The sequence below is a fragment of the Triticum urartu genome, chromosome 4 (assembly GCF_003073215.2).
Source record: "Triticum urartu cultivar G1812 chromosome 4, Tu2.1, whole genome shotgun sequence".
NCBI lineage: Eukaryota > Viridiplantae > Streptophyta > Magnoliopsida > Poales > Poaceae > Triticum > Triticum urartu.
In genome coordinates, this window is record NC_053025.1 from 13125999 (window position 1) to 13193158 (window position 67160).

The following is a 67160-nucleotide window of genomic DNA, read 5'->3' on the forward strand; positions in this document are numbered from 1 at the left end:
AAGTAGAGATTATAGCGGGGTGACAGAGGATACACCAATGAATGGAGAGGGAGAAAGTTGCTAATGACGACATCGAAGTTGTTGGAGTAGATCATCGTCATGATGCCCCCCCCTGCAGCGCTCCGGCACCACCGTGAGAGAGGGGGAGGGAGACCCCCTCCTTCTTATTTTTGCTTGGCCTCCCCCCTAGATGGGAGAAGGGTTCCCCCTCTGGTCCTTGGTCTCCATGGCCCTCGAGGGCGGGATCCCCTCCGAGATTGGATTTCACCTCCTCTTTTATCTAGTGTTTCTTCTATGTTCTGGTTTTGTTTTTTGGCCGAACACCGTTTCTTTTATAGCAGAGTTCCCTAACTCCAACTGGGCTGAAATTTTAACACGATTTTTTCTCATAATTAGCTTCCTTATGCCTGAAGGAGAGCGGTCTCTTCACAAGCCACCTCCATGTGCCCTAGGAGGTGCATCCCCCTGGCTTGCGAGGCCCATGGGCCTCTTCTTGCATTTATTTTTGCGCCAAAAAGTCAGATATATTCCACAAAAAACATGTAAATTTTCAGTTCATTTCGGCTCCATGAAATTTTCTCCTAAAAACCCCAAAATAATAGAAAATAGGAACTGGCCTTTGGCACTTGGTTATTAGTTTAGTCCAAGTAGAAATAATATAAATTATTTCCAAGAAATATGTAAAAGTGGTATGATAATAGCATGAAATAATCAAAAACTATAGATACATCGGAGACGTATCATGTGCCTATACTCCAGGGAATAGCATGTGCCCGTCGAAACTCTTTGCTCCCTCCTAGCCGGTGCCCTCTGTGTCGGCCACCTATGCGTCACCAGCGTGGGTGCCCTCAGCACTGGTGCATCCTCCTCCTCTTCATCAATGATTTATCCTAAACTAGGATCCATCACAACTGGGTGTGGTATGGCGTCTAGGGTATGTGGGGAGGGGTTTTGGCTAGAATGGTTGGGGTGGAGTGGTTTATATTGACACTCCAAGGGTGGTTGGTGGCTGTTTGATAGGCGGGTTTTATTAGCAGTAAAAAAGAGGCCCGTTTGACAGAGAATGGTAATCATATTCTAGTCTGCATCACAAGATCACAAACCCAAACTAGGAACAATACTCAACACATTCATCTTAACTAGAATTAAATATTTAACGGATAATTTCGTCATAACACACTAGCATAATATAGAATGAACAAGGGTCATAACCCACACGATAGCAGTCTAACACCTAACCACCATGTTTGCATTGGGCCTTAAAACTAAGATAAGTGGATCTAAAAAATCTAACACTACTGTCATTAGCTTCCATGGCATGTTACATATATGGGCCTAATATATACCGTCTTAACTTTCATGGGCTGAAAATACAATCTTTTTGTTGACATCTTCAACAGTAGTTAAATTCAGTTAACTAGACAGAATAAATTACCACTGCAGGACGAAACTATCATCTTTCTCTTCACATCTTCAACGGCAAGATTCAGTGAAACTATCATCTTTTTCCTTAACAACTGGATTCAGTTAAATTAAGTGAAACTACCATCTTTGTATTCAACAACAAGATTCAGTAATTCAGATAACAAGTTAACTAAACATATAAGTACACACTTAATCAAATACCTACAGGCTGAAACTACCATCGATACTATGAAGATCGATAGCACCTAAATCCAATTTTGTGCACTATGACTGATTTACAGAGCAAAAGTGATAAGCTAGCTAGAACAACAAGCCCATCACTACTTACATGCGCACCACAACCGTAAAACCTCCTCCCATTTTCTATGCCATAAATGCCACACGGTTCTTAGCACTAGCGAGGTGAAGCTTGCATTTGATGGACGGATACACTATTGTCCCAAAGAAAGAGGAATCCACAATGGTCTCAGGGTTCTCCTGCATTCACAACATCTAGATTAACCAACAAATCCTTCCGACGAGGATCGAATGAGATCTGGAAAAAAACATATCCAAATCCAAACCCTAACCCAAACCCTTCGAAAGCCTTACTCACAAATCCATGTCCATGTCGGTATACTAGAGGCCGTCGTCGCTCCTCTCCTCTCCGTCTTTCCATGAAGGCATCACGTGGTAGTGGCGAGGAGGAGCAGCGTCAGCGTCGACATCGAGTGAGAGCGGGAGTGAGAGAGTGAGAGTGATCAAGTGAGCATGCTACCGTTGGTGCCCCCTCTTTGGACCATCAGTTGCTAATGTGCACTGTCACACCCATTGCCACATGGACGCATTGCCACGTCAAAACTTACTCAAATATTTCCTCGGTGTTCTTTCCACTGTCAACAATAGCATTCAGTGTGTTGTGTCATGTTTTGAATTGTGGTGGTTATTTGCTAGTTAGGACAAGATTGTGGTGGTTTTATGAATTTCATTCCCTCCAAAAAGGTATCTTCTTCCCGTCCATTTGACACTCCAAGGGTGGAGTGGTTTATATTGACAGTCCAAGGGTGGTTGGTGGCTTTTTGATAGGTGGGTTTTATTAGCAGTAAAAAAGAGGCCCATTTGACAAAGAATGGTAATCATATTCTAGTCTGCATCACAATATCACAAACCCAAACTAGGAACAATACTCAACACATTCATCTTAACTAGAATTAAATATTTAACGGATAATTTCGTCATAACACACTAGCATAATATAGAATGAACAAGGGTCATAACCCACACGATAGCAATCTAACACCTAACCACCATGTTTGCATTGGGCCTTAAAACTAAGGTAAGTGGATCTAAAATATATACCACTACCGTCATTAGCTTCCATGTCATGTTACATATATGGGCCTAATATATACCGTCATTAACTTTCATGGGCTGAAAATACAATCTTTTTGTTGACATCTTCAATAGTAGTTAAATTCAGTTAACTACACAGAATAAACTACCACTGCAGGATGAAACTATCATCTTTCTCTTCACATCTTCAACGGCAAGATTCAGTGAAACTATCATTTTTTCCTTAACAACTGGATTCAGTTAAATTAAGTGAAACTACCATCTTTTTATTCAACAACAAGATTCAATAATTCAGATAACAAGTTGATACGTCCATTTTGCATCATGCTTTTATATCGATATTTATTGCATTATGGGATGTTATTACACATTATATTTAAGGAAATATGCCCTAGAGGCAATAATAAAGTTGTTATTTATATTTCCTTATATCATGATAAATGTTTATTATTCATGCTAGAATTGTATTAACCGCAAACTTAGTACATGTGTGAATACATAGACAAACAGAGTGTCACTAGTATGCCTCTACTTGACTAGCTCGTTGAATCAAAGATGGTTAAGTTTCCTAGCCATAGACATGAGTCATCATTTGATTAACGGGATCACATCATTAGAGAATGATATGATTGACTTGACCCATTCCGTTAGCTTAGCACGATGATCGTTTAAGTTTGTTGCTACTACTTTCTTCATGACTTATACATGTTCCTCTGACTATGAGATTATATAACTCCCGAATACTGGAGGAACACTTTGTGTGCTACCAAACGTCACAACGTAACTGGGTGATTATAAAGGTGCTCTACATGTGTCTCTGATGGTACTTGTTGAGTTGGCATAGATCGAGATTAGGATTTGTCACTCCGATTGTCGGAGAGGTGTCTCTAGGCCCTCTCGGTAATGCACATCAATATAAGCCTTGCAAGCAATGTGACTAATGAGTTAGTTGCGGGATGATGCATTATGGAACGAGTAAAGAGGCTTGCCGATAACGAGATTGAACTAGGTATTGAGATACCGACGATCGAATCTCGGGCAAGTAACATACTGATGACAAAGGGAACAACATATATCGTTATGCGGTTTGACCGATAAAGATCTTCGTAGAATATGTAGGAGGCAATATGAGCATCCAGGTTCCGCTATTGGTTATTGACTGGAGATGAGTCTCGGTCATGTCTACATAGTTCTCGAACCCATAGGGTCCGCACGCTTAACGTTCGGTGACGATTGGTATTATGAGTTTATGTGTTATGATGTACCGAAGGTTGTTCGAAGTCCCGGGTGAGATCAGGGACATGACGAGGAGTCTTGAAATGTTCAGGACGTAAAGATTGATACATTGGAAGGCTATATTCGAACATCGGAAAGGTTCTGAGTGGTTCGGGTATTTATCAGAGTACCAGAGAGTTACGGGAATTCGCCGGGGAGTATATGTGCCTTATTGGGCTTTAGGGGAAATAGAGAGGGGAGGCTGCGCGCCCCCCATGGCCTAGTCCGAATTGGACTAGGGGGAGGGGCGGCGCCCCCTCCTTCCTTCTCTTCTCTTTTCCCTTTCCTTCGCTCCTACTCCTACTACATGGAAGGGGGGAATCCTACTCCCGGTGGGAGTAGGACTCCCTAGGGCGCGCCATAGTAGAGGGCCGGCCCTCCCCCTCCTCCACTCTTTTATATACGAGGGAAGGGGCACCCCATGGACACACAAGTTGATCATTGATCTTTTAGCCGTGTGCGGTGCCCCCCTCCACCATAATCCACATCGGTCATATTGTAGCGGTGCTTAGGCGAAGCCCTATTCCGGTATCATCATCATCATCATCACCGTCATCACGCCGTCGTGCTGACGAAACTCTCCTTCGAAGCTCTACTGGATCGTGAGTTCGCGGTACATCACCGAGCTGAACATGTGCAGATCGCGGAGGTGCCGTACCTTCGGTGCTAGATCGGTTGATCGTGAAGACGTACGACTACATCAACCGCGTTGTCATAACGCTTCCGCTTACAGTCTACGAGGGTACGTAGACGATACTCTCCCCTCTCATTGCTATGCATCACCATGATCTTGCGTGTGCGTAGGAATTTTTTTTGAAATTTCTACGTTCCCCAATGGTGGCATCCGAGCCAGCTTTATGCGTAGATGTTATATGCAGAAGTAGAACACAAGTGAGTTGTGGGCGATACAATTCATACTGCTTACCAGCATGTCATACTTTGGTTCGACGGTATTGTTGGTTGAAGCGGCCCGGACCGACATTACGCGTACGCTTACGCGAGACTGGTTCTACCGACGTGCTTTGCATACAGGTGGCTGGCGGGTGTCAGTTTCTCCAACTTTAGTTGAACGGAGTGTGACTACGTCCGGTCCTTGTTGAAGGTTAAAACAACACTAACTTGACGAACTATTGTTGTGGTTTTGATGTGTAGGTAAGAACGGTTCTTGCTTAGCCCGTAGCAGCCATGTAAAACTTGCAACAACAAAGTAGAGGCCGTCTAACTTGTTTTTGTCGGGCATGTTGTGATGTGATATGGTCAAGGCATGATGCTATATTTTATTGTATGAGATGATCATGTTTTGTAACGGAGTTATCGGCAACTGGCAGGAGCCATATGGTTGTCGCTTTTATTGTATGAAATGCAATTGCCATGTAATTGCTTTACTTTATCACTAAGCAGTAGCGATAGTCGTAGAAGCAATAGTTGGCGAGACGACAACGATGCTACGATGGAGATCAAGGTGTCGCGCCGGTGACGATGGTGATCATGACGGTGCTTTCGAGATGGAGATCAAAGGCACAAGATGATGAAGGCCATATCATATCACTTATATTGATTGCATGTGATGTTTATCCTTTATGCATCTTATTCTCCTTTGATTGACGGTATCATTATAAGATGATCTCTCACTAAAAATTTCAAGGTACAAGTGTTCTCCCTGAGTATGCACCGTTGCAAAAGATCGTCGTGCCGAGAAACCACGTGATGATCGGGTGTGATAAGCTCAACGTTCTTATACAATGGGTGCAAGCCAGTTTTGTACACGCAGAATACTCGGGTTAAACTTGACGAGCCTAGCATATGCAGATATGACCTCGGAACACTGAGACTGAAAGGTCGAGTGTGAATCATATGGTAGATATGATCAACATAGTGATGTTCACCATTGAAAACTACTCCATTTCACGTGATGATCGGTTATGGTTTAGTTGATTTGGATCACATGATCACTTACATGATTAGAGGGATGTCTATCTAAGTGGGAGTTCTTAAAGTAATATGATTAATTGGACTTAAATTTATCATGAACTTAGTCCTGATAGTATTTGCATAACTATGTTGTAGATCAATAGCTCGCGATGTTGCTCCTCGTTTATTTTTGATATGTTCCTAGAGAAAACTAAGTTGAAAGATGTTAGTAGCAATGAAGCGGATTGGATCTGTGATCTGAGGATTATCCTCGTTGATGCACAGAATAATTATGTCCTTGATGCACCGCTAGGTGACAGACCGATTGCAGGAGCAGATGCAGACGTTATGAACATTTGGCAAAGCTTGGTATGATGACTACTTGATAGTTTAGTGCACCATGCTTTACACTTAGAACCGGGACTTCAAAAATGTTTTGAACGCAACGAAGCATATAAGATGTTCCAAGAGTTGAAATTAGTATTTCGGACTCATGCCCATGTCGAAAGGTATGAGACCTTTGACAAGTAATTTGCCTACAAGATGGAGGAGAATAGCCCAGCTAGTGAGCATGTGCTCAGAATGTCTAAGTACTACAATCACTTGAATCAAGTGGGAGTTAATCTTCCACATAAGATAGTGATTGACAGAGTTCTCTAGTCGCTATCACCAAGTTACTAGAACTTCGTGATGAACTATAATATGCAAGGGATAATGGAAACGATTCCCAAGCTCTTCGTGATGCTTAAATCGATGAACGTAGAAATCAAGAAAAGCATCAAGTGTTGATGGTTGACAAGACCACTAGTTTCAAAAAAAGGGCAAAGGGAAGAAGGGGAAATTCAAGAAGAATGGCAAGCAAGTTGTTGCTCAAGTGAAGAAGCCCAAGTCTAGACCTAAGCCTGAGACTAAGTGCTTCTACTGCAAAGGGACTGGTCACTGGAAGCAGAACTGCCCCAAGTATTTGGCGGATAAAAAGGATGGCAAAGTGAATAAAGGTATATTTGATATACATGTTATTGATGTGTACTTTACTAGTGTTTATAGCAACCCCTCAGTATTTGATACTAGTTCAGTTGCAGAGATTAGTAACTCGAAACGGGAGTTGCAGAATGAACAGAGAGTAGATAAGGGTGAAGTGACGATGTGTGTTGGAAGTGGTTCCAAGATTGATATGATCATCATCACACACTCCCTATACTTTTGGGATTAGTGTTGAACCTAAATAAATGTTATTTGGTGTTTTCGTTAAGCATGAATATGATTTGATCATGTGTATTGCAATATGGTTATTCATTTAAAGTCAGAGAATAATTGTTGTTATGTTTACATGAATAAAACCTTCAATGGTCATACACCCAAGGTGAATGGTTTATTGAATCTAGATCGTAGTGATACACATATTCATAATATTGAAGCCAAAAGATGCAAAATTAATAATGATAGTGCAACTTATTTGTGGCACTGCCGCTTAGGTCATATTGGTGTAAAGTGCATGAAGAAAATCCATGCTGATGGGCTTTTGGAATCACTTGATTATGAATCAGTTGATGCTTGCGAACCATGCCTCATGGGAAAGATGACTAAGACTCCGTTCTCCGGAACAATGGAGCGAGCAACAGACTTGTTGGAAATAATACATACTGATGTATGTAGTCCGATGGGTGTTGAGGCGCGCGGCATCTATCGTTATTTTCTGACCTTCACAGATGATTTGAGTAAGATATGGGTATATCTTCTTGATGAAACATAAATCTAAAACATTTGAAAAGTTCAAATAATTTCAGAGTGAAGTGGAAAATCATCATAACAAGAAAATAAAGTTTCTATGATGTGATCGTGGAGGAGAATATTTGAGTTGCGAGTTTGGTCTTCATCTAAAACATGTGAAATAGTTTCGCAACTCACGCCACCTGGAACACCACAGCGTAATGGTGTATCCGAACATCGTAACCGTACTTTATTAAATATGGTGCAATATAGGATGTCTCTTACCGATTTACCACTATCGTTTTGGGGTTATGCATTAGAGACAGCTGCATTCACATTAAATAGGGCACCATCTAAATCCGTTGAGACGAGGGCATATGAACTGTGGTTTGGCAAGAAACCAAAGTTGTCGTTTCTTAAAGTTTGGGGTTGCGATGCTTATGTGAAAAAGTTTCATCCTGATAAGCTCAAACCCAAATCGGAGAAATGTGTCTTCATAGGATACCCAAAGGAGACAGTTGGGTACACCTTCTATCATAGATCCGAAGGCAAGACATTCGTTGCTAAGAATGGATCCTTTCTAGAGAAGGAGTTTCTCTCGAAAGAAGTGAGTGGGAGGAAAGTAGAACTTGATGAGGTAACTATACCTGCTCCCTTATTGGAAAGTAGTTCATCACAGAAATATGTTCCTCTGACTCCTACACCAATTAGTGAGGAAGCTAATGATGATGATCATGTAACTTCAGATCGAGTTACTACCGAACCTCGTAGGTCAACCAGAGTGAGATCCGCACCAGAGTGGTACGGTAATCCTGTTCTGGATGTCATGTTACTTGACCATGACGAACCTACGAACTATGAGGAAGCGATGATGAGCCTAGATTCCGTGAAATGGCTTGAGGCCATGAAATCTGAGATGGGATCCATGTATGAGAACAAAGTATGGACTTTGATTGACTTGCCCGATGATCAGTGAGTCATTAAGAATAAATGGATCTTCAAGAGTAAGACAGATGATGATAGTAGTGTTACTATCTACAAAGCTTGAATTTTCGCAAAAATGTTTTCGACAAGTTCAAGGTGTTGACTACGATGAGATTTTCTCACTTGCTGCATTTTATGAAATCTGGCAATTGGATGTCAAAACTACATTCCTTAATGGTTTTCTTAAAGAAGAGTTGTATATGATGCAACCAGAAGGTTTTGTCGATCCTAAAAGTGCTACCAAACTGAGCAAGCTCCAGCGATCCATCTATGGACTTGTGCAAGCATCTCGGAGTTGGAATATATGCTTTGATGAAGTGATCAAAGCATATGGTTTTATACAGACTTGCGGTGAAGCCTGTATTTACAAGAAAGTGAGTGGGAGCACTACAACATTTCTGATAAGTATATGTGAATGACATATTGTTGATCGGAAATAATGTAGAATTTTCTAGAAAGCATAAATGAGTATTTGAAAGGAGTTTTTCAAAGAAAGACCTTGATGAAGCTGCTTACACATTGAGCATCAAGATCTATAGAGATAGATCAAGACGCTTGATAAGTTTTTTCAATGAGTACATACCTTGAAAAGATTTTGAAGTAGTTCAAAATGGAACAGTCAAAGAAGGAGTTCTTGCCTGTGTTGCAAGGTGTGAAGTTGAGTAAAGACTCAAAACCCGACCACAGCAGAAAATAGAAAGAGAATGAAAAGTCATTCCCTATGCCTCAGTCATAGGTTCTATAAAGTATGCTATGCTGTTTACCAGTCATATTGTATACCTTAGCATGATTCTGGAAAGGGAGTACAATAGTGATCTAGGAGTAGATCACTGGACAACGGTCAAAATTATCCTTAGAGGACAAAGGAAATATTTCTCGGTTATGGAGGTGATGAAAGAGTTCGTTGTAAAGAGTTACGTCGATGCAAGATTTTTACATCGATCTAGATGACTCTAAGTCTCGATCTGGATACATATTGAAAGTGGGAGCAATTAGCTAGAGTAGCTCCGTGCAGAGCATTGTAGACATAGAAATTTGCGAAATACATACGGATCTAAATGTTGCGGACCTGTAGACTAAACTTCTCTCACAAGCAAAACATGATCACTCTTTGGGTGTTAATCACATAGCGATGTGAACTAGATTATTGAATCTAGTAAAACTTTTGGGTATTAGTCACATGGAGATGTGAACTAATCACATAAAGATGTGAACTATTGGTGTTAAATCACATGACGATGTGAACTAGATTATTGACTCAAGTGCAAGTGGGAGACTGAAGGAAATATGCCCTAGAGGTAATAATAAAGTTGTTATTTATATTTCCTTATATCATGATAAATGTTTATTATTCATGCTAGAATTGTATTAACCGGAAACTTAGTACATGTGTGAATACATAGACGAACAGAGTGTCACTAGTATGCCTCTACTTGACTAGCTCGTTGAATCAAAGATGGTTAAGTTTTCTAGCCATAGACATGAGTTGTCATTTGATTAACGGGATCACATCATTAGATAATGATGTGATTGACTTGACCCATTCCGTTAGCTTAGCATGATGATCGTTTAAGTTTGTTGCTACTGCTTTCTTCATGACTTATACATGTTCCTCTGACTATGAGATTATGCAACTCCCGAATACCGGAGGAACACTTTGTATGCTACCAAACGTCACAACATAACTGGGTGATTATAAAGGTCCTCTACAGGTGTCTCCGATGGTACTTGTTGAGTTCTCATAGATCGAGATTAGGATTTGTCACTCCGATTGGCGGAGAGTATCTCTGGGCCCTCTCAGTAATGCACATCACTATAAGCCTTGCAAGCAATGTGACTAATGAGTTAGTTGCGGGATGATGCATTACGGAACAAGTAAAGAGACTTGCCGGTAACGAGATTGAACTAGGTATTGAGATACCAACGATCGAATCTCGGGCAAGTAACATACCTATGAAAAAGGGAACAACGTATACCGTTATGCGGTTTGACCGATAAAGATCTACGTAGAATAAGTAGGAGGCAATATGAGCATCCAGGTTCCGCTATTGGTTATTGACTGGAGATGAGTCTCAGTCATGTCTACATAGTTCTCGAACCTGTAGGGTCCGCACGCTTAACATTCGGTGACGATTGGTATTATGAGTTTATGCGTTTTGATGTACCGAAGGTTGTTCGGAGTCCCGGATGAGATCAGGGACATGACAAGGAGTCTCAAAATGTTCGAGACGTAAAGATCGATATATTGGAAGGCTATATTCGGACATTGTAAAGGTTCTGAGTGGTTCGGGTATTTATTGGAGTATCGGAGAGTTATGGGAATTCGACGGGGAGTATATGGGCCTTATTGGTCTTTAGGGGAAAGAGAGAGGGGAGGCTGCGCGCCCCCCAAGGCCTAGTCCGAATTGGACTAGGGGGAGGGGCGGTGCCCCTCCTTCCTTCTCTTCTCTTTTCCCTTTCCTTCTCTCGTACTCCTACTACATGGAAGGGGGGAATCCTACTCCCGGTGGAAGTAGGACTCCCCAGGGCGCGCCATAGTAGAGGGCCGGCCCTCCCCCTCCTCCACTCCTTTATATACGGGGTAAGGGGGCACCCCATGGACACACATGTTGATCATTGATCTTTTAGCCGTGTGCGGTGCTCCCCTCCACCATAATCCACCTCGGTCATATCGTAGCGGTGCTTAGGCGAAGCCCTGTTCCGGTATCATCATCATCACCATCATCACGCCGTTGTGCTGACGAAACTCTCCTTCGAAGCACTACTGGATCGTGAGTTCGCGGGACGTCACCGAGCTGAACGTGTGCAGATCGTGGAGGTGTCGTACCTTCGGTGCTAGATCGGTCGATCGTGAAGATGTACGACTACATCAACCGCGTTGTCATAACGCTTCCGCTTACGGTCTACGAGGGTATGTAGACGATACTCTCCCCTCTCGTTTCTATGCATCACCATGATATTGCGTGTGCGTAGGATTTTGTTTTGAAATTACCACGTTCCCCAACATATATCACAATACTTATGCCTATTCTCTCATATTTTACAAGGTTTACATGAAGAGGGGGAATGTTGGCAACTGGGATTCTGGGCTGGAAAAGGAGCAAATATTAGAGACTTATTCTGCACAACTCCAAAAGTCCTGAAACTTTAAGGGAGCATGTTTCAGAATATATAAAAAAATATTGGGCGAAAGAAGTACAAGAGGGGCGCCACCCACCATCCACGAGGGTGGGGGCGCGCCCTACCCCCTGGGCACGCCCCCTGCCTCGTGGGCCCCTTGGCAGCCCTCTGATGCCCATCTTCTGCTATATGAGGTCTTTCGTTGAGGAAAAAATCATAAGCTAGCTCACGGGACGAAACTCCGCCGCCACGAGGCGGAACCTTGGCGGAACCAATCTAGAGCTCCGACGGAGCTGTTCTGTCGGGGAAACTTCCCTCCGGGAGGGGGAAATCATCACCATCGATCCTCTCATCGGGAGGGGGGCAATCTCCATCAACATCTTCACCAGCACCATCTCATCTCAAACCCTAGTTCATCTCTTTTATCTAATCTTTGTCCCAAAGCCTCAGATTGGTACCTGCGGGTTGCTAGTAGTGTTGATTACTCCTTGTAGTTGATGCTAGTTGGTTTATTCGATGGAAGATCATATGTTCGATCCTTTATGAATATTAATACCCCTCTGATTATGAACATGAATATGATTTGTGAGTAGTTACGTTTGTTCCCGAGGACATGGGAGAAGTCTTGCTATAAGTAGTCATGTGAATTTGGTATTCGTTTGATATTTCGATGAGATGTATGTTGTCTCTCCTCTAGTGGTGTCATGTGAACGTCGACTACATGACACTTCACCATTGTTTGGGCCTAGGGGAAGGCATTGGGGAGTAATAAGTAGATGATGGGTTGCTAGAGTGATAGAAGCTTAAACCCTAGTTTATGAGTTGCTTCATAAGGCGCTGATTTGGATCCATATGTTTCATGCTATGGTTAGGTTTACCTTAATACTTTTTTGTAGTTGCGGATGCTTGCAATAGGGGTTAATCATAAGTGGGATGCTTGTCCAAGGAAGGGCAGTACCCAAGCACCGGTCCACCCACATAACAAATTAGCAAAGTACCAAACGTGAATCATATGAACGTGATGAAAACTAGCTTGACGATAATTCCCATGTGTCCTCGGGAGCGCTTTCCTTTATATAAGAATTTGTCCAGGCTTTTCCTTTGCTACAAAAAGGATTGGGCCATCTTGTTGCACCTTATTTACTTTTATTACTTGTTACCCATTACAAATTACCACATCACAAAACTATCTCTTACCGATAATTTCAGTGCTTGCAGAGAATACCTTACTGAAAAATGCTTATCATTTCCTTCTGCTCCTCGTTGGATTCAACACTCTTACTTATCGAAAGGACTACGATAGATCCCCTATACTTATGGGTCATCACAAGTTAACTAAACATATAAGTACACACTTAATCAAATACCTACAGACTGAAACTACCATCGATACTATGAAGATCGATAGCACCTAAATCCAATTTTGTGCACTATGACTCATTTACAAAGCAAAGTGCTAAGCTAGCTAGAACAACAAGCCCATCACTACTTACCTGCGCACCACAACCATAAAACCTCCTCCCATTTTCTACACCATCAAATGCCACACGGTTCTTAGCACTGGCGAGGTGAAGCTTGCATTTGATGGACGGATACACTATTGTCCCAAAGAAAGAGGCATCCACAATGGTCTCAGGGTTCTCCTGCATTCACAACATCTAGATTAACCAACAAATCCTTCTGACGAGGCTCAAATGAGATCTGAAAAAAAAACAAATCCAAATCCAAACCCTAACCCAAACCCTTCGAAAGCCTTACCCACAAATTCATATCCATGTCGGTATACTAGAGGCCGTTGTCGCTCCTCTCCTCTCCGTCTTGATACGTCTCCAACGTATCTACTTTTCCAAACACTTTTGCCCTTGTTTTGGAGTCTAACTTGCATGATTTGAATGGAACTAACCCGGACTGACGGTGTTTTCAGCAGAATTACCATGGTGTTATTTATGTGCAGAAACAAACATTCTCGGAATGACCTAAAACTTCACAGAGCAACTTTTTGGAAAATATAAAAAATACATGCAAAAGATGAAGGCCAAGGGGCCCACCACCTCTCCACGAGGGTGGGGGGCGCGCCTGCCCCTCTAGGGCGCGCCCCCCTACCTCGTGGGCCCCCTGGTGCCTCTCCGACTCCAACTCCAACTCTATATATTGTGTTTCGGGGAGAAAAAAACCAGAGAGAAGAATTCATCGCGTTTTACGTTACGGAGCCGCCGCCAAGCCCTAAAACCTCTCGGGAGGGCTGATCTGGAGTCCGTTCGGGGCTCCAGAGAGGCGAATCCGTCGCCATCGTCATCATCAACCATCCTCCATCACCAATTTCATGATGCTCACCGCCGTGCGTGAGTAATTCCATCGTAGGCTTGTTGGACGGTGATGGGTTGGATGAGATCTATCATGTAATCGAGTTAGTTTTGTTAGGGTTTGATCCCTAGTATCCACTATGTTCTGAGATTGATGTTGCTATGACTTTGCTATGCTTAATGCTTGTCACTAGGGCCCGAGTGCCATGATTTCAGATCTGAACCTATTATGTTTTCATCAATATATGAGTGTTCTTGATCCTATCTTGCAAGTCTATAGTCACCTATTATGTGTTATGATCCGTTAACCCCGAAGTGACAATAATCGGGATACTTACCGGTGATGACCGTAGTTTGAGGAGTTCATGTATTCACTATGTGTTAATGCTTTGTTCCGGTACTCTATTAAAAGGAGGCCTTAATATCCCTTAGTTTCCGTAAGGACCCCGCTGCCACGGGAGGGTAGGACAAAAGATGTCATGCAAGTTCTTTTCCATAAGCACGTATGACTATATTCGGAATACATGCCTACATTATATCAATGAACTGGAGCTAGTTCTGTGTCACCCTAGGTTATGAATGTTACATTATGAACCACATCCGGTATAATTCTCTATCACCGATACATTGCCTACGAGTTTTTCCTATATTGTTCTTCGCTTATTTACTTTCCCGTTGCTATTGCTATCATCACTACAAAATACCAAAAACAGTACTTTTACTACTGTTACATTTTGCTACCGTTACCACTACTATCATATTACTTTGCTACTAAATAATTTGCTGCAGATACTAAGTTTCTAGGTGTGGTTGAATTGACAACTCAGCTGCTAATACTTGGTAATATTCTTTGGCTCCCCTTGTGTGGAATCAATAAATTTGGGTTGAATACTCTACCCTCGAAAATTGTTGCAATCCCCTATACTTGTGGGTTATCAAGACTATTTTCTGGCGCCATTGCCGGGGAGCATAGCTCTATTCTTTGAGTCACTTGGGATTTATATCTGCTTATTATTATGAAGAACTTGAAAGATCCAAGAACCAAGATTTATCCCTCAACTACGAGGGGAGGTAAGGAACTGCCATCTAGCTCTGCACTTGATTCACCTTCTGTTTTGAGTAAGCTTGCGACAGCTAAAACTGCTTCTGCTATTCGTTCTGATATGTCACATGTTATTGATGATGCCACTTCTGCTATACATGATGCTTATGATGAAACTACTTCTATGCTTGATACTATTGTGCCACTTGGTGAATTTCTGGATGAACAACTTGCTAGGGCTAGAGAGATTGAAAATATTGAATCTGATAATACTAATGAAAGTGACGATGAAGATCACTTGTTATTCCTGAGGGTTATGTTTTTCATCAAGAAGCCTCTTTAGCTATTTTAGCTTGCAAAGATAGATACGAACTTAAGAGGTTATTAGCTAAATGGAATAAGCAATCTCTAAATGCTAGAATGAAACCTAACCCTACTTTTGCTACTTCACCTATCTGTGTTACCGGTAAGGATTATGAATTCTCTTTTGATCCTAATATAATTACTTTGGTTGAATCTGATCCTTTTCATGGCTATGAATCTGAAACTGTTGTGGCACATCTTACTAAATTAAATGATATAGCTACCCTGTTTACTAAAGATGACAGAACTCGCTACTTTTATATCCTTAAAATATTTCCGTTCTCATTAAAGGGTGATGCTAAGATATGGTTTAATTCTCTTGATCCTGGTTGTGTGCGTAGTCCCCAGGATATGATTTATTACTTCTTTGCTAAATTTTTCCCTGCTCATAAGAAACAAGCTGCTTTAAGGGATATACATAATTTTGTGCAAATTGAAGAAGAGAGTCTCCCACAAGCTTGGGGGAGGCTTCTCCAATTACTTAATGCTTTGTCTGATCATCCTCTTAAGAAAAATGTAATACTTGATATCTTTTATAATGGACTAACCGATGCCTCCAGAGATTACCTGGATAGTTGTGCTGGTTCTGTTTTCAGGGAAAGAACACCGGATGAAGCTGAAATTTTATTGAATAATATGTTGACAAATGAAAATAATTGGACACCTCCGGAGCCAATTCCTGAGACTATTCCTAAACCAACTCCGAAGAAGAGGGGTATTCTATTTCTCAGTCCTGAAGATATGCAAGAGGCAAAGAAATCTATGAAAGAAAAAGGTATTAAAGCTTAAGATGTTAAGAAATTACCTCCTATTGAAGAAATACATGGTCTTGATTTACCGTCTGTTGAAGAAACTCATGGTCTTGATAACCCGACACAGGTAGTAAAGGTAAATTCTCTCTATAGATATGATAAAGCTGAAATCCCATTTACTAAGTTTGCTAGCCCGTGCTTAGATGAGTTTGATAAGTTTATGGCTAAGCAAGAAGATTTTAATGCTTATTTTGGTAGACAATTGAAATACAATTCAAATATGCTTGAACACTTGGGTGATTATATGGCTAATGTTAAACGTGAACTTAAACTCATTAGTAAACATGCTTCTATGGTTACCACTCAAGTAGAACAAGTACTTAAAGTTCAAAATGATTTGCTCAATGAATTGAATAGTAAAGATAATGATAATGCTGTTAGAGTTATGACTAGAGGTGGTAGAATGACTCAGGAACCTTTGTACCCTGAAGGCCACCCTAAGACAATTGAGCAAGATTCTCAGAGAAATAATATAGATGCACCTGGTCCTTCTACAAGGAAGAAAAAGAAAAATGATAGGACTTTGCATGCTTCTAGTGAGCCTACTACTGAAACACATGAGAATCCAAATGATATTTCTATTTCTGATGCTGAAACTCAATATGGTAATGAACCTAAAACTAGTAATAATGTTACTGATAATGTTCATGATGATGCTCAACCTAGTAATGATAATGATATAGAAATTGAACCTGCTGTTGATCTTGATAACCCACAATCAAAGAATCAACGTTATGATAAGAAAGACTTTATTGCTAGGAAACATGGTAAAGAAAGAGAACCATGGGTTCAGAAACCTATGCCTTTTCCTCCCAAACCATCCAAGAAAAAGGATGATGAGGATTTTGAGCGCTTTGCTGAAATGATTAGACCTATTTTTTGCGTATGCAATTAACTAATATGCTTAAAATGAATCCTTATGCCAAATACATGAAAGAAATTGTTACAAATAAAAGAAAGATACCGGAAGCTGAAATTTCCACCATGCTTGATAATTATACTTCTAAGGGTGGAATACCTAAGAAACTTGGAGATCCAGGAGTACCCACTATACCATGCTCTATTAAAAGAAACTGTGTTAAAACTGCTTTATGTGATCTTGCAGCCGGTGTTAGTGTTATGCCTCTCTCTTTATATCGTGGACTTGATTTGAATAAGTTGACACCTACTGAAATATCTTTGCAAATGGCTGATAAATCAACTGCTATACCTGTCGGTATTTGTGAGGATGTGCCTATTGTAGTTGCAAACGTTACTATTTTAACGGACTTTGTTATTCTTGATATTCCCGAGGATGATAGTATGTCTATTATTCCTAGAAGACCCTTTTTGAATATTGTAGGGGCTGTTATTGATTGCACTAAAGGCAATGTCACTTTTCATGTTAATGGTAATGAGCATACGATACACTTTCCGAGGAAACAACCTCAAGTTCATAGTATCAACTCTATTGGAAAAATTCCATCAATTATATTTGGAGGTTTTGAATTCCCTCTTCCTATTGTCAAGAAGAAATATGATATTCTTATTATTGGGGATGTGCATATCCCCGTTGAGGTAACATAGTGTTATTCGAAATTTCTCCGGTTCCATGTTATTCGGAATGAGTTCGTTAACAAGACTTGATCAACGTTGTTAGTGGATTCCTTTTGATGATCATGAGATGGATGAAACTAGAAGGCACAACCTTCTGTACCCCACTTTTACTTTCTGTTATTTATATTAACTAAAACAAAAATAAATATTTTTCTGTCTGTTATCTGATTATCTGTGCAATATAAAAATACCCCAAAAATAAAAGTTCTCCAAATGCCCTGAAATTTAAATATGATTTTTTCTAGAATATTTGAGAATATTTGGCACTGAGAACACAGCAGGGGGGTCAACCACCTGTCCACGAGGGTGGAGGGCGCGCCCCCTGCCTCATGGGCCCACGGTGGCCCTCCTCCACTTATCCTTTCACCCACACACTCCTTCTTCCTCCCACAAACACGAATAACCAGCTCAAGCACGAGTTCTAGCTCATCCTGCTGCCATTTTCGATCTCCTTGCTCAAAGCACCTCTCACAAAACTGCTTGGGGAGATTGTTCCTTGGTATGTGACTCCTCCATTGCTCCAATTAGTTTTTGTTCTAGTGCTTTATTCATTGCAAATTTTTGCTGCTTAGGTGACCCTGTTCTTGAGCTTGCATGTCAAATTTATATGGTCAAAAGTAGTTTTGATGCATGATATAGGCCCTAGGCACTTGTAGGAGTAGTTGCTATCGATAATATTGAGTTTGGTTTACTTCTATTTTGAAGTTACTAAAAATTTTCAGAATTTTTCAGAGGAAGAAAAATGCTTAGGAAAATGTTCCTGGGTGGTTCTTCAAGGAATCAAGGACCCAGGCTTGCAATGCGTGATGCTGATGATGAGCCACCAAGATACGCTCCAGTGCGTCCTTGTGAATGACCTTCTAAGAACTTTATGGATTGAGCGGGAATTAAGGAAGAAGTTAACGAATATTTGCGTAACGCTGATCTTGTGAGCTTCGAGGAAGAGAAGTGCAGTCGGTATCGCAATCTCACTAGTACCTTTGTGAGGAGGTTTGAATTTTCATCTTCACGCAATTCTCCAATTGTCCTGTTTGATCTTTATGAAAATTCTTATACTATGGACTTAGAGGATTTTACCACTGCTTGCAAACTTCCACAATGGGGTAGTATAAGGGATCCTCGCAAATATGAATTTAGAGATTTTCTTGCTAGCATAACTGTGGGAGAATCTAGAGATATAACGCAAGCCACCATAGAGAGCATTCACTTTCATGCTATACATTATTTTGCTCTCTTCATAGGTAGATGCATAAATGGTAAAGATGAAGCATGCCATATGTGTGTTCCTGACCTCAGTATTCTTAGGAGTGCTGTGTTAGGAGACAAATCTTATAATTTGGGAGCCATTGTTGCACGTAGGTTGCATCATAATAGATTTAATGAAGATTTCTTTGGAGGAATTTATGCAACCCGCATAGCTAATTTTCTTGGTATAGCCATACGCGAAGATGATATTGAATTACCTCCTGCTTACCTAGACTTTAATGCTATGGTTCACCACTAGTTTGTCGAGAGGAATGAATCACCTCTCCAGTATCGACTAATCTTTGACAAACACCGTGTTGTCCATATTACTCTCCCTGCTCCTGCCTTCTTTGATCATCAGGCAAAAGGAAGATATACTATTACCAGAGAGGAGGTAGATGAGTACGAGAGGAGAGCGGAGGCCGCTCGTCGCCACGCTGCAGCTCAGCAGGCGATAGCCGCTGCATCGCAGTACGATCCCAGCTATTATTATGGATATCCGCCGGGCCAACCGTGGCCATAGACCAACTTAGGCCAAAAGTCTAAGCTTGGGGGAGTACGTATTTCCCACCGAAATTACATTTATATTCACACACTCATTCCTAGATGTCGGTGCTCATACTTTTTCATTGTATCATCCATGCTAGTTGAATTTCCTTCTTATGCTTTCTTCTTGTGTGTTTAATAAACCTTAAGAAAAACCAAAAAAAAGTTGTAGCTTTTAATTAGTTTACTTTCCATGTTTGTAGTAGTAATTAAAAAGAAAACCCAAAAATATTTCTTGTTCTTCTTTTGCTTTTTGGGAGCTTTCCCGTGTAAATAGTTTTATTTCTTTTCTTTTCTTTGGGGGTCGATTGGAGAAGACCATGATTAAATTGTTGAAGTTTCTCTTATATGCATAATTGTTGATCTGACAAAAGAGCCCATATTGCCTTGTCTTCTCCTGTTTATTGAATGCTTGCAGATTCCAGCTTAGTCCAATGCACTCGCACTATTATTATTATTCACATCATTCGTTCATGCAAGTGAAAGGCAATTATGACGATATATGATGGACTGACTGAGATGAAAAAAGCTAGTATGAACTCGACCTCTTTTGTTTTTGTAAATATGATTAGTTCATCGTTCCTGATTCGGCCTATTATGAATAAACATGTTTGCAATGACAATTAGAGATCATAGTTTCTTGTGTCATGCTTGATTAGCTATAAGTTATAATGGTTTATCTTGCGTGCCAACATGCTATTGAAATGGTTATGATGTGGTATGATAGGGTGGTATCCTCCTCTGAATGATTTAAGTGACTTGACTTGGCGCATGTTCACGCATGTAGTTGAAACAAAATCAACATAGCCTTCACGATATTTATGTTCATGGTGGATTATATCCTACTCATGCTTGCATTCGGTGTTGATTAATTTTAATGCATGTTCATGACTGCTGTCGCTCTCTAGCTGGTCGCTTCCCAGTCTTTTGCTAGCCTTCACTTGTACTAAGCGGGAATACTGCTTGTGCATCCAATCCCTTAAACCCCAAAGTTATTCCACATGAGTCCACTATACCTACCTATATACGGTATCTACCTGCCGTTCCAAGTAAATTTGTATGTGCCAAACTCTAAGCCTTCAAATAAATATCATGTTTTATATACTCGAATAGCTCATGTATCAACTGGGGCTGTCTGTATCTTCCATGTTAGGCGGGTTATTCTCAAGAGGAGTGGACTCCGCTCCTCACTCACGAGATAAATGGCTGGTCACCGGGATGCTCAGTCCCATGCTTTATGCAAACTATATCAAAATAATTGCAAACAAAACTCCCCCCGGGACTCTTGTTAGTTGGAGGCACTCGTTGTTTCGAGCAAGCCATGGACTTATGCTTGTTGGTGGAAGGGGGAGTATAAACTTTAGCATTCTGTTTGGGAACCGCCTATAATGTGTGTAGGATGAAAGATATCGCCATCTCTTGGTTGTTATGTTGACAATGAAAATATACCGCTCAAAATATTATTCACCTCTGTTTCAAAACTGAGCTCTGGCACCTCTACAAATCCCTGCTTCCCTCTGCGAAGGGCCTATCTATTTACTTTTATGCTGAGTCATCATCCTCTTATTAAAAAGCACCAGTTGGAGAGCACCGTTGTCATTTGCATTCATTATTGTTAGTTTACATTGAGTATGACTTGACTGGATCTCTTTTACCATGAATTACAATGTCTAGTCGGTCCTTGGTCTTTAAAGGTGCTCTGCATTTATGTTTTGCGGTCTTAGAAAGGGCTAGCAAGATACCACCTTGTTATATCATATTATGATTGTTTTGAGAATGTGTTGTCATCCGAGACTTATTATTATTGCTCGCTAGATGATTGTGCTATTGATATGAGTAAACTTGAGACCTAAGTGTTATTGCGAATGTGGTTAGTTATAATCCTTGCTGAAAACTTAAATGCTGGCTTTACATATTTACAACAACAAGAGCAAACAGAGTTTGTAAAAGTTTTTCTTTATCACTTTCAGTTTGTCAACTGAATTGCTTGAGGACAAACAAAGGTTTAAGCTTGGGGGAGTTGATACGTCTCCAACGTATCTACTTTCCATACACTTTTGCCCTTGTTTTGGACTCTGACTTGCATGATTTGAATGGAACTAACCCGGACTAACGTTATTTTCAGCAGAATTACCATGGTGTTATTTATGTGCAGAAACAAACGTTCTCGGAATGACCTGAAACTTCACGGAGCAACTTTTTGGAAAATATAAAAAATACCTGCAAAAGATGAAGGCCAGGGGGCCCACCACCTCTTCACGAGGGTGGGGGCGCGCCCCCCTACCTCGTGGGCCCCCTGGTGCCTCTCCGACTCCAACTCCAACTCTATATATTGTGTTTCAGGGAGAAAAAATCAGATAGAAGAATTCATCGCGTTTTACGATACGGAGCCGTCGCCAAGCCCTAAAACCTCTCGGGAGGGCTGATTTGGAGTCCGTTCGGGGCTCCGGAGAGGGTAATCCGTCGCCATCGTCATCATCAACCATCCTCCATCACCAATTTCATGATGCTCACCGCCATGCGTGAGTAATTCCATCGTCGGCTTGCTGGACGGTGATGGGTTGGATGGGATCTATCATGTGATCGAGTTAGTTTTGTTAGGGTTTGATCCCTAGTATCCACTATGTTCTGAGATTGATGTTGCTATGACTTTGCTATGCTTAATGCTTGTCACTAGGGCCCGAGTGCCATGATTTCAGATCTGAACATATTATGTTTTCATCAATATATGAGTGTTCTTGATCCTATCTTGCAAGTCTATAGTCACCTATTATGTGTTTATGATCCTTTAACCCCGAAGTGACAATAATCGGGATACTTACCGGTGATGACCGTAGTTTGAGGAGTTCATGTATTCACTATGTGTTAATGCTTTGTTCTGGTACTCTATTAAAAGGAGGCCTTAATATCCCTTAGTTTCCGTAAGGACCCCGCTACCATGGGAGGGTAGGACAAAAGATGACATGCAAGTTCTTTTCCATAAGCACGTATGACTATATTCGGAATACATACCTACATTATATCAATGAACTGGAGCAAGTTCGATGTCACCCTAGGTTATGAATGTTACATGATGAACCGCATCCGGCATAATTCTCTATCACCGATCCATTGCCTACGAGCTTTTCCTATATTGTTCTTCGCTTATTTACTTTCCCGTTGCTATTGCTATCATCACTACAAAATACCAAAAACATTACTTTTACTACTGTTACCTTTTGCTACCGTTACCACTACTATCATATTACTTTGCTACTAAATACTTTGTTGCAGATACTAAGTTTCCAGGTGTGGTTGAATTGACAACTCAGCTGCTAATACTTGAGAATATTCTTTGGCTCCCCTTGTGTCGAATCAATAAATTTGGGTTGAATACTCTACCCTCGAAAATTGTTGCGATCCCCTATATTTGTGGGTTATCACGTCTTTCCATGAAGGCATCACGTGGTAGTGGCGAGGAGGAGCAGCGTCAGCGTCGACGTCGAGTGAGAGAGGGAGCGAGAGAGTGAGAGTGATCAAGTGAGCATGCTACTGTTGGCGCCCCCTCTTTGGACCATCGGTTGCTAATGCGCACTGTCACACCCGTTGCCACATGGACGCATTGCCACATCAAAACTTACTCAAATATTTCCTCGGTGCTTTTTCACTGTCAACAATAGCATTCAGTGTGTTGTGTCATGTTTTGAATTGTGGTGGTTATTTGTAAGTTAGGACAAGATTGTGGTGGTTTTATGAATTTCATTCCCTCCAAAAAGGTATCTTCTTCCCGCACATAAAACACTCCAAGGGTGGAGTGGTTTATATTGACACTCCAAGGGTGGTTGGTGGATGTTTGATAGGCGGGTTTTATTAGCAGTAAAAAAGAGGCCCATTTGAAAAAGAATGGTAATCATATTCTAGTCTGCATCACAAGATCACAAACCCAAACTAGGAACAATACTCAACACATTCATCTTAACTAGAATTAAATATTTAACGGATAATTTCGTCATAACACACTAGCATAATATAGAATGAACAAGGGTCATAACCCACACGATAGCAGTCTAACACCTAACCACCATGTTTGCATTGGGCCTTAAAACTAAGATAAGTGGATCTAAAAAATATACCACTACCGTCATTAGCTTCCATGGCATGTTACATATATGGGCCTAATATATACCGTCATTAACTTTCATGGGCTGAAAATACAATCTTTTTGTTGACATCTTCAACAGTAGTTAAATTCAGTTAACTAGACAGAATAAACTACCACTGCAGGACGAAACTATCATCTTTCTTTCTCTTCACATCTTCAACGGCAAGATTAAGTGAAACTATCATCTTTTTCCTTAACAACTGGATTCAGTTAAATTAAGTGAAACTACCATCTTTTTATTCAACAACAAGATTCAGTAATTCAGATAACAAGTTAACTAAACATATAAGTACACACTTAATCAAATACCTACAGACTGAAACTACCATCGATACTACGAAGATTGATAGCACCTAAATCCAATTTTGTGCACTATGACTCATTTACAGAGCAAAAGTGCTAAGCTAGCTAGAACAACAAGCCCATCACTACTTACCTGCGCACCACAACCGTAAAACCTCCTCCCATTTTCTATGCCATCAAATCCCACCACACAGTTCTTAGCACTGGCGAGGTGAAGCTTGCATTTGATGGCCGGATACACTATTGTCCCAAAGAAAGAGGCATCCACAATGGTCTCAGGGTTCTCCTGCATTCACAACATCTAGATTAACCAACAAATCCTTCCAACGAGGCTCGAATGAGATCTAAAAAAACAAATCCAAACCCTAACCCAAACCCTTCGGAAGCCTTACCCACAAATCCTTGTCCATGTCGGTATACTAGAGGCCGTTGTCGCTCCTCTCCTCTCCGTCTTTCCATGAAGGCATCACGTGGTAGTGGCGAGGAGGAGCAGCGTCAGCGCCGACGTCGAGTGAGAGCGGGAGCGAGAGAGTGAGAGTGATCAAGTGAGCATGCTACCTTTGGCGCCCCCTCTTTGGACCATCGTTTGCTAATGCGCACTGTCACACCCGTTGCCACATGGACACATTGCGACATCAAAACTTACTCAAATATTTCCTCGGTGTTTTTTTCATTGTCAACAATAGCATTCAGTGTGTTGTGTCATGTTTTGAATTGTGGTGGTTATTTGCTAGTTAGGACAAGATTGTGGTGGTTTTATGAATTTCATTCCCTCCAAAAAGGTACCTTCTTCCCGCCCATATGATCATAGTGGTGGGATCCTGATCTCGTGGTAGTTGAATACTTGTTGAGGAGAAAATGGATGGTTCCTTCGTGTCCATGGCTTCTAGCTCCATTTGAGGAGACACTACGCTGGATGGTTCCTTCGTATGTCTCTCGTCCGTTTCGCTTCAATTTTACTCAGATACGTCGCCTCACTTGGGCTTCGCTGACGCTTAAGGCTTTGTTTGGGAGCATGATATTAAAACCAAAGTAATCCAAAACTATGGTATTGCAATGCATGGGCAATGAATACTTCGGTTTCTAGAAACTACAGTTTCCATCTACTTTAGCAAAACTACACAGTATTTGACAAGTACAATCTTTCTAAGACTAGCTAGGCGTGAGTGTTGCTTGGTTTGGAAAAAGAGGTCCAGACCTCTTTTTTAGATACTGTAAAAAAAAACAGTTTTGAAGATACTACAATTTTGTAACCTTAAGTATTTGTTAACGTCAAACGCATCAAAGTCTTTAAAACCATGGCTAGTCTTCCCACCTGAGCACATCTCATGTTGCATTGGGACATGTGATGTTAGAGTAACTAGCTAAGGGCCTGTTTGGTTTCAATGACTTATAAGTTATGCTTATTTGGTTGTCACCTGACTTATAAGTCACCTGAGCATATCTTACCATCTTGTTTTTTATGTAAAGATGGTGGGACTCATGCAAAAGGGGTAACTTATAAGCTTTAAGTTGGGGTGGAGCAACTTATGACTTATAAGTTGGGGTGACTTATAAATTAGGTCTGTTTGGCAAAATAAGTCACTTTTTACACTTTTCGACTTATAAGTTGGTGACTTATTTGAAACCAAACAAGGCCTAAGTTACTACAATTACCTCTCTCTTCATGAACTCATTGCCACATAAGTAAATTTGCTGAGTTGGACTCGATGTTACTATTGAAATTACTCCCATTGTGACTAGTCTAACAGTGCCAAAAATGATCTTACATTTTAGGACGAAGAAAATATTATATTTAAGCGGCACACGAAATTTACACTATTTGAAAAAAAAGTGGCCTGCACACGAACGACCACTACCGTTGCTCGAATCAGGCCAAGGTTGAACGATAATATATGTGTAGAAGGAGACAGGGTTTTAAGTCATATTTATTGGGTTAGAGCAACTTTAATGAGGCGACTCATTTCGTTCGCGGTTGTTTGTTTGGGTCGGCGTAGACAAAAAAGTCGGTCCAACGCGCCGACCCAAACGGTCGCGCGTCCGCTTTTGTCCGCTTGCCGACCCATTCCCGGCCTATTTTTGAGCCTGGTTTGCGGCGGCGCGGACACGTGACAGACGCGCGCGCTCGACCTCTTTTCTCACCGGGCCCGCTGGTCGGTGGCACATTGTATTCACACCCTTGCCCGCCTGTTTCGTCGCTGCCGCCGGCCATTTCTTCAGATAAAAATGGATACATAGATAGTTCTAGCGTACACAGATAAAAGTAAAGACCACTACTCGTCGCTTTCTGACTCCGACTCGGTAATATCCTCCTCCGACGTCTGAATGTAGGCGTCAGCATGCTGCTCATCTTCAAAGTCTCAATCCGACGTTTCTTGTAGCTTCAGTTTCAATTGAGCGGCCTGCTTCCCCGAACGCTTGTCCTCCCGATAGGCGGCTCGCTTCGTCCTCTTCGCGTCCCTCTCCAACCTTCTTTGCTTGTAGAACTGGCGCTCGTCGACTATGTCCTGCGGGAAGCATTCGCGCCACACCACCAAGGCTTCCACGTCCATCTCGGCGATGGCGAGGCGACGCTGCCGCCTCCGGTGGACACGACGATCCTCGTCGGTGAAAAGCCGCGGGAGAGGCGCCAGATTCTGCGCCCGCTGGCTCAACACGTCGGAAAAATTCATATCCCGACGAGGCCTCAGCAGGCGCCACGCCGCCGCGTCGTGCACGCGGGCCGCCTCCTCTGCGTTGTCGAAGGTACCGAGGATGAGACATTTCTCGCGAAACCAGATCTCGGAGGAGAAGGCGCCGGAGCGGCGCTCGCGGACTCCGCGAAAATCCGAAGCGCCCAGGCGGCGGATCGATATGGTGGCGCAGAGGCGGCGAGGCTGGTGAGAGGGGGCGAGACGAGTGGGCGGCGAGCAGAGTGTGGAGGGAGCGCCTTCTTATAACGAGCGCCGGCCGCGGCGCGCGCGCGGACCTTTCCCGCGCGCTGGAGCGCCAAAACCAGGGCGACGGCATGGACGCTTGCATGATCTAAAACGCGCGCGGTCATGAAATGAGTCGACCCGTAGGGCGCACTGCTGACCCAAAACTAAAAGAGGGCGGACAGCGGGCAGACGGCCGACCCAAACGGATAAAAAACGGATAAAAATGCCGTCCGTTTGACAAAAAGCAAACAAAAATACCGTCCGTTTGACAAAAAACAAACAAAAATATCGTCCGTTTGAGTCGGTCCGTTTAAAGTTGCTCTTAAAAACATGTGTTCTTCACTTACAACGCACGGACCATTAGCCAACGTGGTGGTGCTGGCTGCCGGGGGCTGTGTATCGTTACTTTTCTCTTCCCAACGACTCCTTGTGATGATATATATTACGTCCAGACGAAAAAAAATTAGCAAAGATCTGTCTAGATCATGTGCAGATTTCGCTGGTACTCATTGCGGTTGTGGATTTGGCTTGTTTTTTCCGTGCGATAGGTACACCGTACACGGTCCCCACTAAACCGGCTTCGTGTCCGCACCAAATGACAGGGCAAGGCGCTGGCCGCTGGGCCTGCATTCATGGGGGACCTCTCCGCGCCTCGATAGTGGGCAGCGGCATCAAGAAGTCATGGGCGCCCTACTCAATAAACAACAGCGCTGGGCTTGCGACTTGTGATTTGATTGATCATGGAGTAGCAGGAGAGGCTGGAGGGACCGACGGTGAACTTTAGCGAGTTCCCGCCGCCGTCGGGCGCCGTCGACGGGGACCGCTCTTCCACAGCCGTGTCCTAGTCACCGTCTCGGGCCGACGGGTTTCGCGGCATCTGCAGCCGGGCGCTTCAAACTGATCTCAGATGGCCTGACGGTTAGACCGGTTAAAAAAGATCCATCGAAGCGTCTTAAATCGGCTTCAAACGTCTTTGTTGTCTAGTGCGTCCAAATATAGGTTGGATATAAGATACATGGATATGGATGACGAAGATTTAAGGAGTGTCCGGTCAGCGCCCACGCCTGTAGCTGCTCTTAGGGCAATTTCAACGCAATTCGGCAAACGGATGGAATCACACGTCTGCGGATTTCCTCTTCTTTTTCCTCCCCTGACCCTAGGCGGCTAGGACAAACTCTCCTCCTTCAAACTTCACCGACCAGCCCGTCGATTCTTCTACCACCTGTCTGCCGCTCCGGTGACGGTGGGGGAATCCTGGTGCCTCCCCTCCGGTTAGTACTTATATTTTAGAGTTTTTTAGTCCTCGAGGGTGTAGCGCTGGGACTAATGACAACGCTTCTTCATCGAATTTATCTTCTGGGCTCGATTCTTCTCGAGTTTGTCCGTCTGCACGTAGTCGAGGGAGCTCCGACGTAGGTTCATATTGTCTCCTTGGGACTATGAGGTTAAGGTTTCTCGTTGTGTGGCGAGATTTGATGTTAGATGCTTTCGATCTACATAAGGGTTCAATGGCGACGACGGTGGCTCAAGAGCGTTGCTCCTTAGGGGCACGTGCATGAAGACTTTCCGGCTGTCATCGACAAAGTCAAGTCGGCTCCGAAAGGCGAGTGGCAACGGCGACGCCTGAGTGACTCGTTCTGGCGCCAACTGTGGTCGTTCGATGGTCTCAAAATCTAAATGTAATTTTTGTTATGTTAGAGATATTTTGTAATTCCGCTGAACTCTTATAATAGATTTGATCATTTTCGCAAAAAAAATCATGAACATGTTCAGACGTGTGCGTGTACAACTGGCAGGATGTAAGAGCAACTACAGTCGGACCTAACTATGTGTACACAAACAATAACTGGTCATCCCTCATTTGTCGGGGTCCACAGCCGGGTACCTCATTAGAAAATCCTCGGACCCACACAATCACATGCAACGTAAACTTAACTCACGTGATACATCTCAATCCCACACATATCGTTCGACTGCTTCATGATGCATGTTATCGGACTACCAAAAATTGGCATGCTTTACTACATCATACATGCCATTCAGACTACTGAATTTTGTCATGTTCTTCATACTAAAGCTGTGGTGAAAGTTCACCCAGTGCTGTCTTTGCCCTTGTTGTTGCCCTTGTCGTCTTTGTTGTGGAACTAGCGCTCGAAGACGCAAAATGGATTGTGTCGGGTCTGTTCACTGTTGGAGTTGTCTAACCCATCACTGGCTTCCTCCTCTTCTTTGGGGGTCATCCGGCCATGGCACGGACGCCCGGCTTTGCTCCATTGCGAGGGCGCGTGTTATCTCCCTTTGTCGCTTCTCGGCGATGCGGGCACAAAAGGCTTCCTTGTCCAAGGCGGTGTGCGGTGCCGCCTCCGTGGCATCAGCCTCTACGGTTGGCACGGCATCCCTAGCCCTTTGCCTCGCACAGCGTTCAGGCCGCGCGTCCGCAGCGGACGGGCCATGACCCATACCGGCATTGACCTCCAACTCGGAGCGCGATGTTGCGGGGACGAGGCGCCGCCGAAGGGGTTGCGCCGCCACCCTGGAGCCCCGATGCCAAACTGTGGTCACTGCTTCTAGCGAGGCCCCGGTCGGGCCCCGGTGGCCGGTGGATCCAAGTGCCATTTGCGTGGACGCAATGGATCCTCGACGGATCTAGTCCGTTCACGGGCAGTTGCACTCCTCCCGAGAGCAGTGAAGAGCCATGCGAACGACCATCTCCTCCTCGTCCCCGCATGGGACGAGGTCCCAGTCGATGGATCTGGAGATCTTGGAGTCAGATCAGCTGCTCGCCGTGTTGGAGAAAGCCTAAGATGGCCGGAAAGGAGCTTGGGGTAGAGTGGAGTGGAGTGGACTGGCTAGGGTTTCAACCGGGATGCGGATAGGGACGTATATGTGAGGTTGGGGGTAGGCTAGCATGGGCCGGATCCAACGTGTCGGATGCACACGGGTGCGTCCGGACCTCCCCATATCCGCTCAAATATTGGCTAGATATGAGGGGTGCCGATCAGCCCTAACATATAGGGGCGATACGAGAGGTGCATCTGGGTCGTGACTTTGTGGCCGACCGTCTGCCCAGACATATAGGGAGCGTTTGAGGAGTCCAGATATAGATGCTCTTAGTCACCCAACAAGAGTCATCAAAATGTCTGATCCGGGTACTCATGTAGGGCAGGATCCTCTTGCACGACCTATAACACACAGCAGTGATCCCCTCCTCCTCGGCGATGAGGGCGGCCTCCTCCTCCGCTCGGCTCTTGTCAAACGTCTACACCTTCTCCCTTGAGAGCAACACCCAGTCCACTTGTCGGGGAACCAACACCCAGAGCGGCACCTGGTTTAGGGAGCTGCCCCTAGATTCAGAGTCGCGCGCGGGCGGCCACTTCTCGGTATCAGACTTCTTGCCCATAGCAGCGGTCGTAGGCGTGGTGGTGTGCGGCGGCCAGTGTATGTGTTGGGGAGATATGGACCAACGAAGAGTGGGTCCAGTGGACATCTAGACTCCCTTAAAACTCCCCCTAGTTTTGAGGGCGATTTGAGTAAATTTGGACGCCTAGACCAGTCATCGGACATTTGGTGACTAGCGTTGGATGACTCGAGGTGGTTAGATATTAAGTGGTCCGTGTTTGGAGTTGCCCTTATTGCTTGTGATTCCGATTGTTATTACGCCGAGTCTGTAGTGTCTTGTTTGGCTGCCCACACCCAATGGATCAAGCTTCAGTGGATCGTATTTGACCCCTTTGGTTGTGTTCGTGTTACCTGTATCACACACTGCTTAAAACAACCCTCGCCCTAGCATCGGAGGAGCGGCTGAGTCGGTCGTTTCCAATGAGCTAGACTCAAGGGAGCGCATAAAAGCTACGGTGTAGCTGGGTACGAACCCTTTCCACATGTTTAGTTTTGACCACCTTAATCTCCTTCATCTGATCCTTTTCAATCATACAACGGTGTTTCAATTCGAGATAACCTCTAAACGGAAGAATGTACATGGAGTTGTGATTCCATTCCTGTGATCTGTTCCTGTTTTTATTGACCGTAAATCTTTGGTTTTGTGTTCGTGTTTAAAACCCCTATAGGTGATTTTTTGCCAAATTCATCGCACATGGTCGACCGTTGAAATTTCCTTTGAGGTGTATCTCCATCTTGTTGTTTCACAAACATTTTTGTGATGATGCTGTTGTATTGTACTAACATGTTCATGCATGCCTGTTATATCAGACAAGTTACGCTAAAAAATAACAAACAAAACAAAACAAAGTGACGAGTCCCTTTGAAGTTCTTCTTTTTAGCCGAATCATCTTCGAGTTGAACACGGCATGCAAGTTGCATGCGGGGGAAAAACCCACTCCGTCCTTCTCACGCCTGTGTTGCGCGTGACTTGGATTTGAAATGATTTGGCGCGTGCGCACGCATAAACAAACACGGGCCGGTCGAGACTCGAGATCAAGCATCAACCTACTGTAGCCAGACTTGTAGCCTCGTGGAAATTCTCAGTCATAGAGGGGAGGACGTAGTTTCTTTTCTTTTTTGTTTGACGTGTGGTGGGGGAGGACGTAGCTTGGGCTCGACATGAGCCGAGAGCCGTGGCGACCGGGGCACGGGTACGGTCTACTCCACCAGAGACATCACATGTGCCTACGCCCGACGAGTGGCTCGTCGCGTTGCGTCGGCGCTCATCACTCGGCAGTGATAAGAAGTCCGCTAGTGCGAACGGTGGAGTACTTATCGCACGTTTTTCTTGTTAAATTAAAAACTGCCCAACGTATTTTACCCGCCACCAACTTATCCGCCCCACCCCTCAGCTGTTATTTTACTCTGGTTTTCTCCTAGGTGGCGCCGGTCAGCAAGAAATTAGACGAGGGCACAAGGCCCACACGCCATAGTCTTCCCCTATCTCTCCTTGCTCCGTGTTCTCTCTTTTTGGATCCCCTTCCCGTCTTCCCACCACCGGCTTCTCTGCGGCAGGGGATATCCCACCTCTGTCGCCTCCCAACCCTCGACTCCGCTGCCATATTTTGATGTCGCTCGTGCGCGCTTAGGGGGGGGGGGGTGCACTTCGTCGAGCCAGAGCACACCTTCGCATGCGCTAACTTGTGTGCACTGGTCCGACGCCACACGATCGTACAGATTTCGAAACCACACATTTGTCCATACTAGCAGAGCGTCTCACACACCTGTCATTGAGTAAACACGCAACCATTCGGTCCTGCGCAGTCGTTCAACCCTTTACAACCGCCGGACACCGCACCGTCGTCCAACGCCGAGTTGCTATATTTTTTTCACTCCTCGCCGACGACCCTTAGGGTGATAGAGCGCGAGCTCGGTGGCCACCACCGGCGGAGCTACGTTAGGGCCAAACAAGGCCGTGGCCCGCCCAGCTTTTCCAAAAAAATATTTATACCTAAGCTTACTGCTCAGCTCACAGACACACAAGACTAGTCAGCATGCAGCAATTCAAGTTTAGCACCATGTTTAGCAACCTGGCCCGCCCAGCTTTTTGCTGGTAGCTCTGCCACTGGTGGCCACCATCGTCGTCGGGATTGAGCTTGCAACTGTAGGAGCCATCCTTGGCTATCTCACAACTAGGCTACGTGCTGGGACTTCAGCTCCTATTGTCGCTGGCCAACCGCCACAACATATGTTCCCCATTTGGCGGCAAAGGGAAGAGGGAGAAGGGATTTGGGCGGGGAAATAGATGGGAAGAATATGAATGTTGGGTTGTATCGGTTTTCTAGGTGATGTGGCGCCACTTAGTTCAAAACCAGTCAAAAACACATAGATGTTTGTCTTTTAAATGGTTTTGAGAGTTGAGGGTGGAACTTGGACCAAACTGAAGTCAAGGGTTGTAATTGTACTTAGCCATATTTTTTTTTCCTTTTTCCTTTTATTTTTCGATTATTTTCTTTTTGAGTTTTTTGGAAATTTCGTTTTTTTAAAGAATTTAGTTTTTTTAATGTTATGAATTTTTAAAAATGTTCATATTTAAAAAAACATTCATAAAATTCAAAACAAATGTTCTTAAAAAATCACTTTTTGAAAACAACCAATATTAGTTTTTTTATAGGAAAGAAAGATTGAACACTGAAAACCCCAATGAAAAACAGAAAGAAAAAAATCGCTGGAAACCTTCCTTAGAGTTGCTTTTAGAATTGGGCCTGCGCACGCACGTCGACTGGGGCAGGGACTTTGGGCCTTGCTTTTAGAATTATCGAAACAAGGCCCATCTGACTGAAACTCAAATAGGGTTACAATACAGGCCCACAAGATAGCAAACCCATCCTTTCTATATATCGCGTCCTCGCCACCCCCACCTCTCTCGCCCTCTCTTTCCCCTCGCACAATCGCGGCGTCGGCGGCTGCGGCGGAACCTCCCCGGCGATCACCGGACTCACCCCGGCAGGTACCGCGCTTTCCTCCCTCCCCCCCTGTATCCGCGTGCCCACGACAGCGTTCGTTCCTACGCGTACGCGTGCTTGCGCGGTCTTTCGCCGTAAGCCCTAGGTCTGCGGCGCGGGCTTAGATCCCCGGCGTATTCGGCGGGTTCCTTGCTGGTCCTCCCGGGGCAAACCCGCGGTCTTCAGTTTTGACTCCTGAAGTCTCATCGCCCGCTGGAAATATCGAATCTTGCCCCAGAGAGGCTCGTTAGGCTGTTCATGTCACGCTGTTCATTAATCATCACGCTGAATCAACTGTACTAGATGTGGCAATAGGTTGGCTGACGCCGCATTGTCTGGAACTTGCCACAGAGGTTGTTTGATTCTTGGTATTGAAAACCGTAGAAAAGTTTCTTGTGTGCTAACTTGCATGCAAGTCCACGGGAAATTTTGCTTTGTCTTCATGGCAGCCATGGCAATCACCTAATAATCCTTCAAGAAAATTCATGCATTATTCCCGTGGTGCGACCAAACAATGAAATTTTGCTTTGTCTTCATGGCAGCCATGGCAATCACCTAATAATCCTTCAAGAAAATTCACGTATTATTCATGTGGTGCGACCAAACAGCTTATAATGTTAAATTGTTACCTTCTTCGGTGTTTTCAATCTACGACTTAACATGCCATAGCATCCAACTCCTACATTTTTTAACTGTCTCTGTGTTTTTGGAATCCTCAAATCAAAGAGGGCCGTAACATGTCATGTGGTGTATGTAATTACAGGCAAAGCAATGAGGAGGTACAGTCCCCAATACCGGAGTCCCCCAAGGAGGGGATATGGTGGCAGAGGTAGAAGTCCCCCAAGGAGGGGATATGGAGGACGGAGGGAGCAGGGTTCAGGAAGCCTCTTGGTCCGCAACATCCCATTGAGCTGCAGGTAGAATTACTGTGACATGGATACAGCTTTCCTGATGACTTCGTTTTTCACGAAAGAAGAATATTTCACTTCTCAAGGTATTTACCTTAGTTTTGTTCTCTTATCTGTGGCAGGCCGGAGGATCTACGGGTTCCTTTTGAAAGGTTTGGTCCTGTTCGGGATGTGTACCTGCCAAAGGATTATTACACCAGGTAGGTTTTATGTACTCGCACAATTTATTTGCAGTTGGCAAACAATTTTTGGCCTTGTTTTCCCATGATAATGTGAAATATAGAAAAAAAAAGGACTTGAATGCTTATCTACATTGTTGTTGCATAAGATTGGTAATCCCAGCCTTTTTTTCATGAAGAGATGTTGTGAGCATATCTTTCAGATTTGGTGTGATTTTGGTTTGCAATCATGTTTGTGCATTAACGTTTAGGCCCAATGAAAATACTCTAGTCATTGCAGTCTGTTCATGTGCTTCGGTGATTAATTTTTGTCACTAGAATGTGTGATTAACCAATCTGGAAATGCTTATATTACCTTGTCTTGCGTATTCATCCATTCCTATGATAGTATCTTTTTTCTGAAATAATTGCCAGGGTAGTATTGGTTTGATGCAAAGTACAATCCCTTGATTTGTTGAAGAATGTTTTTTTATATTCCTAACAATTCATTTGCTTGGCAAGATAGAGTCTTGTCCGAATGAAGAAGTTCTTCTATGAAGACAAAGATTTGATTTGAGAAAATTAGTTTCGTGAAGAGAAGATAAAGAGAGTTGTATTGGGTAGTCCATGAGAAGATTAAATGAAGCGAAGTTCATTTGAAGTACTTTTGAGACTTTTCAAACATTGAGGAACTTGAAGCGAATGATTTTACGAAGATGCTCTTTATGAGGATCACCGTACTTAGTCATTATACAAGAAATTTGTACAAGAAACTTGGATACTAGGGCCTGGACATGTAGCTGTGTTTTGCAACACTTGCTTCATGTTTGATGGAAAATGTGTGTAAGTTGTTGACTGTGCGTCGTCAAGAATCATAGAGGGCACACTGCATTTGAACTGTGATGGTAACATGAGAGGCCCACACACTCTATGAATACTTCATGCCCTCTTTTTTGTCTGTTATCCCATTAATTTCATTTATCCTACTTTGTCTAATGAAGTTGTTATACGCAGGGAGCCCCGAGGGTTTGCATTTGTGGAGTTTGTTGACCCTTATGATGCCTCTGATGCACAATATCACTTGAACCACACAGTATTTTTTGGCCGAGAGATAACTGTTGTTGTTGCTGCCGAGTCACGGAAAAGGCCAGATGATATGCGTAATAGGGCTAGAATCAGGTATGTTATTCCATTCTTGTGAAATTCTTCCTTATCTTATGTTATGTGCTCATTTGCACTGGTTACTTTGCAGGGGGTATTCTGGTGAACCTGAAAGGCGTCATTCCCGTTATGGTACTTTCTTATCATTAATGTTGTATGATTTGCACTCCTGCGTACTCTGAAATGCTAATCCAGAATTCTGAAAGCTTCATTCTATTAGGCTGTTTAGTTATCCCAGTTTAGACCTTGCAGTTGCATGTAGATAGAACAATTTAGATCTTTTTGCGGAGAATGCATTATCTCTGCTACACCTAACAGGTTGCAACTTGCAACCCTGCAGTTGCAGGAAATTATTTATTTGTTCTTAGCGTTCATATAATTGTTCTTTTGCATAGCATGTGGTTTTGGTCCTTTTGCACCCTCTAGTTAATGTAACATTCAGTACATTGCAAAGAAACATCAGTTAGATGGAGGCTTAATGAACAGAATGCTACCAGACATGTAACATCTGCTCACCAGTGTTAAATCTTAGGAAAGGCTCCATTATGCACAAATCTTTGTTTTGCGATACTGGTAACTGCTTATTGCAGATTGCAGAAGAGTGAAATCTGCAGTTTGCTGTGTTTTGAATATTTTAAATTATGTATCATATTATTTTTCCTGCAGTACCAGTTACCAAATTATTTATGTCCTCATGAATTTCAGGGAGGTCTCGTTCCCGTTCATGTTCCTACTCTCCTCGCTATCGGGGCCGTCCTCGGTCAAGGTCAAGGTCAAGGTAGGTCAACAGTAGGTCAAGTATTTTTGCTTGTCATGTGACATTTCTAAAGCTATTCCCCTATCATTCATGAATCCATCCACTCTCTGCTAAATATTTAATTATTTTTTAAAAGGTCATACTCTCCTGCTCCAAGACGGCGAGATGACTACTCTGCTTCCCCGCCAAGATCACATCACACACAGTCTCCTAGGCGTCTGCCAAAAGGACATGAAGAAGACGAGCGGAGATCCTATTCTCCTGCTGGTAGAGGTGGCGGCGAGCGTGATGCCAATACTAATGGAAAGTAAGTGCTATTTTTGTCATGAAAGTAATGGATGTTCTAGGTTTCTAGCGTTTCAAGTTTACTATGTAGCTCTACTGCTTTATGAACTCCATAGCCAATTGTCAGCACCAAGTTCTAGTGTTGTGAAAGAATCAGTATTCTATATGCCACTTATCTACCTCTCCCTTATTTGCTTTATAAACTTTGAAGCTAATTTGCCAGCACGTGGAATTCTTGTTTTGTATTCCTTTTACATGCCTTTGAGCAATGCTGGATCCACCTTTATTTTCCTTTAATAATAGCTGTTTTTTTTTCATATGCCAAATTGTTTCTAATGTACACTGCAGATATCTTCCCTCGATCTCCTTTAGCAACTGCTTTTGCATGCCAGATTGTCTGTAATGCACGCCACAGAGTTACCCTATGAAATTCTAGTCAAGCCGCATCTCTTTAGTTTTCTCTCGAACCCAGCATCATAAGAACTGTACATCCACTATATACATTTTTTTGTCCGCTACTTCTGGAATATGCACGTACCTCTCTCATACAAGGCCCTAGAGTAAACCTGTGGTCATATAGTGAAAGCTCTTCTCATTGGTTCTATGTTCGCAGGAGGTCACCACCATCTGACATTGACGGATCACCTCCACGCATCCGGAGGTCACCCAGGCAATCCTCAGGATCACCCGTGGGGTCGCGCTCAAGGTCCCCTGAAGCTTCTCCTGCCCGCAGCGACTGATGAAATTGGTGCCTCCCATATTGCCGCGTCTCCCACAGCGGCGCGGCCATGTACTCTATCTCTAGCTTCATTGTCTGAGTAAAACCCATCTGGGATGTGTTGGCTAGTGTTGCGGTGCCTCTTTAGTTAGCAGATATGACTGGTTGGCTGTTCTTTTGCTGCTTGGTGTTGTTGAACCTTGTACCATGGTAGTGTTTTAATGTGAACTGAGCCACAACTGAGCCACAATTGTGTTTGGATTTGTGATTTTAAATGCATTTTGAATGCCTTTAACTTGCTCCATGAATAGCTTATCCACAAAAATAGATTAAGGCATTCATTTTATTTGTGTCGATTGTGATACACAATGCTATCGGATCTTAGAAGGATATCTTTTGTTTCTTTGTTAGAATAAATATTTTGTTTGGAGGTAGGAAACCAAAAATTGCTTTTGAAAAATTTTAAATTTCATCAAAAATCACATTTTTATGTATAAAAAAAATCTGAAAAAATACAGATATACATGAAGGCATAAAACACATGTGTGTAAATTTTCAGAGCAAAATACGTTGACTGCCAAATCTAGGGCATTTTAACACATGATATTCAAGCCATGATTTTTTTTTACAAAACGCATTTAATTTTACACATACACATAACATTTTTGTTTACTTGCACAATTTTTTTTTGAAATTGGAAAGTTGGAGTTTTGATTTTTTTTTTTAATTTTGAGATCCAGTGAGCTTGGTCACCAAACGTCCGTTTCTTGTAGGAAGCTTGATATATTGAGGGGATAAACACCGAGAGATGCAACCCAATTCCTTTTTAATTTTGTCATCTATGCTTATTGTCCAATTTGTCTATGAACAAAATGGCACGAGAGGGTGTAGGATCAAAGATACTGCTAAGGCCTTGTTTAGTTATGCCCAACCTACTGATCCTATTCAACCCCGGTCTGCCCTATAGGAGTCTTCGGTTAAGGCCGGATTGGTTTGTTACCCTCCCAAGCCACATGGAAACCGTCGGGAGTCAGCCCTCTTGTCTCACCCCGTGGAAGCAAACCTCACTCTGGCGGTGCTAGAGACGAAGGGCAGAGAGCGCTACTGGAGGAGGCGACCCCCCCCCCCCCCCCCCCCCCCCCCGGGTAAGTGGTGAAGATCGTGTCCAACCGGAGGCAATCGCATCCAGCCATAGTGGCGACGACCCGGAGTAGCGGCGGAGCGAAACCAAATCATCGTCGTGCCCCCTCCCCTCTGCTAGGGTTGCCTTTTTGTGTGCGTTCTTGATTTCTACTAGAGTAATTAATAGCTTCCGATCTCTCACCAAATGTTAAATAGTCTTTGCGAGATGACTAGTCTTTGCACATGCACTTAGATGCTGGAACTCATTGGCTATCTATTTGAGTACAAAACTTTTTTTTTTGTCCTTTGGTGTTGCATATCTCACCTTCAATACCAATGGAGTTTGAGTGGTGAGCAATGGGATGGACATATGGTTGTATGCACGAACAAGAGCTCACATGGCACTAGAAACATTATATGACCGTTAATTATAATATAGTAGTGTTTTTTATTGTTGCTGCTTGTGAAAAAAAATACAAACAAGCCCTTGACTTTGCAGGAAGAACCCCAAACCAAGATAGTGAGATGCAACAGGGTCCTCAAACCCCGCTTGGATTCCACCTCGCCATCACGGGGACAGAGCCACTCGGAGTGACGAGACTTCCATAGGAACAAACCACAACCTCTAAGTAAACAGTGCACTGCTTCCCTATAGGCATCTGGGCTCGGGAGGAACATGGGTGGCCGTCCTTCGGCCAGAGCAGCCACTGGATCGACAAAGACCTCCCTTCAATCGCTGAGGCTAGGCTTCAACAAGCGGCGTATCTTTGCTTCAAACTCTAGCGGTGATGAGCTCGCTAGCCATATCAGGAGCTCCCACTCTGGCGGCGTCGGAGACAAGGGACAGAGAGCGCTACTGGAGGAGCCCCCCCCCCACCCTCGGTGGTGATGATCCTGTCCAACCGACGACAATTGCACCAGTGGTGATGACCGGGAGTAGCGGCGGAGCGAAACCACCCACTAGAGATTAACTTTTTGTGTGTGTTCTTGATTTCTACTAGAGTTGTCTTCCGGTCTCTTGCCAAATGGTGTACCTAGTTAAACCTAACCAAATCTGCAACATAATTTAACCATTTTGTCAGTGCCATTACTATATAATTGTCCCTGAGATTCAATATGCCATATATTTGTAGCTACCTCGAGAGATCAGTGAGATGCAACTATAGCTATATAATTTTGTCAATGAGATTCAATAAGAGCTAGGGCAAATCACGCAATTAGAAGCACTATTAGATATTTAGGAGTTGATTTATTTTATTTATATGTAATTGAGGTGCAGATCAACTACATGTTTTTTTTCTGGTAGAGGAGGTGAAGAGCATTTAGGTAAAATGCTCTGAGGTCGAGGTATCTTGAAGCCATGTAATTCTGATAGTGCATGTTATCTTTCCACAAACAATAGCCGACCTTCAATGAAACTTAGATTCTGAGATAAATAGTCTTTGCACATGTGAGACATGCACTCAGATGTTGGACTCATTGGTTATCTGTCTGAGTACCAAACTTGCTTTTTTTTGTCCTTTGGGGCTGCATACCAGCCACTTGATAAATTATCAAATAAATAGTAGAATCTAAAAAAATACATTAAAGTGGTTTTGATTGTTGCTACAGTTTGTGAAAATTACGAATAAGCCCTTGACTTTGCAGGAAGGCTTAGGGGCCAGTATTTTTTTGCTGACTTCTAGAATAAACTGAAATAAGTTGCCCCCTACCTAGCTTATTCTAGAAGCCCAAAAAAGTCACCAAAAGAATTGGCCCAAGATGCCGAGACACAGTTGGGTCCTCAACCTCCACTTGGATTCCACCTCGCCGTCACGGGGGACATATCCACTTGGGGCGACAAGGCTTCCATAGCAACAAGCCACAACCTCTAAGTAGATGATGCTCTCCCTATAGGCGTTTGGGTTGGGTAGGAAAAATGGGTGGCCGCCATTCAACCAGAGAAGCAATTGGAGTTACAAAGACCTCCCATCAATCGCCGAGGCTAGGCTTGAGCGAGCAGTGCATCTTTGCTTCAAACTCCAGCGATGATGAGCCCAACCGGCAGAATCCAACTTTCCATCTCGCCCCTTCTTCATCATCGCGACATGACGACTACACAAAGGGAGAGTACAAAGGAGATACCCAACACATCCCCCCCATCACCACGCGTCAGGGGATCCCTGGACAAGGGCCTTCGATCTAACCATATCAGGAGTTCTAGTCACTCATCTCCGGCCTTCATGGCGGTAGTTGAGAGCAGAAGAAGCATGCGAGAAAGATCTAGGTCAGCTTTATCTGGCAACAAAGAGAACCTACTACCACAAACACAGAACAAGACTCGCCCCCTCCCACCTGACGCCGGCTGCGGGCAACGTGGAGGCTGGAGTCGCTCGAGGGCGGGAGGGGAGGGGAGGAATGGTGGAGAGGCCAATCACCATAGAGGCAAGTCATTGCTCTCCGACCGTGGGGCCCTGTTTTTGTACTACCTCTGTCCGGAATGAACTGTTGCTAAAATGAGCATATCTAGACACGGAGGAAGTGGTATAACTATTTCTCCTTCTCTTTTAATAATGAAACGATGCATAAATCTTTTGCGTGTTTGCGAAAAAGAAAAGGTTTATATATATAAACCGAAATTGGTGTCCCATATGGTGCCCAAAACGAGAAGCCCAAAGCTTGGGCAGTGCCGCCGCTACTGTACTCCTACTTGTGTCTTCTCCCTCACCCCACCCCCCACCCCCACCCCCCTCTGACTCTGACACATCCCCCGAAGCAACAGCTCTCCGCGCGACTCCCCAAGCGAGATCGCTCCCCCCAGCAGCCAGCCGCCGGCAAGCGAGCCGCCCGCTCGCTCCCCCGCCCCGGAGGAGCTAGCGCCAGGGTTCCCGATCCCGCCGCCCGCGCGCGTCGGCGGAGCCCATGTCGGCCCCCCGGATCCGGGCGGCCTGAGCGCGCGGATCCGGCCGCCCGGCGGGGCGGGCATGGCGTCCTCGCCGGTCAAGTTCTTCTCGGTGTTCCTCGCCGTCTCCGTCATCGGCTGGGTCGTCTTCACGTAAGCCGCCCTCCTCCTCCCCGCACGCGCGCCGGAAACCGCCAGGAATGCCGGGGGCGGAGGGGATCCCGCGCGCGCCGAGCTTGGTTTTCGGGCTTCCCGCGGGGGGAATCCGGGCACTCGGCTCCGGGCGCCGCCTGCTGCTTAGCGCCGCTGCTTGTCGAGAGTCGGATTTTCAGTTCCGGGGTTGGTCGGTTAATTGATTGAGTGGTTGGTGGTTCCTGGCCGAGGACTGAAGTGGCTCACTTAGTGCCACTCCACTAGCAGCCGCAGCAGTGAACTGGAGCCTCGTGGGAGGGCTGCAACCTCCCGTCCGGGGAGCTCTCCGTGGTGTGGGTCTGGTTGGGGTTTTGCAGTGCCAAGTTTCAGGTCTTCAGTGTCTAAGGGTGTGTGTATACTAGCCATTTCATCTCATCGGGGGCAGCGTGTGCTGCTTTCCGAGCTACTGCTTGGTAGCAAGATCCAAGCGAGATCGGGGCTTTCGTCCATTCATTTCTCCGTCTGGATGGTCAATTGCAAACTTCTCCCCGTTTGCCCCCTAGTTGGTACCAATTGGCAGCAAAGTGGTGATATGGTCCGATAACTGAGAGCTCTTGCTTTTTGGTGGACGGTGTATCAGTAAAATTCGTCATTGTGCGTTTCGTGTCCATCTAGCAAAATTCATAGACTTGTATCATAGGACAATGTAGTAGCTTCCCTTTCTTGCCTTCCGCGTGCTTTATGGTTAATTATAGTGGCGTGTTCAAGATTTGTATGCTATTTGCGGATACTATATTAACCGCATCCCTAGTTTCTCAATGATGGATTCTAACCCAATCAGTTCACATTACTGTTCACATGATACTATATCATGTAAATAAACCTTGTTGAACATCTAACGGTAAATACCAGGCTTCCCATTCTGTTGTGGCTAATGAATTAAGCCTGTTTGTTGGAACATATATTTCTACTATGTCTTTGTTATGGAAGAAAAAAGTGACATGTCATGAAGAAGGGTTTGACTTATCTTGACTTTTTGATTGTCATTCTACTGTACTGATTTAACGCCAGTCGCACACAAAACATTTATTCAACGACATAATGGTATAGATATGCCACAAACAATTTATTGTTCTATCTCTTAAGATAATGTGATGCCGATAAAAGTTAAATGTTCTATCACTTGAATACTTCAACATTTTTTTTGTGACAAAGAAAATCTGTAGGGAAACGTCTATTCATTCTGTGTTTGGATTCGTTGCAGGTTTGCTGCAAGATTGTTAGCTTGGTTCTTGAGCCGTGTATTACGTGCTTCCGTTGTGTTTCGAGTTGCTGGCTTCAATTGCTTGCGTGATGTAACCATAAAGTTCAGCAAGGTTTGTCTTTCATCTCACACTTCTATGTTGCTTGAAGGTCATGACTGTCTATTTTAAGCCTTTTCAGTTTGTTTTTAATTTAGAACAACTTGGTTTGGTGTATTCAGTTCCTTTTTCTACACGCAATCTGGTGCTATTACTTTTGCTACTTTGTCAGGGCTTTGCTAATTGTCATGCTTTGTTGCACTTTCAAGCAGATCATTATCTAATGCTTTTCATGTTTGTGATATGAACAGTTAAAATTTATGCTTTCCCACAATGTAGCCGGGTTGCCTAAGATCACTTAACTTACGGATGTTGCATACCCTCTAAAATGAAATAAATTGTTAACCATTGTCAACGCATAAGGTATCAATACAATTATCCTGATGAACCCCACCCTAGTGGCTCCATGAATAAAATAGCGGGAAGGAGATAACAAACGTTATTACCTTGAAATTGCAGAATATTTATTTTTTATAACAAAAAGGTCTTGACTTATGCTAAAACTCTCATTTCATGCTGGTTTTTGTCTACTTGTAGTGGAGATGGCCATACCATCTTTCCTGTCATAATATACTTACATAGTTAATAGCTAAAAATCAAAATCATTTGATGTTTGTTGGTGAACATGCATTTGATTACTTGCTTGCTAATTCATTTGTGCCACCTTTTCTTCTTCACAGGGTCCTCTTAAATCAGTTTCAATTGGTGAAATAAAACTAAGTTTCCGCAAGTCGCTGGTCAAACTAAGTTTCGGTGTCCTTTCCAAGGACCCAAAGGTGCAACTGTTGATAAGTGATCTTGAAATTGTAACTAGATCATCTTCGCGAAGCAAAAAGACAAGCAAACCATCAAAGCCTCGCTCCACGGGAAAAGGGAAATGGTTGATAACATCAAGTATGGCTAGACTTTTATCTGTTTCTGTGGCAGATCTGATGATCAAGGTAACTTTCTTATCTTGCTATTGCCTTATATTTCAAAATTTGATGTGTGTATGCATTTTGCTTGTTTTTAACTTGTATGACAACAACATATCTAGTGTTTCGACATTCAATATTTTGTTCCCTCTGCAATCTGCATTCAAACAGTTCTACTGTTGAATTTAGTTCAGATTGGTAGCTTTACATGTATAATATAATACCTGTTATTCCTTATTTCCCACTAGTTCAAAGTGACAACTCTGTTACAAGGGAACTATAGAGAGAGTCCAGAAAGACTAGGAAAGAATATATTTTGATAGGAGTAAAAGGTTACCTAGTTAGACTATAATAACCATCATTGGCTTAATTTTCTGCATGTTACATGTGCCTTTATGGCCATGTACACAATCTAAAAGGTGGGACCAGTGTAAAGTTTTCACCAACCGGTATTGTCGTGTTTTTAGGAGCTTTAGGCAGCTAAACTAAGCATTCATGTGCATGGGTCACCAGTATAGCATGCAGCATAATAATTGTTTAATTGGCATAGTTTTTCTGGCGTTCTGTCTTCCATATTCAATTTTTTTCTCCTGAAATGCATCTCAGCAGAAGTCATCACCCAACCACTGAGATGTGCTGGATGCACCGTTTGCTGACTGAAACATACCTTTTGTGTTTGGCTGTTTGCTGTTCTGTGCTGTTATTTATAATTGTTATTTCCACAACAATGATGCAGGTACCAGATGGTGCTGTTGACATCAAAGAGCTAAAGGTGGATACATTTAAAATCGCCGGACCTAATCATATTCTTGGTGTCAAGTTGCACATATTACCTTTAAATGTACACCTTGGAGATTTTGGGCTGATTGCTGATCCGGTGGGCAGCGGTAATCAGCTTGATACTTTCCAGTCTGATCAAGCTTCTCTATCAAGTTCTGAGAAATTTCTGGCACCATTTGTTTGTGAAGATTTGTTGGTAATTTGTGAGTTTGGTCATGAAAAGTGAGTTATTTTGTTCTTGGTAACTGTTATATTGGGTGCACATTTTGTTAATTGATATTTTGGATTGTAAATGTGGATTAAAACACTCGGGTCTCTAATTGTTATGGAAGTCATATACAATTTCTGATAAGCTGTAGATTATTCTCAAATTAGTTTCTGTTGATTAATTATCAGTTGGTTCAAAGTAATGCGAAAACACTTTCATATATCTAGATAATATAGCCAGGATACGAAAATCGTGTTTTCAATTGGCCAAGCAATGCCTTGACACCTCGTATCTTTATCATATTTAGGTTTCAATAGCCTTTTACTTTTCTTGTGTGTATTCAGAAATTGATAGTTTTTTGACAGGGAAAGAGGTGTTAAAATTGTTAATCTCGAATTGAAATGTGGAGATGTTACTGCGAACATCGATGAACGACTCTTTTACAAGAAACATGCAAAGCCAGAGAATAATGGTGGCTCTGAGAATGCCGGAGATGCTATCGCTGGTACTTCTTCAACTAAACAGATCTCGAAAAGCAAATCTATTCTACCAGCATTAAAGAAGCAGATGCTTGCATTTCCAGATAAGGTTTGTTAGCACTAAAAGTTTCTAGTGTAGGGTAAACAACAATTATTCAGTTCATTTACTATAGCACACTAATGTTGTTTGTGCTTGCAACAACTGTGATTCTGTTCGATATCTTTTGTAAGCCCAGTTGCAGCCCCAGCTCACATTCATAATCTTGCTTTTCTCTTCTCCTGTGAGTGTCCTGCTTAGCTAGCATTTCAGTCTCTTGGAAACATAAATTCAGTCAAACCAGCACATAATATTGCAGCATGGACAATATTTTATCAGGAGGGAGGCTTTGCAAACATCAACACAACTCCTGCAGTATTAATTGTATACCTGATTTGAGTTTAACTGCACTGTAATGTGCATTTGATGCAAGTCACTTGATGTAGTTGTCCAGGCAGAGCTGCTTTGGGTATTTTGCTGTGCTACTTCTGAAAATGGCTGGAGGCCATTTTTGTTGTTGCATGATTAGTCTTCGGACTTGGAGACTTCCATTAGTGGTTGGTAACCATGTATTTTAATCCGCAACATAGATTGAGGTTGGTTTTGTCATGTTTCTCATTGCATGAGTAGGATGGGTGCACGGTTCCATAAGCTAAAAGCTTGCCTACTTTATAATGACCAGTGTTAGTAATATATCAATCGTGCATAGGCAGGGCCAAATCCTTTAACTTCTCACTTGTTAAATTAACTGCTTCGCCTGAGATAGAAGTCTTGTTATGCGTTTTTGATGATGTTTTGGAGTGCATGAGAAAACTAGATAGTAGGCCCTCAAGTTTGTACTCCCTCCATTCCAAATTACTCGTCGCAGAAATGGACGTATCTAGAACTAAAATACATCTAGATACATCCATACCTGCGACAAGTAATTCGGATCGGAGGGAGTAATTGTTAGCAAAATTTGTTGGCACGTGGCTTGTCGCGAGCTTAATCATGATTCTGTGGCATATGTTCACACGCGATACTAAAATTTACAATCCTTCTTTTGGCAGTCGAAAATCAATGAAGAACTGTAGTTTTTTACTCGCTTATGTTTCGGCTGTACCTGAAAAGTATTGCTAAATATTATATTTGTTCTTTGGAAGGTTAGCTTCAGTCTGCCGAAGCTTGATGTGAAGTTTACACACCTGGGGGAAGGGCTTAGTGTTGATAACAATGTTACGGGGATCAACTTTACTAGTACGAAATCCCTGCCACAGGACGATCTAGAGGAAGCTACACCGCACTTCGATGTTCAGATTGTTCTTAGTGAGATCCATGTACTTCTCTATTGCTTTATCCAAGACTCTCGTTATACTTTCAGTAGCTATTCATCAATCAGCACTATTAACTTTGTTGCCTTGCAGTTAGTTAGAGAAGGCTCAAGCTCTCTGTTGGAAGTTCTTAAAGTTGCTGTGGTAGCTTCTTTGGATATTCCGTTGGATGTAAGCATCTTTGTTCACTTTAGTTGATTGACTATTGCAACTGCCCTTTAGAGCTAAAAAGTATGACTTCCTTTCAGCCACTTCTTCCAATCAGAGCCGAAATCGATGCCAAGCTTGGTGGTACACAATGCAATCTTATGTTGAGCAGATTGATGCCATGGATGCGCCTTCATTCTTCGAGAACCAAAGGAATGAAGCTTTCAAAGGCAAACTCTCATCAAGAAATTTCTCAAACAAAGGAGATCAAGCCAATTATGTGGACTTGCACAGTTTCTGCCCCAGAAATGACTGTCATGCTTTACAGCCCTAGTGGGTTGGTATTGTATCATGTAAGTTCTCTCGAGATTCATTTAAGATAAGGTTTGTTCTGCGCAGCACTTGTTTTATGTAGATGGCTCTTATGGATTGTAAATACTAGTATTTCTTTTGTCGTGGCATCGATTATGGATTGTGTTCGTTGTGATCAATGGAACCGGGGGGCTTTTGGCCGCCCTGTTTGTCTAAATTTTTTATATTTTGGTGTTTGGTGTCAAGAGTTAATTGATTGGTGATGGTTTAATCTACTGGTTGGTGTGTGTAGATGCAGATGCCTAATTTATTCTAGATGTACTAGAGGTCTAGCACGGGAAAATAATGAATAAGTTGGTACTGCGGCTGTGCAGGCAAGTGTGAGTATTGTGGATGAACTCTCATTATGGGTCATGAACACATACTATCTAGATACTAGTTTCTTTTCTTATCCCTACTTTCCATGTCTTAATAGCACATAGTTCTTCTGCAGTATGGTGCAAGTCCTCTGAACTTGTGAAAGTATAGTTTTTTTGGTATCCTTTTTACAGTTAATAGCACTTGGTCGTTTGACAATAGGGTGCAAGTTTCTCTGAGCATGCCAAAGTAACTTTAGTAACCTTTTACAGCATTTCTTACAATTTGTATTAGTATAAGCATCATCTTCTTCCAGTTCATATGTTCCTTTCATTTTGCAGGCTTGTTGCCAGTCATCACATGTATTTGCAAATAACATTGCCAGCAAGGGGATTCAGATACACACTGAACTTGGTGAAATGCTGGTGCACATGGAAGATGGGTATAGGGAATTCTTGAAGGAAAACATATTTGGCGTTGATACTTGCTCAGGCTCCTTAATGCACATTGCTCGGGTGAGCCTTGATTGGGGGTACAGAGAAATTGAGGTCCAAGACATGGCTGAAACTAGTAGACTTGCACTTGTATTTTCCATTGATATCAGTGGCATAGGAGTAAAGTTTGGTTTCAAGCATTTGGAATCTCTTCTGCTCAATTTGATGTCCTTTAGGGATCTATTTAAGAACCTTTCATCCTCTCGTGAGAAGGATAAAGAAAAGGATTTGGAGGAGAGACGGAAAAAGAAAACAAAAGGCATTGAAATATTGAAATTAAGCCTACAAAAGTTCTCTATTACTTACAGTGGTGATATAAATATATTAAATATGCCAATTGCTGATCCAAAGCGCGTGAACTATGGCACTCAAGGTGGTCAAGTAATTGTTGACGTTTCTGCTGATGGCACACAACGTACGGCAAGTATAACTTCGGAACCACCAGGCATTGGCCGCAACTTGAGGTTCACTTCATCTTTAGTTATCTCTCATCTTGCTGTATGTGTAGACAAGGAGAAAAAGTCAACACAAGCAGAATTGGAACGGGTGAAAGCAATGTACGAGGAAGATCACAGCTCTGGTATCAAAGTTACCTTACTAGATATGCAGAATGCTAAAATTGTTCGCCGATCCGGTGGCCTTACAGATGTCGCTGTTTGTTCCCTCTTCAGTGCAACAGACATTAATATCAGATGGGAACCTGATGCTCATTTAGCACTCTTTGAGACCTTTATCCGCTTTAAGTGGTTCCTGCATCATAACAAGATTCAGAGTTCCGGGAAGCTGATGACTGGAACTGGCAGTATCAAGGAGAATGAGCATGTCAACATAGCTGCTGGTTCAGTGAAACCTCAGAAGTCTGACAAAAGAGGTTCAATTTTTGCCGTTGATGTGGAAGTGTTGAGAATATCTGCTGAGCTCGCAGATGGTGTCGAAGCAAACATGCATGTACAATCTATCTTCACCGAGAATGCCAAGATAGGTGTACTATCAGAGGGTCTTTCTGTCAGCCTTAATGGTGCCAGGGTTCTAAACAGCACACGAATACAGATCTCATGTATTCCTTTCAGTACTGCAAATTCGCTCAGTGCAAAGGTTGAACCATCACCCAAGAGAGATTGGGTCGTTCAAGGGCTAGATGTTCATATTTGCATGCCATTCAGGTTACCGTTGCGTGCCATAGAGGATGCCGTTGAAGATATGATTCGTGGCCTAAAGCTTGTTTCTGCTGCCAAAAGAAGTATATTGTTTCCTGATGGCAAAGAGAACTCGAAGAAGGTTAAGTCTGGAGCTTCCAGTTTTGGATCTGTAAAGTTTGTGTTGCGTAAACTCACGGCAGAAATAGAGGAGGAGCCCATACAAGGTTGGCTTGATGAACATTACTATTTGATGAGGAACAAAACCTGTGAATCAGGTGTTAGATTAAAATTTCTTGATGATGCTATATCAGGAAGTGTAGATTCTAACCACTGCAGCTCTGAGGGAAAATTTATGTATGATGGAATAGAGGTTGACGTGCATGACACCACAGCTCTTCAAAGGCTGCGGGAAGAAATCCATAAGAAAGCATTTCGATCGTATTATGTGGCTTGTCAAAAGAAGGTATTTGCAGAAGGGTCGGGGGCGTGTGCAGAAGGTTTTCAAGCTGGATTCAAGCCAAGTTCACGGAGAGCTTCACTTCTTTCACTTTCTGCTTCTGAACTTGATATTACTTTGACCAGAATAAATGGTGGAGCAACAGAGATGGTTGAATTTATAAAGGGAGTCGACCCTGTTTGTCAGGAGAAAGGCATACCATTCTCTCGACTATATGGGAGTGATATTGCTCTCCTTGCAGGGTCCTTGGTCATACAAGTGAGAGACTATACATCTCCTCTCTTTTCTGCAACCAGTGGGAAATGTCAAGGTCGTGTTGTGCTTGCCCAGCAGGTGAGGTCCATCAAATTCTTTGTTTGTATTGCTCATTCATGTTCCCAAGTTAATTTTATGCATGATTATAGCTTTGTTATAAGGCTGGAACTCATAGCACCCACCTTCTCCTTTTTGTGTTGAGAGTTTACTTCGATATATGTTAAAACATAGAGGTAATGAGCCGTTAATGATTTGTTACATGCTTAGATGGAAATTACGATACTTGGATCTGTTGTTTCTTTTCTGTTCCTATGCTATCTATTTTCAATCCCTTTAGTGTGCATGTTGACTTGGGGTTGGCTTCTGCATTGTGTTTTGACAGACCTGATTAAACTAGTTTGCACTAATAATTATATCAAACTTCATATTGTTTAGCATATTATCTTCAGCTAGTTTTTCATGGTAATGGATGACTCAAATTCCCCTATTTCACATGTAAGAGTTATATGACTGAGATATTCATTGAATTATTAAGGATTCCTTATAGGCTACTTATTAAAACATAAGGGTATGCTAATGTTTTTTCGAACATACTCAAAAATCGAGCTCACTCCTGAAAGCTTTAACTCTGCAAATACCTGCCAGATACGAGTTCTTGTAGGGACATTTAGATCTGGTTGTTACATATTTGGATGCAAGTCTTATTCAGAGTATTTTGTGTTTTTGTTTCCCATTGTATCTACTTGCAGGCAACATGTTTTCAACCCCAAATACACCAAGATGTATATATTGGCAGATGGCACAAAGTCAAAATGTTACGTTCTGCCAGTGGTACCACACCAGCAATTAAAATGTACTCCAATTTACCTGTTTATTTCCAGAGAGGAGAAATTTCTTTTGGTGTTGGCTACGAGCCATCTTTTGCTGATATAAGTTATGCATTTCAAGTAGCCCTAAAGAAAGTTAATCTTAGCTCCAGAGATAAAAGTTCTGGTGCAGCAAACCAACCACCTAAAAAGGAGCGCAGCTTGCCATGGTGGGATGACATCAGATACTACATCCATGGAAAGATAGTTTTGTATTTCAATGAGACAAAATGGAAGATCCTGGCAACAACTAATCCTTATGAGAAGGTAGACAGACTGCAAATTGTTTCTGAATACATGGAAATCCAGCAAACGGATGGGCATGTAGATGTCTCTGCAAAGGAATTCGGGATGTATATCAGTAGCTTAGAGAGTATGATGAAGAATTGCAGCTTAAAAGTGCCATCTGGCGTGCCCAGGCCTTTTATTTATGCTCCTTTGTTCTCTCTTAATGTGATTATCGACTGGCAGTGTGAATCTGGCAGCCCTTTGAATCATTATCTGCATGCACTCCCTATTGAGGGTGAGCCAAGGAAGAAGGTTTATGATCCATTTCGATCTACTTATCTCTCTCTTAGGTGGAACTTCTCCCTTAGACCTTTGCAGGTGCAGTCTGATAATGGCACATCATCTCCCTGCTATGCAAACAATTCAATGCGATGTGGGTCTGCCTTTGGTAGTTGCTCCAAAATAGCTGATGTTGATTTCCCTACAATGAACCTGGGTGCTCATGACCTTGCTTGGGTTTTCAAATGGTGGAGCTTAAACTACAGCCCCCCACACAAACTGCGTTCTTTCTCTAGATGGCCTCGATATAAAATTCCTCGAGCTGCTAGATCTGGTAACCTCTCAATGGATAAAGTTTTGGTTGAGTTCTTTTTCCGGGTTGATGCTACTCCCTGTTGCATAAGACATGCCACTTTAACTGAAGATGATCCTGCCAGTGGCTTGACCTTTAAAATGTCAAGTTTGAAGTATGAATTGTGTTACAGTCGAGGTAAACAGAAATACACATTTGATTGTAAGCGTGAACCTCTGGATCTAGTTTATCGCGGTCTTGATCTATACAGGCCAGAGGTTTATCTAGTGCGAGATGTTAACTTGTCCTCAGTTGAAAATGTGTCCAAATTAAAGACTACTACCCTGCCGTCACAGGGCAAAGATAAATGCACCATGGGCAGTTTTCAAGAAAAACATGAGGATGGTTTCCTCTTGTCCTCTGATTATTTCACAATAAGAAGACAAGCCCCAAAGGCAGATCCTGCAAGGCTTATGGAATGGCAGGACGCTGGTCGGAATCTTGAGATAACATATGTCAGATCTGAGTTTGAGAATGGCAGTGAAAGTGACCATAGTCTATCTGAGCATAGTGATGATGATGATGGTTTCAATGTGGTGTTGGCAGACAATTGTCAACGGGTGTTTGTGTACGGTCTTAGGCTTTTATGGACCATTGAGAATCGTGATGCAGTTTGGTCATGGGTTGGAGGAATTTCCAAAGCATTTGAACCTCCAAAACCCTCGCCTTCGCGGCAATATGCACAAAGAAAGATGATTGAGGAAAGGCAGAATGCAGATAGCTCTAGATTAGCTCAAGATGCTACCTCTTCTACCCATGTCGGTTCTCCTTCGGTGCAGCATGCTGAAGCTCTGGGCTCTACTTCTCCATTGCATAGTAAACCCAATCGCTCCTCTGATATAGCAGGTATGCTTACTTTTGCTAGATGTTTCATGTGGTACCAAAAGTTGCAGGCTTCATTTCTTTCACTAGTTCACTTGTGTCGGTTCAAAAGTACAAAACTATTGGAATTATTACCGATTACCGCTACCTTTTTGGTTAAATCCTCTTTTTGTCCATGCTGCAGTGAAGTATGGCATGTTTGATGATTTGGATAAAGGAGGGAATCTCCATTTTATGGTCAATGTTGTCAAGCCCCAGTTCAACCTACATTCTGAAGATGCCAATGTAAGTGATCTTGAAGTACTTATATTCTGTTCTTTAACTAATGATAACAAAATTAACACCGGCGGTCTGTTCAGGGTTCCAAAGTCATAGTGGCAACTAAACACGAGGTTGCGCTCGTTGCGAGTCTTAACTCAACACCTTCATATATGTTGGTAGTTTTTGGGTGTCACCAGTTTAGGTCAGTTTGGGGCCCCACGGCATGTTCTTTCATTTATAACCCACTTAAAGTAACACATTTTGCCTCAAAACAGCAATATGCCAATACATTATATATATATAGCAATGATACAAAACGTATACGGATGCATGAAGGGGATTACCATACATTGATGAAACTATATCCAATTGACAGTGTAATTTACTATACACTTCGATACCATCTGTTTTACCGACCCATTTTAGTAACACGAGACATTATGCATTCAAGAAAAACTAACAAATCATCTATATCCAACGTAGCATAGCAATTTGAATAAATATCACTTCTTACTCTGAACAACTGATATAACCTTGTAGATTTAGTTGAGTGCTGTGCGTTGCGATAGGTTTCAAATGAGGAGTTAAATGCTCTAGAATTATTGGAGGGGTATCCGACTGTATCGAAGAAGTGTAAATTTGTTTATTTATTTTAAACCCCATTTTCTCCAATATTTCCTAGTATCAGGGAATATCCAGTAATACAGTAATTTTGTGAAACTTCAGAACCACCTCGCCTGTCATGAACACTGTATCTCTTTGTGCCTTAGTCTTGTTTCTCTTGTGGGCTCTGGGCGTGTATGAATGTATAGTTGCTCTGTTTGGTAATTTTTATTTTCCTTTGGTGTGGTAGTGACGTGAAGGGGTCATGGAATTGGTGTTTATGTACCAGGCTCATGTAGATTATGATTTATTGCAATAATAGCTGTATGGCTTTTTTGGCAAGAAACTGAAGCTTGTGCTATATGTACCAGGGTAGATTTCTACTTGCTGCAGCTAGTGGACGTGTTATGGCACGTTCATTTCATTCAGTTGTTCATGTTGGGAAAGAGATGCTAGAGCAAGCGCTGGGGACAAGCAGTCTACACATTCCTGAACCACAACCTGAAATGACCTGGAAAAAAGCTGATCTCTCCGTGATTCTGAAAGATGTTCAGGCTCATGTTGCACCGACTGATGTGGACCCTGGTGCAGGCCTACAGTGGCTTCCTCGTATTCTCGGTAGTTCGGAGAAATTGAAGCGCACAGGGGCCTTGCTAGAGAGAGTATTTATGCCTTGCCAGATGTACTTCCGTTATACCCGTCACAAGGGTGGAACTGCAGACTTGAAGGTAAAGCTAAGAGTCTTAAGGATACAGGCCAATCCCAATGTCTGAGTTTGTACTGGGTCCAGTCTAGGAAAACTATATGCATGAAGTAATGTTCTTCTGATTATTGTATTTAATGATCCAGGTTAAGCCATTAAAGGAGTTACGTTTCAATTCTCCAAACATTACCGCAACAATGACTTCACGCCAGTTTCAAGTTATGTTGGATGTGCTTAGCAATCTCCTGTTTGCAAGGCTTCCCAAGTAAGATTCCTTCTAGGTTCATGGACCCTTTTCTTATGCTGAATTACTTATGTTTGTTGCTTTCAGTATGTGGTCATCGAGCTCGCCCTAAAGATTAATGAAGTTACTATACCACGGCATAATATTGTTTCGTAAAAGGCACATTTTTAACTAAATAAACACTGTCATTTTGTGGATAGAGGCCTCTTGCACCATGTGCCAAAATTTTAGTTGTTTTACACTTTGATCTACACACCATGTGAATGACACATGTTCGGTTGATATTTCAAAGAGGCAAGGAATCTTTTACCACTCTTCTTTGAATAAAGGTTTGTGCGTTTACATGTTTTTTTGGGTAATTTTCACTCGTAATTATCTAAAGCAGGACCTATTTAACGAGTTAGCAGTATCTCAAAATTCGTCCTCATTTCTCGTTAATCTTTCTGCCACAGGCCTAGGAAAAACAGTCTTCAGTATCCATCGGATGACGAAGATGTTGAAGAAGAGGCTGATGAGGTGGTCCCTGATGGAGTAGAAGAGGTGGAGCTTGCAAAAATTAATCTCGAACAGCGAGAAAGGGAGAGAAAGTTATTGCTTGATGATATAAGATCCTTAGCTGGAACTGGTGATAGTCATATCGACCATCTTTCTGCGGAAAAGGATAATTCGTTCTGGATGATTAACAGTGGGAAAGCATCACTGGTAATTTTTCAAAACTTTGTATGGCCTGTTCCAAATAAAAAATGTATTTTTTATGGTGCCTATATCATTATAATAACATCAAAGTACTTTTGTGTTTGGTAGCAAATCTACACATACTAGCCGAATTGCTGCATGTTTCTATGGTAGTAATAAATATCTAATCATGTGGCACATCAGTATACATATAAATTCATGGCCAGAAAAACTGACTTGTAGTGAAAAAACAAGTTAATTTTGATATGACATATTTTGCAAACATTAAGACAAGATGTTGAAAAGCATAAAGAGACCGCCTGAATAGTCAGGAAGTTGCATTCAGTGGAAGGGAGGAGGTGGATGGCATACGGACCATCCCCTGCTTTAATATTTATAGGGCTAAAGATAGCATGTACTCACTTTCTGTTATGTGTGTTGTTAGAGCCAAGTACATGTATCTGTTCCTCATACCACAAACATCTCAGACTGAAATACACTCTATTGATTCTGTTTGCTCTATATCAGCTTCAAACATAGGAGTCAAAACTTCCAGTTATCGGAGTGTAGTTTCTGTACAATGTTTGACTGATATTATACTGTAATCAGGTGGAAGGACTGAAGAGAGACCTTCTAAATCTCCAGAAATCTCGAAAATTTGCATCTTCTGCGTTAAGGAAAGCACTACAAAAAGCTGCCCAGTTACGCTTGATGGAAAAAGAAAAGAACAAAACCCCATCTTGTGCCATGCGAATCTCTATGAAAATCAGCAAAGTTGTATGGAGCATGCTTGCAGATGGGAATACTTTTGCCGAAGCTGAGATCAGTGATATGGTATGTGTTCAAACTTTTGTGGAACAGTTCTTTGTTTGTAGTTTCATTACTGTCTTTTGTATGTACCATGTGCCAACCCCAATGCATTAATTTACTGCAACTTTATTTTATTCTTTTGGCTATAAGCCTATAACTGATGTTTCACAATCTGAAGATTTTCTCAAACTACCTTTTCCCCTAGTGATTTGTAGTACTCCCTCCGTTCCGAATTACTTGTCGCAGGTATGGATGTATCTAGATGTATTTTAGTTCTAGATACATCCATTTCTGCGACGAGTAATTTGGAACGGAGGGAGTACTTTCCAATCGACTAACTATTCTGGTTGTTCAATCATTCATTTTTGAAATATTTGCAGGTATATGATTTTGATCGTGACTACAAAGACATTGGTGTTGCTCGGTTTACGACTAAGTATTTCGTTGTGAGGAATTGCATGGCCAGTGCCAAATGTGATACATTGTTGTCTGCATGGAATGCACCTCCAGAAAAGTAAGGGCCTAATTTTGGCTTTATCTCTAACATTGGTTATTCATCATATTATTAACGTATATATACCATGTTAAGCTAGTGTGAGTCTCACACTCAATTCACTTTTTAATGCTATGTCACATTAGTGGGCAGTCTGTTCTCAGTTACTTTATAATTCTTAAAACCTCCCAGTAGATCAACTGGGGTTTCAGCAAATGATGTTAACTGCATTCTATTGCAGAGGTGTCATGCTTCGTGTGGACGCGAAGCAAGGTGCTCCGAAGGATGGAAATTCCCCTCTTGAGCTCTTTCAGGTTAGTTTGCATGTGGACTAGTTATCTTATTTTGCACCGAGCTAAAATGAGCAATTACTGTGCTGAAGGTTCTAAAATCCAAGATGTAGCTTAATGGCACCATATCATAAGTCACATGGATAGCATAACAAAACAAATTTAGTTGATCTGTAGAGATGTCTAGAATCAGTTATTGAGCAGAAAAAGGAAATCCATGAAAGGGAAACCCGTTAGAATGACATGAAAAGCAAATACTATTGTCCAAATTGTCTATCTGAATTCAGTTTCTCCCCGTAGATACTTTGGAATTCTCTTCGCATTCGTCATCCACTACAATACTAGCTTTTTCTGTCCAGATCGTTTATGGTAGTTTATACATTCCTACTTTATGCATGTTTTCAGTGGTATTTATCTGCCTGTTTTGGCCATGCAACGAGTATTTAATTTTGTTCGAACTAAGCTGTCCATGTAAACATCCAATTACCTGTAACCATATGTATTGTTTTATACTTCTAATATTTTTACCTGCTTGTTTGCTTGACAAGATTCATGTAGTACTGGAGTGTTTTTACTCCATGCAGAACATATGTTGTTTTAAAACCTCTGCTGCCAGAACTTTCATACTTTTGTACCAATACACAGTACTTGAGATTGGCCACATAAAAATATGCTCCTTTAATACATTCTGTTTCCTATATTTCTGTTTTCCCCTGAAATACTTTTGGAAGATGTAAGATCGTGGTTGTGTAATTAGTGATGCATACATACCTTATAATGTGGAATCATGAGATCAAAGTGATGGAAAAAAAAGGATGGTGGTAGTAATATTTTTATCCGATTGCCGCATTGCTGTCATTACACATTTACAAGCTGCTCTAAGCATTTCATGACTAGACTCCACTGAAACATTTGGTGCACTGTATATATGATTTATACTGCTACTTCATTAGTTATGTTTCTGTATTCACGATCAAGCTTTGCAGGTGGAGATATACCCATTGAAAATATACCTCCCTGAAACAATGTATAGAATGATGTGGGATTATTTCTTTCCTGAGGAAGACGATTCTCAAAGACGTCAGGTAAGCCGTAAATCATGCTTCGTCACATCTCCCATGTTTAGGGCCTCTTTGATTCACAGGATTTTGGAAATGTAGGAATAGGAAAAGTATAGGATTGCAGTGGCATGTCAACTTGAATCCTATAGGATTAGCAAAGAGTGTTTGATGCCACATGAAAAACAAAGGAATTGTAAAAAGAGGTTGGAGTGGATGTTAGATTTCCTATGAAATATAGTGCAAAAGATTCCATAGGATAAATTCCTATGGGATCCAATCCTATGAATCAAAGGGCCGACATAGGAAAAATTCATAAGGATTTCAATCCTTCAAAAATCCTAAAGAATTCCTTTGAATCAAAGGAGCCCTTATTATTTCTACACCTTGTTTGCTTAGTTTTCTGTTGATATAATTTTCATTTCTGATATTTTGATTGGGTGTAAAAGGATATTTGGAGGGTCTCAACATCAACTGGATCTAGAAGAACTAGAAGAGTATCTTCTGGTGCTGATGCTGTTGCTTCTACCAGCTATTCTATCAGGGAGCATGAGCTTCCTGGGAGATCAGGTACTTCAGTAAACGTCTCAAGTTGGCAAGGTTCACATGGAGACAATCCGCAGGTGAGTCACATAAGAGCAACCTAGGATATTTCAATGACACTAATATGTAGAATTGGTCCAAGTTTGGTGCCTCTGAGTTATAGTGTCATTCTGGTCTAACCACTTGTACAGAGCTGGGCCCAACCAGCCTGATAGAGCTATGAAGCTCACTATAGTATTTAAGCACGCCTTCAATTAAAAAGAAGTGCTAAAGCTACTCGTGTCGTCTCCTGTCAGATGGAATTTTCTTCTATTATTGGTCTCTCTCACAGAATAGGTCAACTGCATGCAGGTATCCAAGTTGCAGAGTCTAAAGGCCAATATGGTATGCGGTTCACATCCGGAGTTGGGACGGACATCTTCATTTGGAAAGGCCTGGGAAGAAAGTGCAACAGAAAATGCCACAAATAATGATGTGGTATCACTATTGAATTCTTCGAACATTACTTCAAAAAGCGACGGCTATTCTATGGCAGAGAACACTGTTGCTGCTACTGAGATGTTCAGGAGTAAGACTAAAGATCCCAAATCGATCAAGTCTGGTCGTTTATCTCACGAGGAAAAGAAAACAGGAAAATCCAATGATGAGAAGCGGCCAAGAGCTCGGAAATTGATGGAATTTCATAATATCAAGATTAGCCAGGTTAATATATCTCTATATCATTGGATCTGGAGACATCTATATCTAATATTTCAGTCTAATGTAAGTGTAAAACTTGCTGACACTGTAGGTTGAACTTCTTGTTACTTACGAGGGATCGAGGCTTGCAATAAATGACCTAAGGCTGCTTATGGATACTTTCCACCGTGTAGAATTTACTGGTACATGGAGGAGATTGTTCTCAAGAGTAAAAAAGCATATCATTTGGGGTGTTTTAAAGTCAGTGACTGGGATGCAGGTATGATGACTATTCATTCCTTGTTATGGAAACGAACATAATCAGAGATGGCATGGCCTCTTTTTTGCTATTTGACCCCCCTTTGATGTGGCAAGTGTCCACAAGTTTTGGACAACCTTATACTGTACTCTTTATTACTTAGAAAATTACTGACTCTTTGGTCTTGAACAGGGAAAAAAGTTTAAGGCCCAGAACCAGAGGGAAACACTTGATGGTACTGTTCCAGAAAATGATCTTAATTTCAGCGACAGCGATGGCAGTCATCATGGAAAACCTGATCAGTTCCCAGTATCATGGTTGAAGAGGCCAGGTGACGGTGCAGGTGATGGGTTTGTCACATCGATTAGAGGGCTATTCAATTCACAGCGCCGCAGAGCAAAGGCATTTGTGGTGCGGGCAATGCGAGGCGATGGGGATAATGAATACCATGACGAGGGGAGTGAGAGTGATGGTGAGTATCCTTTTGCCAGACAGCTCACAATTACAAAAGCTAAGAAGCTCCTCCGAAGAAAGTTCCGCCCGAGAGGGCAAAAGATCATAGGTATCCCTTACACGCCGAAACTATGCACTGCGGATCGAAAGTGTTAGTGCCACTGCCGTGGAAAGTATCCTCGTCACATGTAGGACTGACATTTTTTTTGGTTTTGTTGTAGGACCAGCAATGCAAGATTCTCTCCCGTCTAGCCCGCGTGAAACAACACCGTACCAGAGCGATTCGTCAGAGTCGTCTTATGAGGACTTCCATGAGTAGCGAAGCAATGCAGGCAGGCCATAGTATCTATTCAACAGGCAGCACAATGACTTGCGGATTGTCGCGAACCCCTTCACCGGGTGAACACAAGAAGCAACTATTCCGCCGGCGATGTACAGTTCTACTTCTACCTGCTGTGAGGTGCATAGTCTTTGGGGTAGTTCTGGGAAAAAAACTCCCCCTTGTACATAGTAGGGTGGTGAAGACAGCGGAGGAAAATATGTATTGTTGTAGTCAGGTGTATCGGTAAAGAATTCCAGATGTAGCCGGCATTATATTTTGGCCTTGTAAGTTAAATAAGAGGCCTTCTCACAAATTCTGTAACAGTATCATGAGAACAAAAGTCCTTGTCTCATTGCTCATGCCATTTTCGCCGTTTTTGCTGTGGATGAAGGCATGAATTTTTGCTGTTGATCTTGTGTTGTAATAGTTACTGAAGAAACACCCTCGTAGTGTCATGTTAAGTCGTCTTTGGTTTACAGGAATTTGCTATAGTATATGATTCCTATAGAATTGAATCCTTGGTTAGGGTTGGTCCCTATCCTACATATTTCAAAGGAAAAAGAAAACATTGGCTCGCCCTAATGGAAAAGTTCCTAAGCTATGAATCCAATGACAAAGGTGACCTGTAAGAAATATAATAGAAAGATGGTAGATGGTCACTGGTGATGTCGAGTTCATTTTGAGCTACAAGTGTTAAAAGAGTGAGCATGTGGCCAATCCTAGAGGTGACCGATGTAGTTGAGGGCCCAATTCTACTTTCTTTTATGGAAGTTATTTTTTGAAAGTTAATGGAAATAGGTACAAGCAAAAAAATACTTAGTGGCTTGGTTTATATATAAAACAAAAACAAAAACACATAACCTACCTAACACACCTCCCTTCGAAAACGCCTCCAAGAAGGAAAACGATGCCCAAGTACACTATCATCGACCACCGTCTACCAGAAATCTTTTGCCCAACCAGCACATGACCACCCCACCGAACCTCAGGAAAAACCGGCCCTGCCAACAGCCACCGTTGTTGCTCCCACTTAGAGCGAACACGGTCCAGTAATGAGGGAAGTACTTTTTGGTAATGACTCCAAGGAGGGAGAAGACGCACAAGAGTGCTCTCATCACCGACAATGACTCCCATTAAATCCAAAGCTTTTGCCTAGAGCCTCATACCTCTGCACCTTTGCAACCTAGTGAGGGGGCCTAACTGCTACAAACCTACAAGATTGAGCCGCGACTCCGCGCATATTCATCAAGGGCAAACCACGCAATCATAGGAGAAGGACAACACAACCAAACTACACCATGGAGTAATTCTTGAACTAACACCGACACCACCCTCACGATCACGAGCTTTTGCCCGACGGAGGCACTGGTGATGTTGATGAGGAGGGAGTGTCCCGGGGGCTGGGGCCTTTTGTCGCGACTTAGAGATTAGTATGTAAACAAATATTCCGTCGATACAAACAACACATCAGTCGGACCTTTCATAACTCATTGTTCCTTTGGACACAACAAGTGCAAGCATAGCACATCCATCACTTATGGTTTGCATATGCATGGTAAATTCATTTAGCATTCTAATGCACCTTTCATACACAAAAGAAAAGTACACATGCAGAGGAAATAAAAATAGGATGGGAGCCGGTTGTTAAAATCGCCTTCTATAAGAATTCATATCCCTGAACAAAATTTATACAAGTCAAATAAAAATGCACCCTGAATATTATCCTCACAAGTCACAATTATTATTTTTCAGATAACTCTCCTATCCAACATGGTGTGTACGGAAAAGAATATCCGATCCAATGCGCGGGTAACTTGCCCAAGTATTGTAATTTAGAGCTACTAAAATCATAAGCAACTGCTGTGTCTCGTGACATCCACAAGAAGACAATCTCCTTATATGGATGAAATCCAAGGAAATAGACCTCTCTAAAATGCATGTGGTCACAATTAACCTTAAGATCTCGAGTCTCAAGGATAAAACCCTTGCTGTAGTCCCATTCAGCGACTATCTCCATTAGTCCTTCCTTAACATCTTCATCAAGACAAATACCTCTCAGAAAGATCCAAGGTCTTAGGTTTTGATCCTTGTGCTTTTTTTTGTTGGGAAATCCATCCTTATACTCGACCAAAGAAATTTTTGCCATCACTGGCGCAAATTTGATATCATTCTTCAACTCCCACTCCATTCTACCACAAGATTCATCTAGAAACCAAACCTGAAACTGGTGCTGAACATTATGATAAATCAAAGCACAGTACACCCCCTTGTTTGATTTTCCAAGATAAAGATGTGTAGAACCATCCATTTTGCCGCCCGATGGCGATTTAATCACTTGATACGCACCATCCGATAAGGTTATGCTGCAAATTAAGTTGAGACGCCAATGGGTGAATATAAAATATTTGCATGTTGATAAGAACATGTATTAACACAACGAGTGTTTGAACTTGAATTATGTATTTTGGCTAGGTCAAACTTAAGCAAGTTTGATTTAGGACAAACCGGCAACAACTGCAATTATATATTTTTTGGAATGAAGGTATTACAATTTACTGTATTAAGCAATGAGTTTCATCAAACCCTAAATGAGTCCAAATCTACAATAAAGAAAAAAGAGAGGCCGCACCCAGTTAATTAAATTGAGAGAGGCCCCGGTGAGTAAATGCATATACATACCGCATGATGGAGTCATTTTCACAGTGCACATAAAGCGCTCCTTTCCAGTAGACGGTGTAACAGCGTTGGAACTCTGTATATTGCTGCATGTCGGCGATGGTGCCTGCAGCCTCTCCTCTGCGGAGGAACGACCTCTCCTCCCATCTCCATGTCCTTGAAGAGAAAACTCGTATCGCACATGACGAGGGCGGCCACTCCGATTCCTCCGTAAATATCGTCGCCGTGGGATCAAGATTGCAGGGGACGCTAGGAATCAGAAACACCTCATAGTCCGGGGACACGATGGGGTCAAAGGCAAGGCAGACGTCGTCGTAGAAGCCCTCCATCCCACTCTCGGTGCACCGCGGCGGGGGCGGAGGCAGGCGCACCCATTGCCGTGTGGCCGGGTTGAGCACCAGGTGGTCGTGGCCCGAGAACAGGAGAAGCCCGTTGCAGTGATTCCTAATGCGTAAATCATCCTCCTCCACGTAGTCAAGGTTTGCGTCGATTCTAGGGCTCGTCAGCGGGTTTGCGAAGAGCTTTGGGGGGTCCGCGCAGAGGACATCTATCTCCATGAAGAAGATCCCGTAGAGCGAGAGCGGGAGGAGGTCCGTCCGCAGCAGGCGGCGGCCGTCGATGACGTCGCGCCAGCCTTTGCAGACGCAGCGGGACGCGGCGAGGCTGCGTGGCTCGAGACGGCCGAGGACGCACGCGAGGATGTCGTCGGGCAGCAGCTGCGCGTGCGCCGCCACACCGGCCATGGATTGATCGGTGCGTATCAGCGTATGGCTCCTTGCTCGGAGAGGTTTAGTCTGGACGAGAAGTATGCAACAGATACAGATCGATATAGGGACAAGTGTTGCAAAAAGATATTTACTGTGCGGAGGAGAGGCGATGGGATTCCGTTCGGTTTTGTGATCGAGTCGTAGCAGCGTGCGGCACCAAGTAGAACAGCTTTCTTTTCTACCACTCTGACCCTGACTCCTTTGCATATCGGATTTTTCCCGACTTCTCAAAAAAGAAAAGAAAAAGAGAGCCGTATGCCGTGTATTACATCACTGAAAAAAATAGCGCGCTATAGCGCCGCTAATAGCACGCTATAGCATATAGAGAATTGTCTTGCTAAGTAAATCAATGTACAATGTCTTACTAATAGCACGTTATAGCACGCTAATAGCATATTTTCAGAGGCCATACTATTTTCTGTAGCGCGCTATTTTTTCATTGATATAGAGTGAGGGTTTCAGGAGTATATGACCAGTGGCCAGAGTGTCAGGCCCTAGTGCACCACTTCCCGGGCAGCAGCCACAAAGGGTTTCAAAGTAGAAGCGAAACGGAAGCTAGAGTTACTTAAAGTTCACACTAGCGGGAGAGAGGAATCAGAACAACTGAAGAACTACATAATCCTTTTGTTACTCATCGTGATCGCTCTTCTCTTGTATGTGATCATATCGTAGTTTAGATCGACGATGAAACCTGTGTATGTGACTATGTAGTTTTATTCGAGACTTGTAATAACTTATTTGATGATGATGAGACTATATATGTTGTATCACTATGCCAATGATGATCCGGCATTGTTGTCTCATATAGTTTCAATATTGATACGCCTATGTCTTGCTGGGAGGTTTGGTATCGATGAGATGTATGAGATAATAGATGCAGATCGATGGATCAGATATTAATGTAGATGAGAAGAGATGGGATTCTGTTCCGTTATGAGATCGATCGAGTCGAGCATAATATTACGTAATTCGCTAACAAACAGGTTCTCTCTTGTCTAAAGGCGAACAAGTTAAATCCTTGCCGGAACAGAACACCTACCAACCAACCATGTCTATCTTCTTTCACAGCGTCCCTCAAATGCTCCTCTCACCCTAACAATCAATCAAAGCACACATGGCTGAATCCTTTGTCCTCAATACCGGCGCAACGATCCCAGCGGATAAATTACGCCACTGCCAAGGTCGGTCTTCTCCGCATTGCTCTAATCCTGTCTTAATGCTATGAATGGATTGAAAGTTTTTCCCGCAAAAAAAAAATCTCCTAAGTGAAAACACTATGTTGCCTCTTGTCTTCGGTTCTTGGTTTTTTTGGCCGCCCCTAATGGTTGCAGATTTATCCTATCAAATACCACTTATATAAATATTTTGTACATTTGGAGTAATGCCTAAATGTCATCTTTAGGTACCGACGGTCGGATTGAAAGAGGGATAGAGAAACATGTTTTGTAAATGGACTGTACTATTGCCTCCTCACACAGTTTTCTTTATATGTAAAGACGAACGATTACACTTGTTAAATTTTACATGTGGAGATATCATTTTTTGTGTAGTATCATCATGTGATTCAGATAATTAGATTTCACCCTATGCTGTTCTTTGGCTTCAATGTGTCTTGTGTCAAAGTTGTCACAAGTTCTCCCCTTCATGACCAAAACATAGTCTCTTATTGGTTATGTTATTCGTTGCAATGGGATTTGTCTATGTATATGCTCTTATAGCATTATAAAATTTGGCTCACGTGGCAAAGCATGAGTACATAGCTAGTCAGTATGCAAACGAATATCCCATCGATACAAACAACACATTAGTCGGTCCTTTCATAACTCATTGTTTCATCGGGGGCAACAAGTACAAGCGTAGCACATCCGCGGCCAATTGTTCGCATATGCTTGGTAAAATTATTCAGTATTCTAATGCACATTCCTTAAAAAAGACATGTACGAAGGAAATAGAATTAAGATCAGAGCAGGCTGCTACAATTATCCGCTAACAACATTCATGAACATATATAGGCAGTTACAAGTCATTTAAAAGTTAAAACACACCCTGTATATATTCTCTGCACAGTTAATTCTTTTCAAATATATCTCCCATCCAGCATGGTGTGTAGGGGAAAACACTTCCTACACACTGTACAGGTAACTTGCCCAAGTCTTGCACTTTCAAACTACTAAAATCAAAAGCAACTACCCTCGCTTGTGTCCATAGGAAGATAATCTCTTTGTATGGATGAAATCCAAGGAAGTGAAGCATTCCCAAATTCATATCGTCAGATTCAACCTTATCTTCAGCCGCAAGGATAATACCATTGCCGAAGTCCCATTCATAGTTATGTTGCACTGGTGCTTCCTTAACATCTTCATCACAATCACCTTTCTGTAAGATCCACGGTCCTTGGTCTTCATCACGAGAAAACCAAGAAAATTTTGCCACCGCTGCCGCAAAGTTGATGTCATTCTTTAGCACCCACTCCCGTTTACCACATGATTCAGTAAGCAACCAAATCTGAAGTCCCCCCAGATATCATTATAAATTCAGATATCATTATAAATCAAAGTGCAGTACACCCCCTTCTTTGATAACACTTCTGCTTCGATACACCCCCCTAAACACAAGAACGACTCAGATTAGCCGATACCTCTTTCATAAGCAAGGGCATGATAGTCATATTTTATAAACTCTGCTGATTTTTTTTAGGAACACGTATACGCTGTCATACGTGCTGCAGGATTCGAACCTAGGTCCTCGAGGAATTAGCACAGCCGCACTAACCAACTGGGCAACCGGAATCAGGTGCTATGTCTACTTTTTAACACTTAAAATAGAATACTGGAAAAGCGCAACATTTTCTGTCTGCTATTTTCCTTTTCTTTTTTGTTTCTTAAATGCGTGAAGTTTTTATAATTCGTGATTTTTTTTAGAAAATGACGACAAAATTTCAAATTCTTGAATCTTTCTTCCAAATCAGTGAATTTTTTTCTCAAAATTGACCAGTTTTCTTCACAAATTCGTGAACTATTTCGCAAATTGGCGATTTGTTTTTGAAAATTGTTGAACTTCTTTATAAAATTGACGAGCTTTGTTTCTAAATCAATGATTTTTTTTTCAAATTTGTGAATTTTTTCCCAAATCAATGAACTTTTCTTCAAAATCAATAAACTTATTTTGAATTTTTATGAACTTTTTTCAAAGTAAAAAAAGAAACAAAAAAACAATTTTTTTTAAAAACCCATGTAAAAACTGAAGAAAAAACCAGCCTGGTTGAAAAGGAAAACCAAAGTCTTTCTTTTTAGCGTTATATTTGACGCACTACAAAAGATTGAAAAAGAAAAACTTAGACCATGATCAACAGAGGTGAGTAGGCAAGATGGCTCCATCTAAGAGCACGTCGTTTCCCGACATGCTTGAAATGGCCCCAATTTTTTTTCATGCCTTGTATGACTAATTCAAGGCACCATGCCAAGTTGTTTTGGTTTTCGACAAGTTTTGCATTTTCCAGAGTTTTCTCGGTCAAAAACGCCCGATAAATGGGCGGACGTGTCACAACTTGCATACGGTGTTAGAAATCGTTCAAACCTAGCATGGATGACTACCATGGTCATGCCCACCTGGTTGAAAAGGTTGGGGTCATTTTAGGAATGTCCAAAAGTAGACCATGTTTAATGGAGGATGTTCGGGTTGGCTAGAAGACTCCCTGAGGGTACATTGTTTCTCAACATCCTTCAAATGGCCTAATTTTCCCACCTCCTTCTATGATCAAATCAAGGCACCATGTCAAACTGTTTGAGTTTTTGATAATTCTTGCATTTTTTTAGAGTTTTCTCGGTGAAAACTGGCTAATAAATGGCTGGACGTGACACAACATGCATATGGTGTGGGAAATTCATTCAAACCTGACATGGATGCCTACCATGGGCATGCCCACCTACTAGAAAAGGTTGGGGTCATTTCATGCATGTCCAAAAATATATCATGTTCAACAGAGTGTGTTCGG

General features: G+C 42.5%; 2 protein-coding genes across 4 annotated transcripts; both read left to right on the plus strand.

Annotated features, from left to right (window-relative positions):
• The first annotated feature begins 33285 nt into the window (after positions 1-33285).
• Positions 33286-37703, plus strand: LOC125550264 (serine/arginine-rich SC35-like splicing factor SCL30). Of its 2 annotated transcripts, none has more exons than XM_048713223.1 (8): positions 33286-33417; positions 34176-34329; positions 34443-34520; positions 35493-35657; positions 35731-35771; positions 36345-36417; positions 36533-36703; positions 37295-37703. In XM_048713223.1, exons 2-8 carry the CDS (start codon positions 34184-34186, stop codon positions 37419-37421), a joined length of 801 nt encoding a protein of 266 aa, XP_048569180.1. In that variant the 5' UTR covers positions 33286-33417; positions 34176-34183; the 3' UTR covers positions 37422-37703. The 2 variants fall into 2 exon arrangements, with proteins under 2 accessions (XP_048569180.1, XP_048569181.1); XM_048713224.1 differs by having other exon boundaries at positions 36345-36411.
• Positions 37704-41233: 3530 nt separating this feature from the next.
• On the plus strand, positions 41234-60134 carry LOC125550265 (protein SABRE). 2 transcript variants are annotated; one of them, XM_048713226.1, is made up of 23 exons: positions 41234-41555; positions 42799-42910; positions 43576-43836; positions 44546-44811; positions 45163-45385; positions 46456-46629; positions 46717-46794; positions 46872-47123; positions 47781-49862; positions 50534-52355; positions 52516-52616; positions 53567-53923; positions 54045-54163; positions 54595-54844; positions 55427-55651; positions 56008-56141; positions 56362-56434; positions 57397-57495; positions 57918-58091; positions 58363-58713; positions 58802-58969; positions 59141-59420; positions 59623-60134. In XM_048713226.1, exons 1-23 carry the CDS (start codon positions 41485-41487, stop codon positions 59718-59720), a joined length of 7770 nt encoding a protein of 2589 aa, XP_048569183.1. In that variant the 5' UTR covers positions 41234-41484; the 3' UTR covers positions 59721-60134. The 2 variants fall into 2 exon arrangements, with proteins under 2 accessions (XP_048569183.1, XP_048569182.1); XM_048713225.1 differs by having other exon boundaries at positions 59141-59510; positions 59623-60087.
• Positions 60135-67160: the final 7026 nt, after the last annotated feature.

Excerpts from the sequence above, each read along its gene's own strand:
- LOC125550264 (XM_048713223.1), top strand. The coding sequence starts at position 34,184 with ATGAGGAGGTACAGTCCCCAATACCGGAGTCCCCCAAGGAGGGGATAT. Across the intron at positions 35,772-36,344 it reads AAGGCGTCATTCCCGTTATG|GGAGGTCTCGTTCCCGTTCA; the intron begins GTACTTTCTTAT and ends CATGAATTTCAG. Across the intron at positions 36,704-37,294 it reads GATGCCAATACTAATGGAAA|GAGGTCACCACCATCTGACA; the intron begins GTAAGTGCTATT and ends CTATGTTCGCAG.
- LOC125550265 (XM_048713225.1), top strand. The coding sequence starts at position 41,485 with ATGGCGTCCTCGCCGGTCAAGTTCTTCTCGGTGTTCCTCGCCGTCTCC. Across the intron at positions 52,356-52,515 it reads TCGCTCCTCTGATATAGCAG|TGAAGTATGGCATGTTTGAT; the intron begins GTATGCTTACTT and ends TCCATGCTGCAG. Across the intron at positions 58,970-59,140 it reads AGTCAGTGACTGGGATGCAG|GGAAAAAAGTTTAAGGCCCA; the intron begins GTATGATGACTA and ends GGTCTTGAACAG.